This window comes from Helianthus annuus, chromosome 9 (assembly GCF_002127325.2).
Source record: "Helianthus annuus cultivar XRQ/B chromosome 9, HanXRQr2.0-SUNRISE, whole genome shotgun sequence".
Classification (NCBI taxonomy): Eukaryota; Viridiplantae; Streptophyta; class Magnoliopsida; order Asterales; family Asteraceae; genus Helianthus; species Helianthus annuus.
In genome coordinates, this window is record NC_035441.2 from 178,354,925 (window position 1) to 178,413,811 (window position 58,887).

The following is a 58,887-nucleotide window of genomic DNA, read 5'->3' on the forward strand; positions in this document are numbered from 1 at the left end:
TGAGGTTACTAAAAGGGAAAGGCGTTAACTTGGACAATAATCGGTTTTTGATTCTTCAGGTTTGGGAGTTTATGCAGGAAGTGATATCTTTTTTCTTATCTGCCTTTTATAAGTGTTAAATTATGGTTTTCTGAACCTTTTTAGGGTGAAGTCTGTTTTGATACCTGGAGGATATCATTTGAACTAACAAATACTTGGAAAGAAATGATGAATCACATAAGCGGTAAGCTATATATAATGTCTGATTTTATCTTATTGGATAAATTGTCAAATTGTTTGTTCATGCTGTTTTATTGATGAATTTCGTGAACAATTGACCTGTTACGTTTGATTATACTAACTTGAATAACATATTGATCCATTTTTTAGTATCAAGTAATTTAGGAGGTCGTGAACACTTGATTAGGATGGTTTTCGGTCTTTTGGCCCATTTTTTCTACATCCAAACTTTACAGTTCTAAATGTTTACCACTCATCAATAAACAATGAAGCTGTGCATTTTTGATAATCTGTTGTCTTGCATTTATATGACATCTTTTCACTGAAAAGTTTTCTGATGTTTGCAAAGTCAAACAAACAGATAGAAACCATTTAAACCAGTTTTTTCATGTGTTGTCTATTTTTTAGTGTGGAAAGTTTCCATAGACGAACCAGCTTCGATCTGTCTTTTTATTACACTTTTTCTTTCTAGTTTCTTTTCCTAGTTTGAATATTTTTGACAACTAACTGCTCAGAACCAATTGGATGAAATAAAGAAGAGAATTGTAACAAATACTTCAAGCATAAAGGACATGAAAACCATAACAAAGATAAACAAATTTGAATAATCAAAACCTGATAAAATAGAACAAGTATGTGATATATTAAGCATCAGTAGTTTTTATCTTTTTTTGTTAATTAGTTGATTGATTTAACTTTATTTTTGGTTTGCAGGAATGTTTAATAGAACAAGAGGCCCTGATTACTCATGAGCAACCAGCAAGACAAAAAGTTATTAGAAGGGATAATTAAACTTAATTATATCCGTGATATGTAAATATATATATATGTATTCGTATAACTCAGTATTCGTATCTTGGTGATAAGTTATGGCGGGTGATAAGCAACTAATTCAAAAAACTGTCCGATGACAGTTTTTCCCGCCACACTTAACCGCCAATTTCTTATGTATAAATAGGATGTAACCGGCAACATTATTCGGTACTAAGACATTCAATCTCATTCTGTTATTGTTTGTCCATTCGTTCAAATTATCTATTGATCAAGTATGCCAAACGTTTCCGCTGTCAACAAGATCATTCATCATCAGAAAGATGATGATCATAGTGATCAAGTTTCAGTGCCAACATGTGGTATCAGAGCCACGTCGACAATCCTTCCGTGTCAACACTGTCATGAAGAAGAAATCAAGTTGCAGAAGAGAAATCAAAGAACAAGATTATGTTTTTACTATCATCGTCCAGGACATTACATCTATGAATGCAAATCGAAAGAAAATGATGAAAACACACAACTGATCAGTCAAGCGGTAAATGCAGGAATTTGAAATCAAAGGGTATCTGCAGAAGATAGGAACGAAATGATAGTGACTGGAACCGAAGGCGGTATGTGGGGAGATATATGGTATGTCAGTCATTCATTTACACAACACTATGCCGGTAACATAAATGTTTTCAAACGTATAAAACATTTAGTGGGGGTTGAAACAAACTCAGGGGAAAATGATTTTCTGTTTATGCGGGGCATAGGGGTTGTAGAAGTTAAGTCTAATAATGAAAGACTGTTGATTCAAAGTGTTTTATACACGCCTGAATTAGATAGGAATGTTCTTAGTATGAATCAGTTGACATTGCAAGGATTTACGGTCAAAAAGGCCGGAGATACTTGCAAGATCTTTCCTATGTTCTCCTCTCCTATAATTAACACGGTGAATGAAATTACGGGGTTGTCAAAGGAAGATGAATTAGGACTGAAAGAAAAGCAAAAGGTGATAAGATTGAACGATGTAAATGAAAAGTACAAGGAAGAATATCTTAATTCTTACTTCGAAGATCTACATGTTTCCTCCGGTGAAACGGATTGGAGTGTGATGATTATAAGGGCCTTGGATTTCAAGGATTTCAATGACTGTATAAACCTGTTAAACATGTTAGAAGATGGGAAGTTCGTGTTTCACTACAAACACGAACTAGAAAAGAAGTTCGAAGAGATGGTGTCATGGTTCGTCACAACTTTCTTGGGTATAACCATAAGGCCAATGCCGCCGGTGATGACAGAACACAGAAAGATAGACTTGTTAAGTCTTTATATGATTGTAGAAAGGGACGGTGGTTACAGCAATGTAACCGAAGACAATCTCTGGCCGATAATTGCCAAAGATTTGGGTTATGAATACAAGGATGGTGAGTACATGCGGACTGTTTATGCCATGTACTTGGATGTTCTAGTGTACTATTACAGGTTTAAAGATGTGCAAGCGAAAGTAGACAACTTAGAAAGAATGAAGGAGAAAGAAGATGCACCAGAGTGCAGCCACGGAAGGAGTACAAGTGCAGAAGAAATCAAGGAGGTGACTGGGATAGATCACTATGCATTTTATGCAGGTAACAGTTGGGAAGGTGCATGGAACACACACAAGAAAAGAAGGAAGTTTAATTTTAATCAAGCACGGAAAGCTGTCGAAGAAGCCAACGAAAGTGTTCTTAAGTTCGCTGTAAAACGTAATTAAGTTTAGGGGGAAGTATTAGAAGGGATAATTAAACTTAATTATATCCGTGATATGTAAATATATATATATGTATTCGTATAACTCAGTATTCGTATCTTGGTGATAAGTTATGGCGGGTGATAAGCAACTAATTCAAAAAACTGTCCGATGACAGTTTTTCCCGCCACACTTAACCGCCAATTTCTTATGTATAAATAGGATGTAACCGGCAACATTATTCGGTACTAAGACATTCAATCTCATTCTGTTATTGTTTGTCCATTCGTTCAAATTATCTATTGATCAAGTATGCCAAACGTTTCCGCTGTCAACAAGATCATTCATCATCAGAAAGATGATGATCATAGTGATCAAGTTTCAGTGCCAACAAAAGTCACATAGCTAAGACCATACGGAGTGGGGGCATGAAAGAGTGACGTTATTCGACATGTCAGAAAAGTGGCGTGGTGCAAAAAAGAGAGGAGTGGTTAGTGGCGTTTTTATAAAAAAAAAAATTAAATAATAACAAAAACCAACCAAAATCCACCAAGCAATGAAAAGTCTCCACATCACCAAACCTAAGCGCCCCACGCCGGTGAAGAATGCTTACAATTAAAATAACTCTACCATCTAATAATACTAAGCATGCTAAACCATAACCTACTAGGACTCAACTAACTTGTAGAGTTGTAGATAAATTCAAAAAGTAAATAACCTATAACTTAGGTGATATACTTCTTGATTATTATTGTCTTCCACAATTGTTTTGATTAATCAAACCCAGTATGGTCTTTGCTTCAGTCGCGAGGTTTAACTCGCTCTTCATACATCTTTAGTCGTGCGATAGCCTCTTCAAACGGCATTGTTTCAAGATTGAAAAATTGCTCTATCACAGCAACGATTTGAATGAATTTGTTCGGGACTGAACGAAACAATTTCTTGACCAAGGTTGAGTCATCCAATGATGATCCAAGACTTCTGAGTTTAGATGCTAACCCATTAATTTTCCTGGCAAACTCATCAATGGACTCGGTCTCCTTCATTCGCAATGCGTCGAACTGACTTTCCAGCGATCGAACTCGGGCTTTATGGACCCATGTTTGCTGCACACAAGATGTGTTTGCCATTGCTGTTAATCTTTGAGGAAAACGAAACTGACTGAAATCGTCAACAGACGTATCCCTTGAGAAAGGGTATGACGGTTAATTAATTAATACTAAATGATGCTAAACCTAGGATAGAATAATACATAACAACAATAATAAAAGTATAATTTATACATTTATGATTTAACATTTACGTGACTCTTTTTATTAATAATAATCAACTTTGGAATTGAAATTACTCGTACCATCAAATACTAAATCGTAACCTACTAGGACTAGTGGATAAATTCAAAAATTAAATAGCCTATAACTTAGGTGATATAATACTTCTTGGATTATCTTGATTATACTCTATTCCACAATTTCACAATCTTGGTTATAAAAATCAGGAGGCGCTGAGGAGTTTAGATCCCAAAATCCGAGATGTTCGGCACTAGATGAGAGCTTGACGTATACGGGGCACTATGTATAGGTCGAAAGGTGTCTTGTCGGATTGGTCGAGTTGGTTGTCTTTCGATGTGTAATGGTCTTTGGTTTTGGTTGGTGTTTTGTTTGTAGCTTTTGCCTAAAGTTGCCGTTAGTAAAAAAAATATATATATGAATAAAGTCTACATCATATAAATCACACTGTTAATCCTAAATACCAAAAGGTAAGATAATTAAAAAGAATTAAACACGACTTAGTGAGTCATCCTACTTATAAGATTATTTTTCCTTTGTGTACGTCCAAAATAATCTCAATGTACAATCAAGTTATATGCTCCATTACAATCAAAGAAACACAGTAAAAACAGAAAAACAATAAAAAAATATTAATATTAATAAAAAATAAAGAAATATCACATGAAATGGAAAAAAATATCACATAGTAAGAACACATTTATCTGTTCCGTTCTTTATCTTAATTGGTTCCTAGAGTATAGAAATTCCGAATTATTCAATAGATGAACGTCTTTTTCTAATATGATTACAAGAATGAAGAACTAATCCATTTTTTGAGTGAATTAAGCAGTTTAGGAGGTTTAATACTAAGGCCACTCGGTATGGGGTCGTCCAGGCCCGGCAATGCCCCCAAACACCATTTCGGGTGGCGCAGCGTCATCCTAATCGTCTGGTCCAAGACATTGATGACGGGCAGATAAGAACAAAAATTGTGCCGTTTGACAACGGCTATAATTTAAAAACAAATATCAATTTTCATTAAAAACAACAAAAAGCAACAGGAATAATTTTTAAAATTCAAAAAAAAATTAAATAATTTACCTATAAATATACCAAAATCACCATTTTTTATACACTTCAACCAATTTTCTCTCTCAACTTTATACAATTCTTCTACTTTTTATAGCATTCTTCTACTTTTGCCATGGATCCATACAACCCGAATCCGAACCCAAACGCTAACCCGAACCCAAACACGAACCTGAACCCAAACCAAAACGTTTTTTCGCTACCCGCCTACTATCCTTCGATGGAACCGAGTTGGTCATCCTCGCAATTTTCTCTCAACGCTTTCTCAGCTTTCCAATAAACACCCAACGCTTTCTCGCAAATGAACCAACTCCAATTAATGCAACAAATGCATTCATTACAAGAAATGATGATGCGAAACCCGTTCAACTCGCAACTTCAATCTCAACCACAACCTTCACCAACCACAACCCGTAGAAGATGACGTTGAATGTGCTCCGGAGACGCAACCGCAATCCTCGAAACGGAAAAAAGGAAAGCAAGTGGCGGGTGACAAAGATCAACCTTCGAAAGCCAAGGCAAAACCTTAGACAAAGATTGAGGAGGCGTTAGCGAATGCGTAGGTTAGCACATCAAAAAGCCCATTGTCGGTATGTAAAAACATATAAATTTTATACTAAAAAGGCGGCGGCTGCAAAAAAGAAGCCGCAACCGGGGGGGGTTCCAAAATGGACGAGTTTATGACCCAGTTCAAAGCGTACCTCGAGGTCACGGACCAAAAAGCAAAAGCGAAGGAACGTGAGGTGGAAGAATGGGTTCGGTTGTAGAATGAAAAGAACGAATATAAAGATTGGGAGATAATGACAACCGATATAATCAATTATTCGGAAGAAGACCGAGCGATTTTACGTAAAATGAAAGAAAAGATCGCGAAAAAGTGGAGTTCTTAAGATTTTTATTTTTTTAGGTTATGTTTTTTTTAACTTATGTAATGTTTGGTTTTTAATATTAATGATTTTATTTTGTATCTTATTAAATGTTAAAAAACTAGATGAATTTAAAAAAATAAATAGATTAAGAGAAATTTACGAAAATGGCCAGGAATATTGTTGACTTACGCAAATGGCCATCTCATGCGTCTGTGGAGAAGCGCATCACCGATTACGAGACACCATTTACATCTGCAGGGCTCATTCATGCGTCTGCCAATGCAGAAGTGACACGTGTCTCGTCCCATCATCCAATGCGTCCGTGACTCATCCCATGCGTTGCCGACTCATCCCATGCGTCCGTGGCTCATCTCATGCGTTGCCGACTCATCCCATGCGTCCGTGTCTCGTCCGGGATGCATCTGGAAGTGTCGGGATGCGTCTGAAAGTTGCAGTCATCTCCAGCTCCATCTCTGGCGAGTTGCAGACGCCTCCGGTTGTAATACAATCTTTTCAGACGCAGTAATCAAACATGGTAGGGTTTGAGTGCAAAAGTGGTGATGGAGGATTTATTGCTAGTTGGGGTTATTTCGGGCAAAGTAATAATTAAGAGGCTTTCTTCATGGATTGACTCGAGAAAATTTATTTTCACATTACATCTTTGTTCGGTTAATCTGTTACCTTCTATTCATAGCACATATATACATACAAAATATGGTAAATAAAATGAGCAGAAAGTTATTCGAATTTGATTTTTGAAGTGTGGAAGATGATTCAAAATTTGCAGGTTTGGAAGAAGATAGATATGAAAGAAGATGGAGATGAAATGGGCAGAAAAGTCAAAACCCAATATGTACTTTAATCAGTAGGTCCCACATGTTTCACATAATTTTGGCTGGATCCATACACGTGTCCATTTAAGAAAGAAGGACGCATAAGAGGAGTGATGCCCTGCTCCAATGACGCATGAGCTGGCTATTTTGGAAGATAATATTGGTCAACGGCTATTTTCGTAAATAGCTCATAAATTAACTAGGTGAGGTAGGGTCATCACCTATTTCCTTGCTTCTATCCTTGGAAGGGCATCCTCCAAGGACTATGACGTGACACTGAGGTGAAGGTTCATCCTCCAAGGACCACCTTCCTCCCATATCGAGTAGCTAAGGCTCACAGTTGATGATATGGTCATGTCGTGCATCGACCTCGCGACCTCTTTTTTAACGAGAACGTTATCAACTTTCTGTACTCTCATCTACCCCCATCCCGTTACGACAAGGTTCTTTCAAATCTGCACTGCGCGCAACATGTCCACATTATCATCGCAAATCATGAGTTTTTGGAGCCAACTCGAAAACTCGTTTATTGCTCACGCTTTTATTAATTGTAAATCAAAACTATGTATTTAAAACCGAACCAAACCAATTAATCTATTATCAACGGTTTGACGTTAGCTTTCAAAACCAAGAACATAAGGCTACACGGTATGAAGGTTAGTCCTCCACCGTCACGGACCGGCGACGAACCAAACACCACGCCGCCCCCCGCGTCCTGGGCGTCCTCTGCTCGACGTTGGGGACGACCACAAGAAGACAAAATTACTCCCCCCCCCCCTCACACACCCCTATACATAGAATATATACACACACATTTTAGTCCATCCTCCCATTTTTACACCTCCATCCTCATTGCCCCATCCTCCTGCCCATCCTACGTGTCGCTTACGTGACAGACCATCCTTCAAGGGAGGACCATCACCATACCGTGTAGCCTAACAAACCATATAACTACTTCATCTAATACTTTAAATTCCTTGTGTTTCTAACATTGTGTACTTTTTCAAGTATAAATTGTTCATTTTTTCAAGTAAATGAGGGCAACAACCTCAACTGTTTGTTACAGTCTAGGTAAACCTATACCAACAATTGATGATGATAAGAATTTCCTAGATCATGTTACATATAATCACATACATCCTAAAACACGCAAGAAATAATAGAAGTAATAGTGAATGTATTCCATCTGAAACATAATATTGGCATCAATTTCTACTACTTAAAAGTATAGAAGGTACAAACATTAGTGTGTCAATGTAAAGTGTAACCTATCTAAAAACAATCTCCGTTTTGGTTTTCACCCTCATTCTTCTGCTCATACTGGTATTATATGTATCAGGTATGTGACCGCAACTTTTTAACCGGATCGGTTACACCGCCTCTGCTGCCAAAAATCGAAATTCTTGAATTCACACACAAAAAAACATCATCAAGCTACTGATTGTATTTTAAAGATAGGACTATGTTCAAGCATGTTATATTCTTGATCACAATTAACAGTTTCCAACAAGAAAAATCTTTTAACTACAAGAAAATGAATGCGTACCTGCTCGTTGAAATTTTTTAGAACCGTTAACAGCAACCTATCCCCAGTGATTTTTCTGATTCCTCGTATCATATCACATCTAGGGATCTTATGCTCCTGTTAAACCATAACAACATTAGATCAAGAAACTGGATATAAGAAAGTATATAATTTGTTGTCACTTACAATGTAGCTTCGTCGGAATTGTGTTATCTCCTTGATAGCTTTAGGGGGCAAAATCTTGGAAAGTGCTGCAATGAGTTCTGGAATTGGGATCCAAGGGGAAATCGGTTTCTTGACACAAACAGGAACTCCATCTAGTTTAGGCACTTGATCACATTCTTGAAATGGCTGACTGTTCATGCTCGTTAGCGTCTTGAAACTTATGACGAATTCGGGTAATATATGAGTGTTCATCTGACTGCTCCACACGATGTACTTCTTAGGAGACACCAAATCATCAACACCTGACTGAAAATCCTCGGAACTCGGATGCGATTGCTTAGATCCTCGACTCACAAGCTCTGTTTTCCCCAATAACACGCGGCAAAGCAAGATGTGTTTGATTCCATCTTCATCAGGAATTGCAGACTCCACACTGTTCATAATAAGCAATCATTATCAAAATATATTCTACCAATAAACCAAAACTAACATCAAATCCTATTGTTAAGGCTATGCCACTACAAACAACAACAATCGTACCCGGTAAATCCCACAAATAGCAATGGCATTGGTACAGTATTCGTACCCGTACACGTACCTTTACCGAGAATACCGGTACTGAATTTGAACAAACAGGTACGATACCCGCTTCGGTACCACTTGGTTTTTATTTTAGTTTTTGAGCACTCGTACGGGTGCTAAATAGGTAAAATTGACACGATTAAATAGGTAAAATTCGGTACCAATACTCTTGGGCTTGCTTTGATGATGGGAAGGCCATCGGTACGTTACGGGTACTAGTATTTAGAAAAAAAATAGTACGGGAATTTCAGTACAATACCTGCTTTGGTACCACTTGGTTTTATTTTAGTTTTTGAGCACTCGTAGAGGTGCTAAATAGGTAAAATTGGCACGATTACTAATATAGTACGAGTACAATAGGTAAAATTCGGTACCAATACCCTTTTCACCCGTACCCGTATCGATACCAAAAGTACCGAATACCAAAACAATAAAACTGAATACCAATACATGTACCGAATAGCTAAAATCAGTACGTTACGGGTACTAGTATTTAGAAAAAAAAAATTGTCCATCCCTAGTCTGGCCTAGCAACGATGAGTCAATAACAAAAACAGTAGACAAGCAACCAGACCTAAAGAAGAGCTACAAAATAACAAAAATAAGTTTAGGAATTAAGATCAACTGACCTTTCAAGAGGAGAATGATCAGCAGAAAGCACAATTCCATGATCAAACAAGCCATCCTTGTTAATATTATCATACCCAAATCCATGTAAAACAATCTTATTAATCTCATCCTTTGATCCACCAAACCAAGCATACTTAACATTAGCATCACCACCATTCCTCTTCTCCACAGCTTTCACAAAAATCTGGAAACTACTAATCCTTGCTTGACTAATAACACTAGCATTAAACATGTTCCTATGAATATACTCAACTCCAACACCAATCCCAATCTCACCCAACCTATTCACAAACTTCTTCCCAATAATTCCACACAATTTATCACTCTCATCCAACCGTACCAATCCATTTATTCCAATCAAATCATGCTTCTCCACACTTGGGCCTCCAGAAACACCACTCTCGCAATCAGAAACCTCACCCTCATCTTCAACAACAGGAGTGTAGTAGACACCGCCTCCTTTGCTTCCGAAACTCGACGAAACTTCTTCTTCTTCAACGTCGTTACGCACTCTCCGATGATCCACCAATAAATGTGACATTGTACAAAGTATACTTAACGTATTAAACCAACCAAAAGCTATGAATGAGTAATTCTACGCGAATCGCTTGAACAAAACGCAGAGCATAAAAATATATCAAAAGAGATTCCAATACCAAACCGACTAGAAACAAAACCACCAATATACGTGTGCATCAATAAAGTTGGGGAAGAATAAACAAACTAATAAGTGCATATATATTACAGGCACGCCAACGGATTCTGTTGAGGGAGAATCAACTGTCTGCATGAGGATTCAGAAATAAATAATAATAGCAGAGGCAGTGCGGCGGAAACTGGTGGCGATGGCCACCGGTATTTATTATAGGGTGGCGAGGCGGTTGAAATAAAGAAACCTTTTCCTCCACGGAATTGCACGCCGTGTGAATTTACCGATGTACCCTTCTGGGTTTCTTGGGAAAGCGGGCACGTGAATTAAGTCGGTTGGTTTCGTGTGACAGGAAAAGACGTGAACTGTTTTGTTTCTTCTTGTTTTGGTAGGTTATTAAAGTGAAAGGACAACTTTAGCCTAACCAATAATAACAATTTTAATAAAATAAACATAAAGATGTCAATTACGTGGATCCACCCACCGTCCACGTCTAGTTATGGGTTGATTTTATCTATAAGAATATAAGATTGGTAGCATAGAGAAGATGGATGTGCCATTCAAAAAAAAAGATAAGATGGATGTTAGAAATACTAATTGAATGATAAATTCTATTTCACGTGTTATTATGTGAAGGATAAATCAATCGAAAGTTCAAAGATAATTGTAACTAGTAATCAGGCCTGCGCGAGTACATCATAAACATCGAATGGATTTGTTTAAGTGTTAGGTGATGCGTTAACCATACGAAAACGCGTGTTTCGACAACCTATATAAGTATTGCGATTGGATCATATCGTAAAACAAATTGAATGTATCTCGTACAATTATTAAACTATATTTAAATTGTGTAGGAATTAGGTTTATTCACGAGCTGGATTCGGGCTAGTACATTAAATTCGAGACAAATCGAGTCGGGCTCAAGATTAAAACAATACGACCCAAGCCAACTCGACTTATATGTCTCAACCAAGTTAAAATCTGACAACATAAAAAGTAAATAAAAAAGACTTAGCAAATAATAACCATATTAACTATGTAGCATTGGCAACAATTTTATTGTAATGTATTTATAGTTTTATTGTATATTCATTATGTTGAAATTATTCTGAAAGCAACCTAAAAATATGAGCTTTGAAGATCTATACAAATAATCTAATCTAATCTAATTAATATTGTATGATAACTGAGTGTATTCAAATAAACATTCTAGTTTGAAAAAAGGGGCATTCCGAGAATCGAACTCGGGACCTCTCGCACCCAAAGCGAGAATCATACCACTAGACCAAATGCCCGTATATTATTGTTTTGGAATAATTGTATACATATTTTATGTTTCTAAGTAATGTAACCAATCTAAGCAACCCTTGCAAGGCAATTAAAGTATATAATTAGAACCAGTTCCGCATAGTTAGTAATAATTTGTGACCACATTCTTGCTTAAAACATGAAATTCTCACGGCTGAAATCGAGCCTTATGATACATAGATACAAGATTCGAAGATCATCGGAAATACAAAAGAAAAAAAAGAGTATAGCATAGCATAGCTTATGAAACACCAAAGATTTCAACTGTCAACTAGCTAGCTGGCTCATATCTGCACACGCAATCGTATATATTCCCTTTAATCAACTTCTCAGCCAACCTTTGATTCTTCACCATCGCAAGCTACACAAAAACATTTTGATCATAACCATCATCACCCAAGCCAAAAAAAAAAAAAAAAAAAAAAAAAAAAAAAAAAAACAGCTCTTCAAGATAAACAAGAAATCTTTGTGAAAATGGCGGCAGGAGCAGGTATTTACCTTCAAAGCATCACATTTAAACCGAGCATTATAGTTGGTATGCAAAGCACGCCCCATCCCTTCCAAAATGACCTACACAAATAAATCATAAACTCGTTCACCAATGTTTTCACAGTAATAAATCCGGATAATTTTTGGCTAAACAACATGGTTTGAAGTTGGACAACCGCATACCAAATCAGCATCTTTGGCAACAGCAGCTAGCTCAGAGCTGACCTGCCTCAAGTCAATGCAGGGACTCCCGCAACCATTTTCAACCACCATTAACGGAGTTGAAGATAACTTCTCACTCGGATTATCTTGAGGATTACTCATTGCATCCATAAGTAAACCGCCAGCTTCAGCAGCTCCACGAAGAATGTCACAATGCTGTCGTTATAACAAAAACAAAATAATTCAGCAAAAAGAAAATAATTATAAATTTTACAAAATCGGGCCGTATAATTTTTTTATAAGACCTTGGCAGCCTCGGCAACAATTTCTGGAAGTTCCATCGCGGTAACATCATTTAGTGCGGGAAGGGAGTTTCCAACAAGCACAACCTGCATAACAAAATTTAATTAGCAAATTTTATAATTTTAAAATTGTAAAGCGTAATTATGTCATTCTGACTCACTTCAGTTCCACGGCGTAGAAGCTCACGGGCCAGGGGAAGCATTCCTAAAACAACATCAGCACCTGAATTGTCCACAAAAAGCAAAGCTCGCTTATGACGAAAAGAGGGTTTCTTGTCTCCAAAACCCATTCTTTCCTTAAACGCATCAAAATCATCCACCTAAAACACACGCACAATTAGATGCGTCATTCTTTTTTTCTTTTTTGTTCATAAACATTTAATATTTAATTGTACTTGCCCGCCATGGTCTTTGCATCTTTTTGCGACTCATTCTATATATTTCAATAATCGTTCCTTTGTGATAAAGATCAACACAAGCACGGGATCCCCAATCGAAGATATTTGCAGCAAGAACGCCTTCTATTAATGTAAGAAGTCTTGTTTCCTGAAAAAGAAGAATTGATTATTTAGCGGGTAATATAAAATGCACTAAAACAAGCAAAACATAAAATATTTTTAGAAAATGTCTACAATTTTGGGAGTAATTAATGATAGGGGGTGTGCACGGTTCGGTTCGGTTAGTAGCATTAACCGAAACCGTAACCGAAGTCATTGGTTAATCAGTTTGGCTTATTCTAGTTAATTTGTTGGGTTTTCGGTTCGATTCGGTTAATTTCGGTTCATAACCAAACCAAACAAGGGCTAATTTTTTACTTAAAAATACATGTAGTGGATGTATAAACACATGAAATGGTAGTATAAAACATGAAATGGGGGTATAAAAGCTAAAAAAATATGAAAATATAAATTGTTCATTAACAGAAACTGTAACCGAAGTCATTGGTTAATCGGTTCGGCTTATTCTAGTTAATTTGTTGGTTTTTCGGTTCGATTCGGTTAATAACCAAACCAAACAAGGGCTAATTTTTTTACTGAAAAATACATGTAATGGATGTATAAACACATGAAATGGATACATGAAATGGGGGCATAAAAGCTAAAATATATGAAAATATAAATGGTTCGGTTCGGTTAATTTCGGTTAACCGATGGTACAAAAAAAAACCGATAACCGATTTTCGGTTAATTTCGGTTTGGTTTCTTCGGTTTTCGGTTCGGGTTCGGTTAACGGTTTCGTTATTGCTCACCCTAATTAATGATACGATGAATTGCTAACATACCTCACTCATACTATCAAGCTCCATTAAAAGATCAGGCAAGACAGCAAGTGATGCCTCATTCTCTCTGCCAAACAATTTAAGTTAAGTTTCAATCAATTGAAATTTCATAAGGGTTTATAGAAAAAACGTTTTAAAAAAAATATAAATAATACCTCTGTTTAATAGTACTATATGCATCAAAAAAGTTGAATTCTCGCAAGCATTCTTCTCTTAATTCAAGAAGATTCGCAAGGCCTAATTTTCCATAAGCAGCAGGTTCTTCCATCAACCTGTAGCATAACAAGGCGTTATGCACAAAGAGAAATTGTAAAGTATAAGTTGTTGGAAAATATTTAATTAACAATACTTTAGGGATATATTATTATAGAGTTAAATGCCATTTTAGTCCCTATGGTTTGGGTCATTTTGTCAGTTTAGTCCAAAGGTTTCATTTTTCGCCTGTGGGTCCAAAAAGGTTTCACCATTACCATTTTAGTCCACAAGGTTAACTTCATCAATTTTTTTGTTAACGAGATGGGAAATTCGGTCATTTTATATGGCCGAATTGCCCTTCTAGTTAACATAATTACATATAAAATGACCGAATTGTCCTTCTCGTTAACAGAAAAAATGGATGAAGTTAACCCAGTGGACTAAAATGGCAACGATGAAATCTTTTTGGACCCTCATGCAAAAAATGAAACCTTTGGACTAAACTGGCAAAATGGTCCAAACCATAGCGACTAAAATGGCATTTAACTCATTATTATATTTACCTTGCCAAATGAGCAGAAAATGCACGAGCAAAGGCATCACCTCTTCTTCTAGCATCATCTGTTCCACCTTCACTCGCCACCGCCTACATATTCCGTAACAATTTTAAATACAAAGTAACATGACTTAAGAAGGTTATTAAAATATAAAACCACATGATTCAAAGTTATGTATACCTTGTCAACAAGGTCTGGTAAATGCTCAGACAACACCGTGAACCAATATCTACAAGAAGATAAATATCCAACGTAGAAAAACAATGATAATCCTTGTATTACTGCCCAAAATATATAAATATTATTAATAATAATAATAACAACAACAACTTACTCAAGCTCATTGGGATCAGCGAGATCAATGGTGTTTGGTTCATAGCTGTAGATAACACCAACTTTACATAAATCAAGGGCTAAAGAGCTAAACTACCTCCATTATGAATATAATATTGTAATTAATGATAATAATTAGCATACGTTTTAGGGTCAGCCAACAAGGGGAAAACTTCTAATGAGGGAACCAAATGAAGAACACCAACGTTTAAATTACTTTCATCACAACGAAGGGCATCTCCTTTTGAAGACGGGGCCTCAAAGCCACCTAAACCAGTAGTTCTCGGGGAAGCCATTGGAACCGGAGCGGTTATTTTAATTCCCTTCCGTACAAATTTCTCCATCCATGATATCTGAAATAAGTATTTGATACAATACCACATTAAATAAACTAGTTTTCAGAAACAAAAAAATATATATATATATCTAATTCTTTAAACAAGTAAGCATGTAATTCCAGAGAAACACATCATGAACTTGTATATACAAATATAATTTAAAAATTATCGAAACGAACATAGGCACATGGTTGAACTTAACATTTCAATGTTTGAATGGAGTTTAGTTTCAGATTATATTATCCACATCATACAAAATTGGAAGTTATATTAAAGGATTATCAACATAACAACACGGTTACAATTGTTCGGTATAGTTAGAAAAGAATCTATATATATGCATACTTGATTGTACATTTATAGCTAAAATATGAAGAACTTTACACAATTTTTTCAAAGCATTGAATACAAAGCTGACTATATTACAACACAAATTCATTCAGAACCCAAACAAGACCATTCCAGTTGTATCATTAATTATACATAGAACGATATTACAAAGATACATATAAAAAGGTACAAATTTTCTCTCACAATTGCTATAGACAAGATTCTGGACCGTGTGTCTGCCCTTCAGAATATATTAACGAAAAGATTTAAATCAAGTTTAAAGTTAAACAATTGGCATCAAACTTAACATGGTTAATTATAATTTAAAAACTACACATCATTTATTAATCCCAGTAAACAATACTATTTATGTTGACTATAAAACATATAACTCATATTATGTTTTGTGACCATAAACTTGCCTTCTCGTTTAAATCCCCAAGTGGGGGCCCATGAATTTTTCCTCCAGTGTACGGAGCACCCATTGGGAATCTTTCGACTAGCTGATGAACCATTAAATCATCTAATCCATGTTTTTCATAACTCATAAATGCACCTAAAGCTCCCAAAAAACCTTCATGGCGCAAAAACATAGCTTCTGCACCTCCTTTTGACCTAAGTCAACACATTGTTACCGACATTCAGGTAAACAAAAATTTTATAAACTTGTTGTGATGGAAAATGATTATAAATTCTTACCAAAATTTAATTGCAAAGGAAATGGTATCCATGGTATAGGCATGGCCCCTAATGAAAAACCCTCCAAAAAATATTCGCTTTATTCCGAGTTGCAAGGCAGTTAAATAAGATATCTGTATAAATAATGGGAAGTCGCTTTACGATACCGTTTTAGGCTATTTCCACCCATGTAAAAAAAACAATGAAGAACAAAAGTTGATGAAAAGAATAACTAACAAATATAGGATCACTTCTCAGGTGATTTAAGATGCTATTTTCAAGGTCTTATTTTAATTTCTCGAGTCGTGTCAGTGTTTATTTTCATACTAAAACAATGTCAATGTATATACCATACCTGCCCTATATTATATGATATCATACGAAGTAGAGATAGAGAAATATCTTCAGGTCTATAGTCTTCAATCTCCTTGTTCTCAGAAATCACCTTGCCAAAACTTGAAGCAATCGTTGATGCGGAAAGTCCAATCTGTAAATAAAACAGAAAATGAAGGTAACTACTTGGAAAAGTAAAAAGCCATAAAACTATGGGGTGTGGGGCGTGGGTTGGGGCGGTGGATTGGGTTCAATGCCGGATACTCCACCCCGGGTTGGCGTTGTGGTCAGTGCTGCCCGCTTGGCGTGGGGTGCTGGCCTGGGGTGACGTGGCTGGCCATGGTTGGCTAGTCTTTGATGACCGTTTGGCTAGCCGTTGGCCAACGGCTATTTAAAAAAAATTTCTTTTAATTATTTCCTATATAAACCTTTCATTTCTTACTCATTTTTACCATCCAAAAATTGAAAAACCACTATCAAACTCCAAAAAAAATATATATAAAATGGATTCTTCAAGCTGATTTGGTAATACATGTTTCGACACTTCCTAGATTCTCTCCAATGAAGATGAAGATGATTGATTTTTTTTTTGGTGATGTAATGTATTTTTTTATTGTAGTTATTTTATATAAATAAAATGTGTTTTTAAAATTACGTTACTAAATTCTATGATTAATATAAAAAAACAAAAAAAAAAAAGAAAATTAGGTGCCACATGGCACCCCAGGCCCTTCCGCACCCCACTTTTTTGGGTGTGGACCGGTGGAGCCCACACCTGCCACGTGTCGAGCAATGCCCCCAACCCAAGCCCCTCCACACCCCATAGTCTAAACTTTTTTGCAACTACGAGTTGCATGAAAATGACATAACATAGAAATCTGCTACCTTTGAGTAATCTAATCCCCCATAAATGTCCCCCACAAGCATGTCTACAGAGCTATTATCTCCCCTTTGACTTAACTCCAGCAGTTCATCGAAACTGTAGAAAATAACTAATATTATTAAATATTAATTCAATATTATATAACTATTAATTTGTAGCATAGGTAGGCTTATTGTGATTGTACTTTATGCTTGAATGGTATTTTGTACAATTTAGACAAAAAATATAACTATTAATTTGTAACATAACTAGACTTAATGTGATTGTACTTGATGCTTTAATGGTGTTTTGTACACTTTAGACAAAAAGGCAAAGTGAAAACATTATAAATTTATATATACGTCGAAACGTAGAACAACTTGAATTTATAACAAAACGTACATAAAAATATGCACGTAAAAATGGTTTCTTTAAACGAAAACGTATTATATTTGACCTAACTCGTCTATAAATAAAGTTTACATCGGAATGTAGAACAAATCATATTTATACCTACCCGCACATAAAATATGCACGTAAAAAATAATTTTTAAGTAAATGAAGTATAGGGGTAAACCGAAACAAAATATTAATAAAAAATTTAATAGGTTAAAAACATTCATAAAACCGTGTCAAGTTTTACGCCCCCGCCGCAACGCGGGGGTACTTAATACTAGTTTCAATTTATTTTCGATCGTATATAAAAAATAGTCAAAAGATAAGACCAACCTTTTGCACTTGGTCAACAGTTTCCCTAATCCCCAGTATGTACCACCACCGACATTTGTCCCACTAACCCGTTGAAACTTCCCATCTCCATCCACCTACATGAACGCAATTTTTTAAAATTGATTACCGTAACTAAGAGCTAAATAAATTTAAAAAAATTAAAAAGATCATATGAGTGATAAAAATACCTTTATCAGGCTCACACCAGATCCAATATTAACAAGAAGATAAGGGTACATATCATTATGGTCTATCTGCACAAACTCTTTATGACCTTCCTTATGAGTGAAAGCTTCATGGCGAATCGCCTGCATGAAGTCAACTTCTTTTTAAAACTTAATTACAAGTATGACTGTATTAGTGTGGACTTAATTAATAAACCGACATACACAATTTACACAAAATAAAAATACCACCTTTAGCAAAAAATTTGCACCCGAAACAAGACAATTCATCTCATCTTCTTTGTCTATTACAACTCCAAGTTTTTCTTTAAATAAATCGGCAAACTTGTACGCCCCACCGCCTGTAGCCTTCGCACACATTCTAATTAGTCAATTGATACAAAGCGTGAATTCTTTAAATATGTAAACATGTAACTACAATGAATCAAGAACATGTATTATATATAGTATGTACCTTGATTACCGCATTGTCATTGTCTGGGATCGGACCAAGAAAAAAAAGTTAAATTAGGTGTGAAGTTTAAGTGAAATGTATACAAGATACGTAACAAAAGAATTAAGAATCACACCTCCTCTATGAAGTTGCTTCGAGTGAATGAATTCTAAACATTCATTAATTTTAGTCGTTTCAAATTTCACAAAATGCAGCCGTCCTCCAAGAATTGGAAAACTCCTTCTGTTACCATTTGTAACACCAAATCTCTCCTTTGTTGACATTTTCCTCTTGTCATTGACTGCTCGATCCTCGTGTCTCGAAAAATAAACCAACTTGATAAGAGATCCTGTTACAAATTTAATAAAAACAGCAAAATTTTCAAAAACACTTATCAAAATCACAGAAAAATAAAAATTAATAAAAAGGGTACTATTTAGTAATAAAAAAAATCGTATTAAAAGCACAAGAATGACCTCCAATGTCAAGTGCCAAATGAGAAATATCATCAGACTGATTAGGCAACAGAATAGTGGGGTCTCTTTCTTCAAAATTCCCTTGAATTGCTGCACCGCTAAGATCAAGCTGCGGTCTTGAACCCGATCGATGAATCGAATTCCCGACAGGCGGAGCCATATCTTTCTCTGTATCTTCTTTCTCACTTATGTTCTGTGCATCCTCATTTATATTGTCAATAGCTTGAGTATCTGATTGGTCCTCTTTTAAACTATCCATTGCTAAATTCAATGCTACCACCTTATTTCCACCTAACCACCTCCTAAACAGGTCAATGTCAAAATTGGGTTCCTCAATTTCATCGATACATAAACAGACAATTCTCAATTAATTCAATAAATGTTCAACTTATATAAGCATTTATAAAAATCAATACACAATTCATCATACCCACATGGAAATTAATAATCTAACAGTAAAGAGTAATTAATAATGGGCGCCTAAATTTGACTTTTCAGAAATATAAAAGAAAAATGAAGATTAACCCAAGAAAGCAACAAATTGTGCGGCGTTAAGTGAATGAATTTAATATTGAGCAAAGATTTATAAATGATAAAAGAAATCATACCCAGAAACACGTTTTGGGTGAACAACAAATCAGTAGTTGAGAATCTTGGATGATTTTGTTGTTGAAATCTTCAAGGGTATCGAAGCACTTCGCTTAACGCACGTATCTTCACAGTGGAGCAAGACTGACTTTGGGATTTTAGGATCTTGAAAAATCTGAATCTTTGAAGGGATATAAAATATAAAAGAAAAAAGAAATCTAAAAGGGTAAATGACTGAAAGTCTGAAACAGATTGCGTAAACTACATAAATGGTACTCCGACTAATCCCAAGAGGCAACTTATGCTTTCATGCTTAACAAGGGTGAGCGGAGTTGGGGCGGTAAACTTACCCGGCACCGATTAAAGACCACCGCCAACCTTTTGCCAACAAAGCTTTACCATTTTTGGATTCAATTTCGGTGAACCTTCACCGATTCGGGGGAGAGAGATGGGTGTGTGGTGAGCCTCATCCCTTCTCAACCAATCACACATTTTTCCGTTTTTTTTTTTTTTTTTAAATAGTTTACCTAAACCCCATTAGGTAAACCACCGCCAACGTTTTTGAGCATTAGGTAAATATTTTAGGTGACTTGACATGGCACTATATGATTGGTTGAATTGGGAGTTTACCTAATACCGTTAGGTAACTACTCCCTTCACCCTAACCTGATTCCTATAATAAGATTTTTCGTGTGAAATAGTGAGTATAAAAACAACGTTACGAAAATTCACATCAAACTTATATAAAAATAACTCGCGTGGAACGTTGATATAAAAGCAAAACCCATAAAAATCACTTAACTAATAACTCGCGTGGAACGTTGATATAAAAGCGAAACCCATAAAAATCACTTAACAAAAAAATTATTAAAAACTTTAAATGATAACTTTATTATTATTAAAATTCGAAGGTTGTAGTGTAAACTGGTTAATGAAAAAGGAAAAAATTAACAAACTAAATTATAAAGGAGTGTAAACAAAAATTAAACTAAAGTGTAGGTAGGAAAATAAACCAACTAAATTGTGATGGGTGTAAACAAAAAATTATATTATACTAAAGTGGATGATGTAAATAAAAAAAGAAAAACATATTTCTATTAAAAATATGGGCCAAATGTTAAACTTTTCAAAGATGAAGGGATATAAAAGAACTAATAAGTAAAAGACAAAAATTCCACCATTCTTAAGCACCCTCTCTTATTTATGTTTATATATAAAATATAAAGTAAACTGTAATAATAACTAGTGGGTTACAGCCGCGATTCATGGCGGGGTGACCCGATTTTTGATTCGATATAGCAGTCGAAAGAGAAAGCTTACAAAATAAAGTTGTGGTAAGTACAAAAGTATGTCGACACGTGTTTTACATCGACCGGAAAACTCGATTACAAAAGTCCTGAGAAAGTTAAAGGGTTGTCAGTGTCAATGCTAAAAGTTGAAAAATACAAAAAAAAATTATGTCGAAATATAAGTCAACTTAAGTTTATATCGACACGTAAATAAAAATAAAGACGTAAAAGTCGATTAGAAAGTATTTAGAAAGTTAAGAGGTTGTAAGAGTCAACGCTGAAAATTAAAGGTTAAAAGTAAAGAAAAAAAAATCACCAACTACAAAAGTATTTAGAAAGTTAAAGGGTTGTCTGTGTGAGTACTGAAAGTTGAGAAAACACAAAAAAAAATATGTCGAAACATAAATCAACTTAAGTTTATATCGACACGCAAATAAAAATAAAGACGTAAAACTCGGTTAAGAAATATTTAGAAAGTTAAGGGGTAGTAAGAGCTAATACTGAAAGTTAAAGGTTAAAAGTAAAAAAAAAAAGATAAAAAGACAAAGTCAAAGACCCAAAAAAAAAAAAAAAAAAAAAAAAATTATTGTAGCACTATTCATCCCAATGTTTCAAATTAATACATATGAAACAATAAGGGGGCTGACCAGTCAGTATAGTGCTTAACCGTTCAGAGACAAACGTCTTACCAATTCAGATAAGAGGTTTTAATCATTCATCGGTATAATGCTTAACAATTCAGAGGCAAATATCTGAATCATTCAAATATCTGTTTGCGAAACAAACAGCCTGAACCATTATATGTTGAATCAGTAAAATGTTTGAACCATTAAAAACCCATTAAAAGATAAGCAAACAGTCTCTTACAACATATAGTACAACTTTTTTTCCTTTTATTACATTAGATTAGAAAATATCTTCTTAGTTTTATTTTATTTACTAGTAAATGAAACCCCGCGCGTTACGGCGGGTGATAACTTGATTGGTTTCGGTATATAATAAACGACGATTTCGATGTATAAATATACGAAAGAGAAAAATAAAAAAATAATAATAAAGTCGTAACTCTTTTGTTTGATTTTAGTTAGATAACTACATGTAACAACATTTCTTATGAAAATAAATTAATTAAATATAAGTTAAATAAAAGAAGAAAAAAAAAACATTAGATAATATAACTCTTAGTGCACTTGTTATAGCAAATAAAAAAAACATCATAGTCGTGTACTCGATTGGTTTTGACGCTTATCATAGCAAACGAAAGAGAACAAAAATTACTACAATCTTGTACTCGGTCGGTTTATAACAAATGAAAAAAAAAAACAATCAAGAAAATATAGTCTTACTGAAACAATATGGTTTTCAAAAAAAAGGGGGAACGATTAGGTGAAGGGAGGAGGAAATTTTCCATAAGAGACAATGGTGGTGGGATTCGAACTCTAATTCCTATGACATTCATGTAGCTAACAACATGCTAACTGGACAGCCACCAAATTTGAATTAATGTTCCAAATTCAAAATTTATGAAGAAGACAAAAGAGGTGAAACGAAGGTCGGTAGCATCACCGACCTTTGTTTTTAATATATATATAATATATGAATTATGCATAATACTTCAAAGTTGTTTTTTTCTAAGATATACTAGTTTAAGAACCCGCGAGGTTCGCGGGTGGACTAAAACACAAATGAATAAGTTTAATTTATTGAACTAATCGTTTGAATTAAATAACCGTTCAAGTAATAATAAATTAGTAAACTACAATGAGACAAATAATTTAATATCTCGAGATACATGATGATGCAAATTTGTGTAATATTGTGTTTATGGAAGATAATGGATAGCGAATTATAAGTCAACGTACTTTTTATTTATGTATAATTTTAGGTTAATATTTAAGTGTGTGTATGAGTATACATGTTTTGTATTACGTTAACAAAATTGATTAAAAAACAAAAAAAATAAACTTTAAATGACTTCAAAAAAATGTTATGGATCATTTTAGAGAACAGTTACATGGAATGAATGATCGAACGATGAATGAGTACATGGAGATCACAAGTCACGAAATACTTCTTTGTAAACTACATTTGTCGTTTTATTAGTAGGTTTGCCGTCATTGTCCAAAATCAGAAGTTTAACTCCTTGTCTGGTTTTAACTCTCGATAAAGCAACATACAGCTGACCGTGGGTGGCTTAACACCAACTAAACACATATTTGGACCAAGTGAAGTATAATAATCACACACCTATTTGGACCAAGTGCATCTGCAAGATCTCCCAACACTACTACTGCTCTCTCACCATACACTCATCTCTCCAACACCCAAATGCAAAAAATGGGTTATTTCAAAAATTAACATTTTCTATAATTATATGGAACATTGATTATATTAACATCTTGTGTAATAAAAAATATGTCGGTTTCGAATATGGGTCAATAAGAAAAAGTCAGCATTTACCCCACATCTAACCATAAATTGACACACTAATGTTGATATCATTAAAAATGTTTTCTCTTTAAAAGTTAAAATAGTTAATATAACACATCACCAAATTAAACCTTATATTTATACCATGAAAAAAGAAACAATCTTCGTTCAATGCTAGCATACTTGATGCTAGTTAGTAATGAATCCAAACCTCATTCGTTGAAATAGTATAAATTTTATTTAACACATTAACTAATTATATATATCACAACATTTAGTTTAGCAAACTAATTGTAATGTTACAGTAAGTAATAAGTATACTTGGTGATCAAAATTATTACCAACTACACATATTTGACCACAAAATCAAATAATGGAAACAAATAAGATGAATTAAGTGCACATCAGTCCCTAATAGACATGTCATATGAGAATTCAAATAGAAACATAATTTGAGGAACCAATTCTATAGTCCTCACACGCTAGGTCCTTTTACACTAACCCAGTTAAAAATTTCAGTTAACTCTAGTCATGTGCATTGCACATGAGGGCAATTTGATCATTTTAAGCATTAATAATACATATATGATAAGAAAAAAAAATAAAAAACTTCAAAATAATTAATTATTTAGGATAAACAATTCTCGACTACAACAGAAAAGGGCCAGTGATGAAGTAACATACTTGTTTGCAGGTAATTAGAATACGCGATGCATGTCTTATAAATTACATTGACAGTTTAAATTCTAAATAAAGATAAAACAATATTAAAACGATCTTGTCAAATCGACCCAACAAATAACATGGAAATAGTGTGTAAAGCCAAAACCAAGAGTGGCACACAAAGGAATCACCTTATTTTTCAAAATGAAAATACCAACTATAATGATGAATAATAGTGTTAATCACGGCGGGATGTTTATACAACCAGTTTGCCAAAAAAACATGTATTAAGCATTTAAATTCCAAAATAGTACACGTTAAGGTACCAAGCATGTGAATATGAAGGTTATAAAAGATATTTTCATATTACATTTTTCTAATAGCACAGGAGACCAATTTCATTACTCAAATTCTTTAGCCAATAGCTAAAAGACCGGTACATACATCACATAACTTGTTCAAATCACCTAATACATTCACACCCATATTACACCAGTATTTTTATATTAATGCTTTCCATCTTTGCTCTATGCTTTAAGCATAAGAAAGTACCCTCGATGTCTTCGACCACTTTTCGCATAAGAGAGTTGAGCCCCCTTTAAGATTTTGATATGTTTGCAGCCCTATTCTTAATCAACATAACCTTAGCAAAAGAAGGTGTTTCGAATCCATACCTGAGTCATATTAGTGGTAGGATTAAGACCCAAATCATCTAATCTGCAGATGGAATCTCACCAGGCTCCACATTATCCTTGCAATGTTGGGTTGTTTCCTGCTAAAAATCAGTCTGTTTCACCCTTTCCACATACACCAAATTATCGTCTGAAAGACTACATAAATGGCTCTTCTCCGTTTGGCCGGGGCCTGGACAAAGCTATGCATATTCACCAGGTCATCTATCTCAAGGATGCATAAAACAACAAATTTACACCAAGAGTTAATAAAGTCCAAAACATGCCGCACAAAGTGACAAAAAAAAGAGATGCTCTGCACTTTCTTCAGCTTCTCGTACACCTTACACCTCGTGGACTTGATGCACACATTTCTTCGGGCCAAATTGATTGTCGTGGCGACCCGATCTAAAGACTCTCAAGGACAAAAAAGTTTACTTTAAGAGAAACCCATTTATTCCATACGAATATGTTACTAAGACTCGAAAAATAAAGCCCATCCATGCGTCTCCTAAAGCTCTGCACCGAAAATTGACCCGAAGCATCCAGCAACCATTTCCACTTATCCTCGCCCATGCTGAAGGAGTAATTTATGATATCTTCCGATAGTCTTTCCAATTCAGCCACTTCTGAGCTAGAGATAGGCTGCTAAACGCATTGAAAAGTCAAGCGAACCACCCCATTTACCCAAGATAAGATACCCAAATTCCACCACAAGTCCAATATGACACTTTTCATGCAAAAAAAAAAAAGAAAAAATTAAAAAAGTGAAAAGGACGGTTTCATAATTCATTACATAAGTTAATAGCAACTAACTGCAACGATTTCAACCGATTCATCAATACATATACCAGTCAAGAAATATGTACCTGCACATTATAGTTTGTAGGCTCCAAGTGCCGGAAACTTAATGCCACTATAGATTGAAAAACATAATGTTGCTTGCTTGTGTGAGGTTCTATTGCTACTTAATTATCAGTTTCACTTTTTTTTTGGTGAATCATCTTCTAAGTTATGGTCAACCTATGTAACTAAATGGATTAAACATGCCAACCCAAACAAAACCCGTATATTGAACGTTTCGTCATTTTTTTAGAGATTCTTTTTTAATTATCATGATTAACACAATAACAAAATTTAAAAATTTCCCTCTTTAGATGGGCGGTTCACCATGGGCATTCGGATCATTCCCTAAGCTTGTTATAGTAGCTAAACAATTGACAATTCAAGCGTTCAAGTTTTCTTGTGTCAAATGTATGTTGTACTCTATTGTCTCACAAATAAAAAAAAACTCAAAGCTCCTGCACTTGTTTATTTACAAAACAATAGCCAAATAACTTTACCTCTGTTGGATCAATCACTCCATCTTCATTCCTTCTACTGGTATGCCTTAGTGCTAGATGTGAAGACAACACTTGAAGGTTCTGTGTGAAACTGCAAAATCTGAGAACCCAACTCTTCATTTATCTGACATTTGAAATGTGTTGGGTTCTGTGTTTTCTTTCATCCATTGCAATCTCTAGCTCTGGCCACACCTAGCTAACGATAATTAGTTAACACCTTCAAATTAAAATCAACAACATTTAAGTCATGTTAAATAACAAAATTCTAATCAAAAGTCGCTTCGCAAATCCATCAAAGAATAGTTGGTCGAAGATAACATATCCAATCAAAAAAACAAACATATAGCTGCTTAAAAAACACCAAATACAGACGTTAATCGCTACGAATTGGACATGTATTTGAAAACAAATGGAGCTCAGAATCATCATAACTCACCTACTCGTTGGAACTGATTAGATTTCGGTGGAACTCAGATTCGTTTGCCGGAAACTGCCGATTTCGCCAATGATTCAATGAATACATATACTAATGAAACAAAAAATCCCTCAATCATACATTAAAAAGAATGACTCAAATAATTAAAATTGAAACTCAAAGTTAAATTTTGAGTGAAAGTTGAATGGTAAACAAACCTGGTCTCTTAGAAATCGTCATTAGAAGTTGTATTTGTGAGATATGTACTTGGTGAAGAAATTTCGTTTATGATTACATAACCTAAAAATGAATTCATATAATAAATTAAATTAAGAAGAATGTTAGCCATAACATATTTTTGGATTGATATTCATGATTTTAACTTGAACATTAAACTTGAGATCAGCCATAACATAAAAAACTTATAAATTAAAAAAAGATTGTTCAGAAATTAAAGATATAGATTACCGTTTTAGAGGCTTTTTTAGGTGCTTAGAATGCACACGACGACCATGAAAAACCTGTTGAATATTGACCAAATATGAGATAGAGTGATGAACCATCAACTTGTTGGACACAATTACGAACCCTAACATCATAAAACCATCAACTAAACAATCAAACAACTAAAACACAAAAACACATCTAATTAAGCTACCTTATGAAGCTGACTATAACTAACATCACCACAATGCTTCGACCAAAATCCACTCAAAGAAACTGCTCCATAAGACGTCGTTCGACAATCAACCGCTAATTCCGGCATCGTTTTCCTCAATCTCTCATCGATTTCTCCATGAATCAATCCTGATTCCAATCTAAACACAAACAGAGGAAATCCCTAAAACGAAGAAACAAATTATATAAGTGAATATTTAATGATTGAACAAAAGGCTATGAAGAACAGTGGATGGATAGACACGTACCTTTTAGAAATGATTGAAAAATAGATGGCAGATCTTCGAGCTTAAACAAATAACATCGATTTTAGGGTTTGAAGAAAACAACGTGCCTGTGTAGTCGAATGAACAACAGAGAGATTAATGGTGATTAAATCGAGATTATGCATATATGAAATACGAATCTTCAAAGAAAGCTTACTTTATGGGTTTAGAGATCGAAAAACCATACCTTGTTACTTTGGATCACAGATCACAAAAGACACGTTCTAGGGTTTGAAGACGGACAAAGGATACGAAGAGGAATCTCATATTACATCATGAAATATGCCGAAAAATACCTGGATAGTTCATGCCTTTGAGTTTAGGGTTTTGAAGTGGAAAAGGTAGAGATATTATGTTGATAATAGAATGCATGTTAAAATTTCAGAACACAGATCTGATGATGAAAAGTACAGAACGGCGAGAGAAAATGTAGAGAGAACAGGTTTTGAATTTTGAGATCAATAAGGAATAGAGAAGAGTTAGGGTATCTGATCAAATAATTAGGGTATCTGATCAAATAACGATGGAAGAAGCTTTAGGAACAGAGAGAATGCGTAACGTCTCCTATTTTTGGAAAATTGAATTGATTGAAGGCAGAGAGTTGAAATTGAAATTAGGATTTAGAGGCTTTTGGTTTTAGCGCCTAAACACAATAAGCGTGGATTGATAGAAAGACACGTGGCTATTAGTAGTTTAAGCAAATGCCAAGTGGCCAAAATTGTTTTGTTTTAATATAAGTAATAGATAACAATATTATAATTATAATTATAATTACGCATACTATATCATAGTTAACCAACTGGGGTAGTCCAGTTGGCCACTGACACCCACCTCTTCCCAGAGGTATCGGGTTCGAGTCTTGGGAGTGGCATATGTCGCCCAGGGTAAGAACTCGGCATGGGGAATTCACCGCGGAGCTAGCTTGTTCGGATAGCGGCTCCCGGAGTGGGATCACTCCGGCGGTTGGGAGGACCGTGCACTTACCCCCCCCCCCTACTATATCATAGTTGTTTAAAGGACCGGTTTCTAAAATATATAGCAATATTATACTATATTTTTAGGAAGTAAGTTTTACGTTGTATTTTTTAAGAAAAAGAAAAGTTTTTTATGTTTAAAAAATATTCTAAGTGAATAAAAAGTCAACAATGTTGACTTTAATTTTTGCCCGTGTTAGTCCTAATTATCATATTGTTTATTAAGAAATTTTCGTCACATTGTCTTGGCCATTGATTTGTATAGATTTGTGAGATATAACCTTGATTTGGCATGTCTTGTGTGTATGTGGGTATATATCTGATATAATTTTAATGTGTTGAGTACAGAAAGATCTGGATTATTAATCTTACTATTTTAATAGTTAAGATTAAGAAAATAACCCAACATAAATAATGGAAAATTATAAATGAATATGAAGACAAAAGGGGAATTATACCCGGTTGTTGTTTTTTATTTAGTTTTATCAAAAAATAAATATAAACTTAAATAACTTTTATATAGTTTATTAATTTTAAAAAAAAGTTGTTCCTCACTAAAGAGAATTTTTTAGTTTTTAAGTTTTATAATCTTCTATACTATATAATAAAAGAAACCATTTTGGGGACACTTGTCATCATATTAGGCCATGTTTTATAGATAAATATTATTTTAGTTTAATCTTTACTAACTAACTATAGATAATCCTTCTACTAAATATTATTTACTTTAATTTCTTATGGATAATTATTATTTAGTTTAATCTCCTTCTCATTTATAATATTATTTATTTAACTAATAGAGTAAGCTACGATTTTGGCCACTGTGGTTATATCACTTTTACTCTTTTAGTCCAAAAAGAATTTTTAACATTTGAGCCACCGTCTTTTTTTCTAATCTTTTTGGCCCCTAACGTCTTTTTTTAACCCTTTTGGCCCCTAACATTTAATGGATGGAGTTAGTGTTATGGGGTTAGAAAAAAAGATGTTGGGGGCTCAGATGTTAAAAAATTCTTTTTTGGGCTAAAAGGGTAAAAGTGATATAACCACAGGGGCCAAAATCGTAATTTACTCTAACTAATATTATATATCATTTATATATTTACAGAGTTTTAAATAATGGGTTAAATTTATTGAGACTTCGTTAACAAATTTTGCTACAACAAAATAATCTATTTATATCAAGCTAAATTTTTATCTATACTATACTATGTAATAAAACATTAATGTGTGACACATGTCGTTCATTGTAGATATTTATTTTATGATTTTCTCGCCTCACTTTCAAACTAACTTTTTTTATTATTTGGTATATAAAATTACGTTTATTTAACTCGTGTAATAAATGAGGTTTTTAAAGATGTATTATTTTATTATTTGGTAAAGAATATTACATTTATTCAACCCGTGTAATACATGTGGTTTTAAAGATATGATTTTTTTATTTGGTATATAAAATTACATTAATTCAACCGGTACAATATGGTTCTTATATATATAACTTTTTATTATTTAACATATAAAATTATATTTATCCAACCCGTGCAATAAATGAAGTTTTTAAAGATATAATGTTTTATTATTTAGTATATAAATTTATTTACTCAACCCGTGTAATACACGGGGTTATAACCTAGTATTGATATATATACACACACGAGACTGAAAATGACATTTTTTAAAACATTATATCTAAATTAGTTTCAATAGTAGACTGATTACATTGGTGCATTTAAGGTATCTAAATCTGAATGAACGTATTAGATAATTATAATGATGCGTCTAATAATCACCTATAATTCAATGGACGCATGTGTCATCACTCTAAAATACATGTGTCACATCTAGGATTCTTCTTACGAAAAATCATATATTACCGTGACCTGTATATAATCGGGTATTTAAAAGCTATGTTCTTCAACCGATATGACCAACATTTATATAGAAAGGATATTTTCAAACCCTATTACTAGCCGGCCATGATTTTGTTATTATGATTTCTACAGAAAGAAAATTATCTAAAGGGAGGGTTCATTTGAAAGAAAAAGTTATTTATATAATTCTTTTTTAAGATCAAATTTTTACATCTAAATACCAACTAACTTGCACATTCAAGATCTGAACTAATACTATTTTGTCACGGCAAATATCATACTATTAGATTACTAAGTCATAGGTAGATATATTATAATTTAACGCTGAAACATTCACTACATTACCTCTTGGTCTACTAGGACAGATCTAAGACCGAAATGAATATGGTAGATAAAATAAGTAAACAAAAGTGCTCACACAATTAATGACCATACAATGATATTGCACTCACAATCCTGCACTCCAGTGGTCTTGAGCTACACTCACAAAGTCACAATCTTTAGTTTGCACAATATAGCATGATATGTGGTAAAATTGTCAATCCTAGAACTTAGGTTTCAATATGATTTATCATCCTCATCCAGGGTGATCTTCGATTTTTGAATGAGCATCTGACATGGCATTTATTCAGTGACGTGACTTCTAGCATGGCTTTTGATTTGTGGCACTTATTTAGTAACGATGTGGTATCCAACGTCAACTAACTGGGTTAGGTTCAGTTAGTTTGGGAGTGACAGAGGAAAATAAGTTGAATATTAGGAGAGACGTGGTACAATTCTTAAGTTGTGAGTGCTATCGGTTAACCGATGAAAGTTGAGGTTATTTAAAGCCAATATTCCAATACACGAGTGTTGTCGTGTAATACTGCAACTAGATTTTCTTTTAGATATTTGCTTGGATTCGGCATATGATGTCCTTCCTTTCATTTGGTGCATCTTTAATTATTCATGGACTTGATCATCTTTTACCAGACATGTTTAGAAAAAGATAAAGCAAAAAAAGGTGAGGGTGAGATCATTTATCCCATATTATATGCACATGGTGCTTAATAGTCAATAGAGGATGTAAATTTCAGCCACAAATAAGATATCTAACCTTAATTTCTAATCTATGTTTTCCAAAGTTATTAATATCCGCAAGTAAAGCATATTTTTGTAGAAAGAAATACCTTTAGTTTGTGGAGGATGACGCATTTTAACATGATATATCGATAGGTGTGGTGGTTGACAGAGACTCCAGTTAAGACTTTTCATCAACTTTAAAGAATCGAATTACCTATTTATACATAGACACTCACATAAGCTTGATAATAAAAATAAACTCAATAAAATATAGTGCAACAACTTATTTTAGCTTTGTACATAAAGTTTTTTTTAGAACGGTTGATTTAAGTTCCACCCTAAATAAAATTCATTTAGCCCACCTTTTGTTTGACCTGCCCCTAAACCCGTATAATCCGTCTCATCACTTGAAAGTTCTAAAATTACCGAAATTTAAAAAAATAATAAAAAGACCAGTCTAAAGGCGGGACATATTCCTAGCCCGACATATTCCTAACCTAGCCCGATATATTTCTAAGGGTGTGGTGATGACCCAAACCACCATCCTCTTATTTATTTTAGAGTAAACTGCTATTTTGGTCCCTGAGGTTTGGTCACTTTTGCCACTTTAGTCCAAAACTCAAACCTTTTGCATCTGGGTCACTGTGGTTTCAGTTTTATTGCTATTTTGTTCCAAAAATGAAATCAGGTCATATTTGTCTTATAAAATCCTGTAATTTTGTCCTTTTCATCAGGGGCAAATCAGGTCATATTTGTCTTATAAAATATGGTATTTATTTATAAAAAAATAAATGACCATTTTGCCCCTGAGGAAAAGGACAAAATAGCAGAATTTTATAAGACAAATTTGACTTGATTTCATTTTTGGACTAAAATGACAATAAAACTGAAACCACAGGGACCCAGATGCAAAAGGTTTGAGTTTTGGATTAAAGTGGCAAAAGTAACCAAACCACAGGGACCAAAATGGCAGTTTACTCTTTATTTTAATTTATTTTGTCTAGGAAAAGGAAAAGGAGGTCAATGGTTATCATCGTTTAATCTACGCAAACCATGATGGATGAATAAGGAGAGTGGTGTAGCAATTGATTAATATTCCTACATGGCAATCAATTACCCAAACTATGCCCCCATACCTTTAAGCCTCATAGGTAGAGAATATCCACCTTTCTACTACATGTAAACTTCCTATAGACTTAGGGGCTGTTTGGTAGCCTCTTAATGACCATTCAGATGCTACCTCTTAATGGTTTAAAACCTCTGAATAAATAAGAGGTAACCTCAAGTCTGAATGGTTAAGAGGTAACCTCTGAATGGTAAATCATCACATGTCGCATTCTTCTATCTTCTCATTGGTAAAATTCTTAATGGTTCCATTAAGAGGTAGCCTTTTAATGACCATTCAGAGGCTACCAAACAGCCCCTTATATATGCAAGTGTTCTAGATATGGTATTCTCTATATACTTTTTAAATTGGGTATGAAGTTCGCTTTCTGATTAAAGTATTTCATATGTAACGTAATCGATAATTGGATAAGATTGAAAGTTTATTTTAAAAACGAGTGGTTCTTTTTAATGAATTCAGAAGTATGAATATTTGATCTTGAAACTAGACGATATAACTTCTACTTTATCGGGTTGAACCATTGCTACGTTTCAGTCGGTGGTTATACGATTAAGGGTATACCCACTCGCTGTTGAAGCAGTTGCATTGGTAACCGCTCGACGGTGACTATGTCTCTACCAAAGTTCAAAGTTGCCACCAATGTTCAAAGTTGGTTCTTTTGTATGAATCCCGTCGAAGTATAAAATGTTATCTCACTATAAAGTTGCTACCAAACAATATAAATTTGCTATTGATTTTCAGCCAGTTTTGAAAATCATTTTCAAGCAACTTTTCTTTAGCCCATCCGGGTCTAGCCCCGACTTCCTGTCAGGGCAGTGTCACCTTGGAACCCTCATAGTCTACACAATTCACCCGTTACACCTTTAGAAGTTCTTTAGTACCAAAGTCATAATAATAGTAACTGAGCATGTATTCCAGTCTCCACCCTCCTGACTAGGGATAATGGGACAGAAAGTGGTGATCTTAATCTCGTACCCAATTGTAAAACCATGTCATATACCCGACCCAATGTCCATCGAGTAATTACATGTTGGGTATACCAATTAGTTTGTTAAATAATACGTGTTGGGATTTTCAGGTACATCTTTCTTTCTATTCTAATTTTTATATAAAAAAAGAGTTAATTACATAGTTAGTCCCTGTGGTTTGCCCAAAGTAACATACTTAGGTACTAATAGTTTAAAATCACATTCTAGGGTATTAACTTTTCATTTTGTAACATTTGGAGGTATTAACGTTATTTGTAGGTTTAAAATCACATTCTACTAGTACCTAAGTGTGTTATTTTGTGCAAACCAAATGGACTAACTATGTTAATACCCTAGAAGTTAATACCTCCAAACGTTACAAAATGAAAAGTTAATACCCTAGAAGGTGATTTTAAACTATTAGTACATAAGTATGTTATTTTGTGCAAACCACAGGGACTAACTATGTAATTAACTCTATAAAAAAATATATTTTAACTACTACAATAAATTAATAAAAAATATCATCACCATAAAATGTTTTTAAGATGTGTAAATTTAATGATGATGCATAATTTCATAGATAATTTTGGACTTCGTAACATACAAATATAAATAATATCCTTACAATAACAATCCTAAAAGAAAAGTTCATTTAACCAATGCCTTTAAACACCTTGTGAGAGGAAGTTTTTGGTTTCAAGTCACACATCTGACAAGAATAAAGAAGTATTAGAGCATCTAAAACCTCCACATCACCATGTCACATAGCTTTCAAACAAACCTTAAAAACTTTCTTTTTTTTTTCTCCAACCACTAAACAATTTCAAACCTCTACCTCACACTTCCCTTTTTATATTAAAATAACTTTAAAAAAAATTGTGTGTGTGGAGTCCCCACCCCCTCCATCCAAGTGTGGTCCGGAATTTTGCACAATGCATGGTTTAAAATCCAAACCACCCACAAATACAATGCAAAATTTTGCAAATCCAAACCACCCACAAATACAATGCAAAATTTTGCCACATGTGAAAGTTTGGAATTCCAAACAGTCAAAACACCTCCAGAAAAGTTGTGTTGGAGGTGCTCTTAGTAGACAAGGATTAAGAGAAACGTAGGTTAAGAAGTAATTTTTTTTGGTATATGATTCAAATAACAAGTATATGGTTTCAGTAATCATGATAGGTATCGCCTGATCTCATACCTGAATACCCGTCATGAATTTTTTGAGTAATCCCGTTAAGCTCGTGTTATTTTGCTATCCCTATGCCTAACTCGTATAAATATATTTTATGATTTGTTAGTTGGTCTACAAAGCAAATCCAATAACTCAAACAACTTGATGACCCTAAATTCACTAACATTATACATACAACACGAGAGACTAAAGGAGGTAAAAGACTCATCAGATAATCCATACTATCACTACTACTTTATAATTACTTACATATATATACACTTGTTATTCTAATATAGACCCTGACTTGACTTGAGCGCCCAAGCGTCACAGGGACTCCAAGCTCGTATTCTAGACCCTCTTTAACGGGTTTTCAATGGTTCTAGAGATGAAGAACGATTTCTTCGCCACTGAGACAGATCCGAACCGAAGGAGTCTCACCTTCTTCACTTGATATCCGCAAAACATCTACCCGAAACCCCGAGTGATGTGAATTTGTTACAATATTTGGCGTCATTCATGGAACCACGGAAGAAAAACATGTTTCGCGCTCTCCATACAAAGGCCATATTTGTATCAACATGCAGTGTATAAATACGTATGCACAACTCAGGTTTGCCTACGTCCTACGCTCTAACAGTTCTCCGATTCCGGTACACAATCTACTGTGTTATTATAGACATGAGCATCTTGAAAAATTATTCATATTGCCGGACCCAAAACCTTTTACTCACAAAAGCATGGAACATGTACTCAAAAGAATGCTTGTAAGCGTTTTTCGTTTGCTTATGCGTTATAAATTCATCTCGTTGAAACTAAGCTTCTATCTATTGATCACAAAAAGCTTTTAGAAAACAAACTTGACTTGCAATAAAATGAACCACTATAAAAAAAGAAGGGTGAAACGTGCAGAACACACGAGTATGTTCTATGAGGCAATCGATACCATCACTAATACCCTCAATGGGTGCACGAGCATGTTGTATGAGGTAATCGACACTATCACTACTAACCTCAATGGTTTTCCATGGTTGTGGACGAAGAACGATCACATCGCTACGAAGACCGATACAAACTGGAGTTTCACCTTCTCACCTTCTTCACCCAGTATAGGTAATACATCTACAAAACTCAAGAGTGACGAGAAATGAAACACGTAAAGCATTTTGATACACAAATTCAGTTGTTGTATACAAGTCATGGAATTGAAATCATAATTCCACAAGTGAACTTGGTAAGCCCGGGTGTCAACAAACTGATGTTGGCGAGCATGTCATCATTTGTTTATAAATAGTTTTAAAAATCCAATAAAAAAATTTATTCCTTATTTTTTTTCAAGTAGTCATTAGTCGTTTCACAATGAAATACATACAGATTCATATATCGTCTGTTTCAAATGTACCAAACATCTATAGAAACATAACACGAGTTACATACCAAACACAGGATACTCGAAGCTTATCACACTATGAAAAGAAGAAACTACAGAAAAAGAACATACTGCCAAAAGCATATGCATATAACTTTGTTGTACGGTTTGGTTGTATGAATGATCAAGCCTCAGCAGCCTTGTCACTAGTGGAAGCAACCGCTTTACCACGTTTGGTCTCGTAATCTTTGACTGCTGCCTTGATGGCATCCTCTGCAAGCATGCTGCAGTGCAGCTTCACAGGAGGTAGAGAAAGGTGTTTTGCAATTTCTCTGGAACAAAATTTACCAGTTACAAATTTTACATCCATAAAACGTGAGCACCAACGACAATGTAATTACTAACTAATAAAAATTAACAACGTCAATGGCAAACAGAAAATACAGATTTGACCATAAATTAATTTTTAAATTGTTTGTGGGCACTTATGCATTGTTGGTCGCTCCCTCAGAAGCTCACTTTCACACTCTCTTAAATATATTGTCCTTACAATAATCTAAAAGGCATTAATAAAAGCCAAGTAAACGAGTGACCTTTAACACTATGAGAAGAAGTTCATTAAAATATATAGATATATCCATTGAGTGCCCATGAAGAGAAGTAAGAAGAATAGCTTTAAAAAGTATATAATTATAGGTGGGCCTATCAAATAAGGTGCATGCTTCTATCAAGAACTAAATGAATCATAAAATGCAACCCAAGCGTATAATATAATATATGATTCAAAAAATATATTAGTTCAAGCATTAAGGACAAAAACTCAGAGAAAGGACGGAAACTCACGTGTTCTTAATGGATAGAACTTCCTCCATCTGCTTTCCCTTGACCCATTCAGTAGCTGCAATCACAAAGTTAACATTTTCAAATTACCAATTTCCAACAACTATCATCATGCCAAAACACACAACAATTCATCAAACTACTCAGCACACAATCAAATTTTGATCTTCTACACACATATTGTTAAAGAAAAAGGTTGTCCAATCAAACAACCTAAAGGTACTACTTACACGCGCGCGCGCTACAAAGGAGGGCACGCACATGTTCCTTTCAAGGTTTAAAAGAACGGACTCGTGCCTCGAGGCATTTTCCCTTCACCTCACAATGCGTACGCCTCAAGGTGTAAGGCGTACAGAGGCGTAAGCACGAGGTGGAATTAAAAAACAATAAAAAAATTATGTATCTTAAAAAAAAATAAAATGCTAACTAATTTCAGCATCAGATTCATCAAAAAGACAAGGAAAGTTCGAAATTGACACAGAAAGCAATGTTGTAGAAGGCGCTAGGCGCTAGTCGGGCGGTGAGGTACCGCCTAGGGATTAATCGGGATTAATCGGAATGGACTTTTTATGTATATTTTTACAAAGTTATATAAATATATAGTTAACTTTATACTTTTTATATACAAATTTACAAGTTTGGGAACCATATGTAAAGTTGTGAAAGATAAAGGGGGTTAAATGTTAAAATACCCAAACTTAATTAAACCTAACCCACCATCTCTTTCATTATACGCCGCTCTTCCCTCCTCATCAGACATGGCGCACAAGAAAGAAACCCTAGCACCAATTTTGGTTCCAAACAAGGTAAGAACTCATTCCATTAGATCGATTTGGTCCAATTTTGACCGATTAGATCCGATTTTTCCTGATTTTGACCGATTTTCCCTGATTTTGACCGATTTTGACCACTGCCACCTAGTTTGACCGATTTGCCAAAATCCAGGCGGCAGACTTCCGATGAGCGTTTAACCACCGCCTAGGCGCGATTTCTGCAACATTGACAGAAAGTCTAAAACATAGAAACACACATCAAAAAAAAAAAACCATGAGGCGCCACCTCAGACTCGTTTTCTTACCGCGAGGCGCCTCAACCGTTTTTTTAAACTATGGTTCCTTTTTAGTTGGAAGCTAGAGCCTAGATGTCAAAAAACATAAACATGAACTAACTTAATTGGTGCCCACCCATCTTAACACTAGAGTTTACTTCTATTGTTCTGAAAACAATTACGAAACTATAATATCAAGTAACAACAATACACTCAAATAGACACCTCCTCCCAGTTTCCTGGAACCAACCCATCCCCAAATTAAACCTAATCACACATTTAAACAAATCATAAACAACAAAAATAAAAACTCACCAACAGAAGAAGATGCAATAGCAGAACCACAACCAAACGTCTTGAAACAAGCATCAGTAATCTTTCCAGTCTCTTCATCAACCTTAATCTGGAGCTTCATAACATCTCCACAAGCAGGGGCACCCACAAGCCCTGTGCCAACGGTCGGATCGTTCTTGTCAAACGCACCAACGTTACGGGGATTATTGTAATGGTCCACAACCCTCTCGTGATAAAACCGGCTCGCCGCCGGTGCAGACCACAGTGTCGGGGCTAATCCTGACCCTGTGATTCTCTTAGCAGCGTGTCTCAACATTTTTGGGATTGATTGTTGTTCTCGATGAGAAATTAGGGTTTGAAATTGGATGGTTGGAGATAAAGTGACGTATATGTGTTTGAAATTGGGGGTGAAATTTTACGGGTCGCCGACTTGGCATTGATGGATCCAGATCCGGATAAACTCAAAAGGCCCATTATAGAAATTGAGCTTTTTGGCCCATTACAGAAATTGGGCTTTTTGGCCTATAGTTCGCTCATGACAACTTAGTTTTTATGTGATGATCGGGGATTGTAATTTGTTACAGAGTAAATAAATTACAAAAATCGTCCTTTATTTCATAATGGATTGCAAATTATGTCTTTTGTTTTTAAAAATACAAAGAACGTATTTTATGTTTAAAAATTCTTACACGTTATGTCCTTTAACACTAATCTAGTTAATTTTTATTGTTAAATTAGGAAACACAAGGGTATTTTGGTCTTTTTACCCTTTTTCTATATTAATATTATATATCATGTATCTTGTTGTTTTTGTTGTATACTTTAATTTTCTGGAATTGTATGTATACGTGTATATTTACAACTTTAAAGTTTGTTAAAGTATAATTTCTTTATTTAATTTCAATGTTAAGCTTGAGTTTTATGTATAAGTCGATCAGAAGTCGATGCCGGTTGTAAAGAACCGCTGAGGATGTTACATGAGATGATAGGATGCTTGAGATTGATTTGATAAAAGCTCGAGCTAAAGTGTGCTTAAATGAGCTCGAATTTGAGCTCATTTATATTGGAGCTATTTTAACAAAAGAACTCGAGCTTGAGTTTTATGTATAAGCTTCACTAGCATCGTGAATTTAAAAGATACTGAATAGTGAATATGCCAACTTATTATATATATAATTTTTATTTAATATATTAAGTAGGTATCATAACCAGTTTCATCTTATTCCTTGTGTAGGATCATGTGGTGAAGGTTGTATTTTTTAAAATAAAGACGAAAGATTTATGAAATGCTCTACCCCAACAATGAAGGATCTTGCATCAAGAGATGTTTCAAGATTTACGATCATGGAATATAGAACAATGTGTGCTCGATTGTTATTTATTTGTTATTTAAAAGATGTTCCCTTTTACTTGTTATTTAAAAGATGTTCCGTTTTTTATAATCAAACCTTAAAAAATGTATAGTCATTCGGTGTTTAATAAAATATTGTATGCATGGTTTTTAAAAACCACCTATGTTTGCATACGGGTTTCACATCTAGTATATATATTAAAATTCAAATATATCAAGACCATTCAAAAATAGCCATATGGCAAAATTTTTTTCCTTTATTATATTTTATTTTGATGACAGTTTTTTTTTTTCATTTCAAGATAATTATATTAATTAGGTATGATTTCATTATCAATTTACATATTAACATAGTTTTATTAATTAGTTTTACTTTTATGTTAGTATCAAACTATTATCAGTCATCAATATATTTAAAAAACAAGCCAATGAATAGCGTTTTTTCCATTCATTATCCTAAATACGAAAGCAAAAATGATAAAAGGCCACAACCACATATCCAAAATTTGTCATCCATTGTCAACTTCATAAGTTCGTTTATGAGTTGATTATCGTCATACACTCATACATCAATTATGAAAGTTATGAGTTGATTATCGTCGTACACTCACACATCAATTATGACCTCTCTCTCTCTCTCTCTCTATATATATATATATATATATATATATATATAGAGGAGAAGGTTTATTTGAGAAGAAAATTAAATTAAGAAAAAAAGAACAAATGGTACAAATGTAAAACATTAAATAGTTTTTCTCTCAACTCGTTTATTATTATCTTTGACTAATTAGTCATAAGTGGAGGGTTCAAATGAGAATAATTTTTTTGTAAGATGAAAAAAGAAGAACTTTCAACCAATAAGAATGCTTCGTTTTACTTCATTTAATATTTGCATTTAATCTTAATATAAGGGTATATTGGTAAACTTACATAAATCATTAATTTGTATTATTCCCCTTTAGTAACTAACTAAATTAAATTTGTAACTCCTTTTCAAAATATATAATTTTTCCAAATAAAAAAAACAAATTAATTTAAATTGTAGAATAAATTACTAGTTGTGTAGGATAAATTACGAGTTGTGTGTGATATTTCCGAGGTGTGTAGGATAAAATTCTACAATGTGTAGGGTATATATAGAAAAATTTTGATATGTGTAGGTTTTGTAGATTATATGTAGGATAATTAATGATTAGTTGACTAATTAATTAAAGAGAGAAAAATTAATGATATGAGTTATAAATGAAATAGTATTTTACTAATATGTCTTTTCTTCTTTTTTCTTCTCACATTAAATTTCTTCTCAAATGAACATTCCCCTTAGTCATAAACACTATCATCCTCCACATTTAAATTTTTTATTACACACATCAAAATTTATTCTACACGTTTTGAAATTTATCCTACACATATTGAAATTTATCCTACACAGCTCGTAATTCATCATACACACCTCGTAATTTATATACACTTTAAATTATATATCTTTTTTTTTTTTTTGAAAAAAATATGTTTTCTTGAAAATATATTACAAATTTAATGTCGTTAGCTATTAAAAAAGGTAGACTACCAATTAATGATCCATCTAAGTTTACCAATATACCCTTACACTAATATTAAATACAAAAATTAAATGAAGTAAAATAAAACATTCTTATTGGTTGAAATTTCTTCTTTTTTATTCTTACAAAAAAAATTTCTCATTTGAACTCTCCACTATATATATATATATATATATATATATATATATATATATATATATATATATATATATATATATATATATATATATAGTGTAAGTATCTATAGAAAACCCATTTTAATTTAGAAAACCCGGGAAACTCAAAGCTCCCGATGTTTTTTTTTTTCTTGAAAAAATTTACACATGTTATATACATGTTTTTAAGGGTTTTGGGCAAAAAAAATCAAAAAAGCGCCAAGTAGATATTTAAAAAAAAATAAACAAGTTTTGGTGTAACACATGTTACAAATATGTCAGATGAATGTAACATGTGTTACACCAAAACTTGTTTATTTTTTTTTTAATATCTACTCGGCGCTTTTTTGATTTTTTTTTTGCCCAAAACCCTTAAAAACATGTATATAACATGTGTAAATTTTTTCAAGAAAAAAAAAACATCGGGAGCTTTGAGTTTCCCGGGTTTTCTAAATTAAAGTGTGTTTTCTATACATCTTTCCCCTATATATATATATATAGTGAAAGTGTAAAATACAATATCCCTTAACGTACAATACGTACGATATTGTGAAATCGCATGTTATAAAAAAAAACATGTTGGAAATCGCATGTTGGTTTTTTTATGGAATCACATGTTTTTTTATGAAATTGCATATTGTTTTTTTGTAGTAATTTCGCATGTTGGTAGATATGATGAAATCACATGTTGGTATATAAAGCACTTTCGCATATTGGTTTTTCAGCACAAATCGCATGTTTATAAGTGAAATCGCACCAGATCGGATGGCTGAGATGATCGCGTACATATTGTACGATAAGGGCATTTGTACGTTAACCTAACCCTATATATATATATATATATATATATATATATATATTCTAACCTAATGAATAGTGTCAAGACCATTAAAAAATAGCCATGTGGCAAACTTTTTGTCCTCTTTTATATTTCATTTTGATGACAGCTTTTTTTCATTTCATGATAATTATGTTAATTAGATATGATTTCATTATCAATTTATAGATTAACTTAGTTTTATTAATTAGTTTTACTTTTATGTTAGTATCGAACTATTATCAACCATCATCATCATCATCATCATCATTATTATTATTATTATTATTATTATTATTATTATTATTATTATTATTATTATTATTATATTCAAAAAACAAGCCAATGAAAAGTGTTTTGTCCATTCCTTATCCTAAATACGAAAGCAAATATGATAAAAGGCCACAACCACATATCCATAATTTGTCATCCGTTATCAACTTCATAAGTTTGTTTATGAGTTGATTATCGTCATACACTCATACATCAATTATGAAAATTATGAATTGATTATCGTCATAAACTTATACATCAATTATGAAAATTATGAGTTGATTATGTCATATACTCATACATCACTTATGAACAACAAAATAGCTGGTATTAATATTTCACGGTGGGTATTAAATATAAAACATAATTATTCAAGGGTATCATCAAGAATATTATATTATGTCTAGTTCGTGAAATCTATCTATTCTAATATAGTAATGCTAATTTTGCTTATATGTCATTTATACATAAACCTACCCTATTATATTGACAAGTGACATCCTTCACCTTTCATTATTTAAACAAGATTTACCCTATTATATTCAACTAAATTTTAAAAAACCATGATTTTAGGATCTTAGTTTTTCCACATTAATCCTAAATGAGTAATTTGCAGCTTTTAAAGTTTTAATTACGTTTCATTTAAAAAATAAAACCATTTTTTCTTGAGAGGAAAATTCTGTAAATGTAATTTTACTAAAATATATATCTAATATTATAAAGAGTTAATTAAACAAATGGGTCCTGTAGTTTATACCTAGTTCGCCTTTAGGTACTAACTTTTTTTAACAGGTTTAGGTTTTATGGTTTCAATTTTGTAACACATTTGGGTACTAACACCAAAATTATCAATATAATGACTAAAATACCCTTCCATTCTTTTTAGTTTTATCAATGTAACACCTTTGGATACTAAGTACTAACACCTAATTTTATTTAAGTTTAAATCAATTTTACAAAATCTATTTTTTATTTTCATCTTTTTATTATATCTCTTATTAACATAAAATCTATTTATTTTTTATTTATAAATATAAATTAAAAAAGTTAGAAAACGTTCGCTCCATTTTTTATTTATTAATAATATTACTAAATATTACTATATAAATATCTGACTAATATTATGAATATATAAAAACTCTTTAAAATATAAATGAAATAATGAAACAAATGATATAATAAGTATCCATTAAAATCCATAGCAATCTTGAAAACACACGAATATAAAATAGAGACGTCATGGTTTAATCACACCGTCTCAAAATGTGCCAAGTAACTGATCGTGACAAACAAATCAGATTAGATTATACATTTTTACTACAAAATATATTAAATTAGTTGTAGTTATTTTTAAACAGTTTTTCTCGATTATGCTACATATCTTGATATATTAATCTAACTAATTTTCAGATATTGTATTCGTGTGTTTTTAAGATTGCTATGGATTTTAATAGATACTTATTATATCATTTGTTTTATTATTTAATTTATATTTTAAAGAGTTTTTATATATTCATAATATTAGTCAGATATTTATCTAGTATTATTTAGTAATATTATTAATAAGTAAAAAAATAGAGAGTCGTTTTCTGACTTTTTTAATTTATATTTATAAATAAAAAATAAATAAATAGATTTTATGTTAATTAAGAGATATAATAAAAAGATGGAGTTAATTACATAGTTAGTCCCTGTGGTTTGCACAAAATAACATACTTAGGTACTAATAGTTTAAAATCACCTTCTAAGGTATTACCTTTTCATTTTGTAACGTTTGGAGGTATTAACTTCTAAGGTATTAACATAGTTAATCCCTATGGTTTGCACAAAATAACATACTTAGGTACTTATCAATCAATTCTTCATTATCTTTTGTGATGCTCACCCTCTTCATGTTGACTAACAAATTGCAATATCTTTCGATGATCTGCTTAGTGCTCTTAGTTCTCAAACCTCGAAATAGATCAAATTCTTTTTTCAAAAGTGATTTTTTGTTCTTGATCTTTTCTTTGCTTCCAACAAACTTTGATTTTAATGCTTTCCAGATTGAATAAGCGGTTCCATTATGTTGTAATAAAACCAAGATATCTTCCTTTACAGCTTGATGCAACAAACTAGTCATCATCTTTTCATCTTTATATTTCTTTTTCTCTTCAGCACTAAGATCTTTGATTGCAATAATCTCCTCATCATCATTCATTGGTCTAACATATTTCATTTCAACACATTCCCAAGCATCCAAGCAATTTGCTTGAACCCAATTCTCAAATCGTTCTTCCCATCCTTTATACTCCTCAATATTCATGAGTTTAGGTGGTTTTTGCATGGTTCCCGTTTCATTTTCCAACATTGTGTTCTGTGCAATACGGACCGGAGTAGCAAAAGCGTTATAAAATTCCTCTTCTATGTTTTGTTTTCAAAATTTCACAAACTTTCTTTCAAACGAAATACACTTTAAAGCGAAATAACCTTTGGAGCGAAATAACCTTTTCAAACGAAATACTGATGCGAAATACACTTCAAACGAAATAACCTTGTTCAAACGAAATACTGATGCGAAATACACTTCAAACGAAATAACCTTGTTCAAACGAAATACTGATTTCATGCGGAACAATCAAACGAAATGACAAATTTGTGCGAAATAGACTGTTTTCGTACGAAATAGGATAATCTGATTTCATGCGAAATAGTAATCTGATTTTGTACGAAATGAAGTAATGTTCAAACGAAATGAAATCTGTTTTCGTGCGAAATCAATGTGCTGTTTCGTGCGAAATAGATGAAACTGAGTGATTTCGTGCGAAATCAATTGTTCATTTCGTGCGAAATGCTGTTGATGTCATCATTTCGAGCTGTTTTTGTCAAAATTAATCAGGTTGTAAGCCGGTTTTAAGTCTGAAACTTTCAAGGGTTTGTAAAAACACAATTGCGTGTATAATGTGAGAAATTCAAGACATTTTGACCGTGAAAACTTGTTAATTGTGAAAAAGAAGGTGTAGAAATCAGAATTTGCAGCTGAATTGGTAAGAACTCTTCTTCCTGAGCTCTGATACCACTTGTAGGATCGTTTTCTGACCCGAATGAGTCGATCAGAAGAGTTTTTGCTCAATACGAGAGGCGGAAACAAATGTATTGAGTCAATTCAGCTAGATATTCACTTTAAACTTTCTTTTGATTGATTTGACAAAGATTTACAGCGAGTAGACACTTCGGCAGTAGTTCGGTACTGAAACCGGAAAATTACAAATGACAAGGCACCTCTAGTATTTATAGGCAAGGTATTTCGTGCGAAACCACTCATGCGAAAACAAGTTCACACGAAATGGCTATTTCGTGCGAAATAGCCATAAACACACATTTTGACATTTTTCTCGTACTACGTGCCCTGATCTATCTATTCTAAAACAAGACTCGATACAAGACGAAGTCGACAGACGTATGCACCAACAATTCCTTTATTGTAAATTACAGGGTTTGTCCAAAAATTTGAAATAAAATAAAGAGGTGTGTTCAGTTTAAACGATCCTGTTAAAATTTCCCCTGCCTAACTAAACACCAATGCCACAGGTTTCTGTCCCGCGACTTCTGAACCAGGTAAAACTGGGTCAGGGGCCGTGACAGCGGACCTATAGTGTTACAAGGGGTAACCTTCGGTTGCCCCTTGATGCTCCGTTGGTAGTGTAAATTTTGAAAAAGTTTGTCATTTTTTTGATTTCGTTGCCCATTTTTTCTAAGACGTTACCTCCATGCAGATTTTCTAGATCCGCCACTGCTTACGTTACTCACAGGGTCGGATCTATAGTGCAAGTAACCTAGGCTTGGGCCTAGGGCCTCCAAAAAAATAAAGTCCCTACTTAAAAGAAAATTAATATGCTAGCTATAAATATTAGTGTAAACTTATTTTTTCGATTTGTTTGATTTCTTTTGCAAACAAACCAGACTCTATTATAGTTGTGTTAGATTTTTGTTTGGTTCCAAACATGAATAAAGGAGTACCGTTTATAACAATCAAAGAAGGAAAAAGGGCCCTAACATTTCATTTAACCTTGGGCCTCCAAAAAGATTGAAACGACTTTGGACTCATCAAAATAAGAGTGGTCAAAGTGTCAAAGTAGGTACCGATCTAGCATAGAGCTGAAGATAGCATGTCGTAACTCCTAAGTGCCTAACCAATCAATTTCTTTACCAAAGTATACATTTTTTTAGGTTTGTAGTGTTCTTGTTGACATTTAAATTAAGGTAGCAAAAATTATATGAAAAGTTCAAACGATTTAACCTAATAGGTAATAATTTTGTTGTTAAACACAAACAAATTATAAACAGAACTAGAGGAGGTTCAGGAGGATTCACTGACCATTACATACACTCATCCATAAATATCTATTAATACGTATATAGTAGGTTGACCATAAAATTGTCTTTGGTAGACATTTAAATTGGAATTAAAAAACAACTATTATAACTTTTTTTATAAAAATTTACGAGTCCAAAACCACAAAGGTTCTTAGACGTTTTTGTTAGATATTTTAGTGTAATCAGGATTGACTTGGTGATCAAAGCGAATAATAATACACATCAAACAAGTTAGGAGGTGCGGGAGTGCACGCTTGTTTGAGTTATTATAATTCGAAGTGTACGGGCAGAGCCCGTACTCTACGGGGGTTCCAAGGGGGCAAAGACTGGAGCTTTACTTTAATTAAAGGGTAAATTACACTTTTCATTCTTTATGTTTGTAGTGGGTTGCAATGTATGACCTTTAATTTTATAAATTACAGTCACACTCCTTTATTTACAGTAACGTGGTATTGGTTCTTCGTAAGGGTATGGGTTATTCAATATTTCCTGAATTGACCTGTTGTCATCCCACCACGGGTCATAGTCTAAAGGGTTAGGTGCGGGAATTCTAGGGATCTCGTTTGGGTCAAAGGCTGGGATTTGTAGCTGGTTTCCCTGGTTCTGTTCTAGTTCCATGGGTTCGTTAGGAAATAGTGGTAGAAGTCGTGGGTCTGCTTCTTGGTTGAGATTAATTCCTCCCTCTTTCCAAATTCTACATTTCCAAACATGTGAAAATCAGCTAGTTGCCTATCCAACTCCTCCTCTCATAAGGGTCTAGTCTCCTGATTTTGGGTATTTCTCTCTCTATTTGCTATCCTTTGTTGTTTTAGTTTTCTCATTCTTTTCCTTCTTTCATAAGTTGCTCTATTAAACCAACCTCTCTTTTTAGGGGGAAATGGTTCTTTGGATTTTGCTTTGAAAACAAAGACATCCTCAGAATTAGCGGTGTATCCTGGGTTTGACTGGGAAGTTCCTTCATTTTTTTTTTGGAGAATGAGGTAATTGACGGTAAGCGTCAGAGGTACCTTGCTCACTCATACTGTAAACTAGAAAATTGATAAATAACACAAAATAATAATAAACATATTTACACAGAATAACACATAAGTTATTTTTTTAACATAATTGGTTAAAATTTAGGTATTTAGAGAACACCTAAATGGCTTAAACCAGTGGCTCTGATACCACCTTCTGTCGCAACCCCGAGATAGCAGCTGGTGGTACCGGTGTTTATTAATTTGGCAGAGGAAATGAGACATCAGGATCGTAGTTAGGAAATAAATTTCAGAGTTTCGAAACACCAAACTTTTATAATAAATAAATGGGACAAAACCCATGTTTCATTCACGATACATTTATAGGGATAAACCCTAATTATTGGAAACATAATCTCCTTTTTATTTAGGTAACTTTTATAGCCACTTTCTTTAAGCCTTCAGTGCTCCATAGCTGGCTTCTTATAGCTTTCACATCAAGTTACCTGAAACGCGTTTTAAAAACATTTTATCAGCAAGAAATACTGGCGAGTGCATCTCAGTTTAATCAAAATAAGCTTTTATAACTTTACAGTATTGAGAGCGATTACAATGTTTATATCTACCCAATTACTCATTCAGTATTTGTCATGTTAGCAGTTCCATGATTGTGGTCATATTACTATTGGCTAACCCATTGTCCAATAGTAACGTTTGACTAGTAGTGTATACAAAACCCCACATACCGACAGCAATTGTAGAATACAAAGACTCAATCACTGTAAGTATATCTGAAAACATTTGAGGTTTTGTAAAACAAGTTGATAGAAAAAGAGAATGACTCACTTTGTAGACTTAGGTATTCCTATAGCTTCCTGGTAATATTTCTTGATTAAAATCTATTAAAAACATACAATGCACACGTGTTGGTAAGATAACCCAAATCACATTAGCCATACAACACGAGACAGAACCCCAACGAACTGAGTCAGGCAGAGCCTCGACATGCGTTACGGGGCCCTAGATCAATCGGGTAGAGTAACGAATTAGTGATCGGGGTTAAAATACTTACAACGAGGCAGAGTTTCGTATTTTAGGGGAATAATATCGAGCTATTACTTTGCTATAATAAAGACTGAGAGAGAAAGAAATTGAACCACTGAAGATGTTGCTGAACTACTCAATTTATAGGCTGAAATCGGAGGCTCTCGCGCCCCGCGAATCCCTGCCCCCGACCCTCTCACGCCCCGCGAGGGAACCCTAGCTACGGCTAGGGTTACTTTCTCATACCCTAGGCTTACCACGTTACGGGACACGTGGCATCACAGGTGACCGTCAAGTAAAGGGGTATCGCGCCCCGCGAGGCACACGGCCAAGCTGGTCGCGGCCCGCGAGCGCCCTAAAAAACTTATTTTATTTTATTTTTATAAAAACTAAGGTTATACGGGTCTATTTTAGCATATACATGGTATTTTAGGAGCATTCTTCGAGGGTTGTTATACCATGTGAGGGCAAAACAGTCATTTAATACAAAAAAAGAATGTCAAAATAACCACCATCATCATCATAATCTCCCTTGTACTGTCTTTCTCCCTTGTACTCTCTCTCTACATACAACTTCTACAACCATCATCAGGCCACCACCACCTATACCACCGCCCACAAACACTGTCGACCACTGACATCATCACCATCACCTTCACCATTGACCTCCATAGTCCCGCCACCATCAAGATCCAGTCACAATCCCTTCACTATGATAATCTTCCACCACAATCAGAAATCACAAATTAAGTAAAAATTACTATCTTACCTTGAAATTATTAAAACTTGATAGATCTGTGGAAAACAATAATCCCTAAAATTACTAAATCTTGATGAAGTCTCTTGAACTCGATTGTTTCCTTCAACGTCTACATTTGATTGCCTGAAATATTAAAACACATTCATAAACAATACACATTTGTACCAAAAATGAAAACATTCTAAAAATCGTAATCTTCCACCACATTCAAAAATCACTACACCAAAAAATTACACAAGGTTTCTTGCAATTTGCAATGTTATAGTCTTTCCATTGATAAAATACTTCACGACCACTTTAAAATTAAAATCAAAATAAGATCATTAAGGGAATACTTGTTTCAATACTTGTTTGTGAATTGGCTACTATGGGTACACAGAGGAGACTCATGTCTTCACAGCTAAAACTTGATAGATCTGTGGCAAAGGCGGTGGAGCAGAGGTTCGGCGAGCTGAGACGGCAACCGTTCGAAAGTTCGTCGCTGTCTCCGCCACGTCTCAACGGGGTATACGCTTTGTGTAGCGGCTTCGATGCACAGACGAACAAGATGACTCTCTCGGTGTTCTAGTTCGGTAAACAAGCTCCGATCCGCCATTGTTAGGTCAATTTGAAGCCTTTTTAGTGGGTTTTGTGTTCTTGTTTGTTTGATTTTGGGAGGATTCGAAGAATCCAAAGTTGGGGAAGACAGTAAATGGAGATTGCAGGTTAACATTGGTTTTAAATTAAATAATAACTAGGAATAACACCCACGCACGTTGCGGCGCGGTACATCACAAACATCGAATGCATTAGTCCAAACGTTATGTGATGCGTTAACTATATGAAAACATACGTTTTGACGTATCTGATTGAACTCAATGTAACCTATATAAGCATTGCAATTGGATAAAACATAAAGTAAATCAAATTTGTACCATACAATCATAATGTATTATATGTGATCCGAGTCATACATAGAAAATGTAACGGGTATAATGGAAAAGCTGACACATATAATCAAAAGAGATGAATTGGAGCTTTTGGAAAAATGGAAAAAGGAAACCACATTTGACTCCACTCGGTTCGAAACAAAATAAATTTACAAAACATCACTTGACTCGTTTCCTGAAAAAGATTACGTCGAAACATACACCAACTCAAATATATATCGAAACGTACATAAAAATATGCACGTAAATAATGTTTTTTAAACCAAAACGTATTATATTTGACCTAACTCGTTTCCAGAAAAAATTTATGTCGACACATAGAGCAAATCGAATTTATACTGATACGTACATAAAAATATACACGTGGAAAAAAATTGTTTTTCTGAAGTAAAGGAGGTATAACAGTAAACTCAAAACAATTTATTAGTAACAAACTTAATAGGTTAAATACGTTCGTAAAATTGTGCCAAGTAGCTTTAATGCCAAACCACTGTCAGCGAACACCAACATCAGAAGAGCTTGTAAAAATAAATTAAATAAAAAAGTAAAACATAGCACCGAACAAAAAACGTACATAAAAACGTTGAAACACGCACGCCCGTTGTGGCGTGTTAATGCGAAACAATTAGACAAAAACGTAAAACGTATAAAAGAATAACTAAGTCAATCTAGGATCCGCGCGTTACGACTTGCCTATCAAATGGGAAAAAACAGGTGAAAAAACGTTGAACCCCGCACGCATGTTGTTGCGTGTTGACTCGCAAAATTTAGAACGAAACGTAAAACGGAAACTTGCGAAGAATGAAAAGTATGGGGAGACCAAAGTTGAAAATAAAAAAATATTGGGGTTAAATTGAAAAGTTGAAAAGCTCTAGTTTAAATTTAAAAAAAGCCAAATGGTTTACAAGATAAAAACAATTGGCTTGAAAGTGAAAAATGCAAAAACTTTTTTGAAAAGCTCCCAATGCACATGTTACAAGTATATAATGCAAAAGCATGTTTCTAATTTATAGTTTGAAAATAAGAGTAAATTGTATATATTTTATAAGTTTGTAATCTTTTATTTATAAAATATTTTAATTAGATTGGTAAAAAGACCAAAGTGCCCTTATATAAATAAACTTAACTGAAATTTTTAAATTTGTTAGTGCTAAAGGACGAAAGATGTAACGAGTTTTCCAAATAAAAGATTGTGGCTGTAATCATTGTAGTTAAAGGCTATCCGTTGCAATCCGATACAAACATAAAGGACGAAAAGTGTAAGTTACCCTTAATTAAATTGCTTTACTAAAATTGTATCAAAAAAATTATTTTATAGAAAATGCCATTATTTTCGAAACATTAAATAATGGCAGTTTTAGTGGTGGTTTTGTCTTAAAATTGAGATAACTGTCATTAGCCAGTTAATCACCCCCAACCCAAAAATTCGTAGACATGCTTTTGATCATTCTTCTTCTGGTTCAGACAATTCCATACAAACATACAATTGTTTAATTTCTCGAAATTCAGAGTTTTATCCGATTAAATTATTTGGGAGAACCACCGACATAATTTGATCTGAGAGTGATTACACGCCTCTCTGATCGTCCGATTTTCTGAAAATTCCCCAACACTTTTTTATTTTAGTTGCATAAAAACTATAACTAAGATAATAATCTTTTTTATTTAAGTAAAACAATTAGAAAATTGTAAATAGTTAGGTCTACTCTATACTTTACAAGTTTAGCCTATGAAAAACTAGTTTGGGCCTGTGATTGGTTTTTCTGATAGGAGAATTCCATACACCCCTTTATAAACTTGAAAATGCATATTTTTCTAAAAAATAATTTTCAATACATAATGTTTGATTAGGGTTGTAAATGAACCGAACAAAAATGAATAAGGCCTTATTCATGTTCGTTGGTAAGGAAATTATGTGTTCGTGAACAGTTTATGAACACTTACCGAACGAGACATATTGTTCGTGTTTGTTCGATAAAGAAATGAACGTGTTCACGAACACAAACAGACACAAAGTAAATCAGCGAAGGCTAGAGGTGGATGGCGGAGGGAGAAGTATTAAGCTCTAATCGTGAAACGGAGGACGGTAGTATTCATCGATGTGAATAATGAGAGGAAGAGGGAACAATGCATAAACAAAGTGGAAATGAGATTTTCTATTCTATTTGTTAGGGTAATACAATAAATAAGAATTGAAGAATATGAAAAGTTTAGATAAAATAATAAATGTATAAAAATCTTTAATGAACAACATAAATAAACGAACATGAACAAACATTCACGAACATAATTGAATGAACGAGACATTTGACATTTGTTCATGTTCGTTCATATAACTAATCGAACAGAATTTCTTGTTAATGTTTGTTCATTTATTAAATGAACGAACGTAAACGAATTTTCCCCCGAATGGTTCACGAATTGTTCGTTGAGCATTCGGTTCATTTCCAATTCTATGTATCATGCTTTTCAAGCGTTATTTGGAATAATACACAATTTTTATAAGTTTGAAGGAGAATATATGCAATTGCCCATTTCTTCTATAGTTCGGTATCTTGGGTGTACCATCCTTTCAAATCCTAGTCAATAATCACCATATTTTCCATTAGTGTCTATTTTTTAGCCATCGATGTCTTTTCTTATGTTCATTCTATCTTCATATAAAGTACTGTCATCTTTGTTAGAATTCCATTCTTGTCTCCATAAATGCCTACTCAACATAAAGGAAACGGGATGTGCTATTTAGCATTACATTTACTCATCATTCTATGTCGTTTATCTACCAATTTATCAATTTTCTTATATTTCAAATCACTAGAGAATCTACACATGTTCTTTTTTTTTAAAGTAAAGCCGAACCATACGCCAAAATAACATTATTTACGCAAAGTGATTGCTCGTTTTTATGTTCCAATTCGGAAAAAGTAACATAAATTCTTGTCTGAGACAAATAAATTCACCAAGAGAATGAACCTTATCACCTTAATATAGATTTATCTTTTTTTGAAAAAGGAAATGAATAAAATATAAGAAATTTTCGATAAAGTAGTAAACTATTTTGTTTGAAGTTGTCACGTTTATTTTTTATTCACATCAATCAATTCATTTGACATATATATGAAATTAAAATACCAAGACATAACTATTTTCAGATATCACTTACGATTATAGTGGTATCAAACGTAATTATGTCTATAATTCAGAGTTACACGACAACTTGGTCGTATATCCACTTTGTCTCGTGTCATATGCGAGACGACTCTCACGTGTCATATTTTCCTAACAAATTATCCACAAAACAATTAAGTTTTTTTGTTGATGAAATTCAATATAATACGAACAAGACATGCGTACAAAACTGCACAATTCGCGTAGAGTTGTATTAAAAATCTTATTTCATGCATACTCACATAGAGTTGTATTAGTAATCTTATTTCATGCATGAAGCTCAGACACACACTTTCTAAATAAATACATTGTTCAAAGTGAATCGTTTGTATTTTAACACTTCGGGGCAGATGCCCCCGATCGGGAACACCGCCCACCTAGTTTGCCCCTTTGAAAAAAGAATTAAGATTGGGGAATTTTCCCATATCCCCCCTTCCTCTCTCTTTCTCTCTTTATATATATATATATATATATATATATATATAGGGGATGGATCATGAGAAAACTAGTTTAAATGAGAAAACCAAAAAACTAACTAAAAAAACCTAAAAAAAACCAAAAAAAATACCAAAAATTTTTTTTTTTTTTACAATTTTTTAATAAAAAATCGCTACTTTATATGTATGGAAAAAAATTTTCAAAAAAAAAAAAAAAAAAAAATTTTGTTGTACTGCACATGTGCACTAATACGGAAAGACTAAACCACTTAACCCACCACCCACCGACACCCCCCAAAAACCTAAACCCCCCCCCACCCCCAAAACCTAAATTCACCCTCCCACCAAAAGCCTAACCCCCCCACCCCCCACCCCCCAAAAACCTAAACCCCCCACCCCCCACCCCCCAAAAACCTAAAACTAAACCCTAAACATAAACCCGAAAAAAACCTAAACCCCCCACCCCCCACCCCCCCCCCCCAAAAAAAAACCTAAACCCCCCTCCCCCACCCCCCACCCCCCAAAAACCTAAACCCTCCCACCCCCCAAAAACCTAAACCCCCCACCCCCCACCCCCAAAAACCTAAAACTAAACACTAAACATAAACCCGAAAAAAAACCTAAACCCCCCACCCCCCCCACCCCCAAAAAAAACCTAAACCCCCCCTCCCCCACACCCAAAAACCTAATCCTAATCCTAAACCTCCAAAAAAACTAACCCTAAAAGCTAAACTAGACTCAAAAAGCTAATTTTAAGCATGTAATGCAATTGTAGTACATGTTACATTGCACATGTGCACTACTATAATAATAGTAGAGAAAACAAGACGACACCATAAATCTTTTTTTATGTCATAAAAAATATGCTCGAATATACTTGAATGAAAGATAAGAAAATTTGTGATCTTATGGTGCCATTTTTGTTTTAAAATGATAACGTATGGAGAAATGGGAAATGTTTGAAAATTTATATATTTTTTGTTCCAATTTTACCCCTCCTTCATTAAAAGTCCCCCCTCCTTCATTAAAAGTCTCCCTCCCTCTCCCTTTTAGTGGATTTTAGTTAGTTTTCTAGTTTTCTCATTTATATCTAGTTTTCTCATGATCCTCTCCCTATATATATAACTCTCACATACACATATATTATTTCGGGACTTTGACAAGTTGGGGAATAAAGGTGATATCGCGTTTATGTGGTATTTGGAAAGATTGAGGAAAATTTGGTGGATATCCTCCACCCTATGAGTATTTGCGATGGTTGGGTTTCTGATGATTTTAGGGGTGAACGAATGTGAGTTGGAGGAAAGAGATGACGACGTTGAGATGAGAGATGGTGGGGAAGTTCTTGGCTATGGACGAGTAAAATCGAGTATGTGAGGGGGAGGGAGGAGAAAGCAGGGTCGTCCCTGAGTATGAAGAGGTTGAGCTTTATATATATATATATATATATATATATATATATATATATATATATATATATAGGCTAAAGATAAAAAGAAAACCACCTTTATTGAGAAAACCCGGGAAACTTTAAGCTCCCGACTTTTTTTTTTTGAAAAAAATTAACACACGTAATATACATGTTTTTAAGAGTTTTGGGCAAAAAAAATCGAAAAAGCGCCGAGTAGATATTTAAAAAAAAAAAAAATAAACAAGTTTTGGTGTAACATATGTTACATTTGCTGAACATGTGTTACACCAAAACTTGTTTATTTTTTTAAAAAATATCTACTCGGCACTTTTTTGATTTTTTTGCCCAAAACTCTTAAAAACATGTATATTACGTGTGGTAATTTTTTCAAAAAAAAAAAAAAGTCGGGAGCTTTGAGTTTCCCGGGTTTTCTCAATAAAAGTGGTTTTCTATATATCCTTACCCTATATATATATATACAGGGGAGGGTTTATTTGAGAAGAAAAAAACAAAGGATAATTTTGTAAAACATTAAATAGTTTTTCACTTATCTCATTTATTATCATTTTTTACTAATTAATTAGTCATAAAGACTATTATCCCCCACATTAACTTTTTTTTGGCTACACACATAAAAAAGTTGTCCTACATATTTCGAAATTCATCCTACACGTTGAAATTTATCTTACACAACTCGTAATTTATCCTACACAACTTCTAATTTATCCTACACTTTAAATTATTTTATTTTATTTTTTTGAAAAAAATATATATTTTGAAGATAAGTTACAAAAAATTTAATGTATTAGCTATTAAAGAGGAAGACTGCAAATTAATGAGCTATGTACATTTACCAGTGTACCCTTATAGTAACATTAAATACTTTTATTAAATGAAGTAAAATAAATCATTCTTATTGGTTGAAATTTTTTCTTTTTTCTTCTTACAAAAAATTTCTTCTCATTTGAACTCTCCACTATATATATATATATATATATATATATATATATATATATATATATATATATATATATATATATATATAGGGGACCGCTAAAATGAAAACCACCTCCAGTTGAAAGAACCACGCGAACCACTTTCAAGCCATTAGATCAAGATGATGGATGGATGAGATTAAAGGTATTTAAAAATAATATTAAGTATTTTTTGTCTTATTATGTCTTTAATATTTTAATTCAAAAGGGTATTTAAGTAAAATTATTTTTTTTGTCTTTTTATATATATTATATTTAATTGCCTTTTTGTCCTATTCATTAATTACTTTTTATTAAAAACAGAATTTTTTTGTTAAACAATATTTTTATAATCAGATATTTATGATAATTTTTTTTAAGATTTTTAAAATGTATGGATGAGATTAAAACATTTTTAAGAGCCGTTCTTTACGAGCGTTTTTTTACGGAACGTTTTACAACCTATTTTTAGGCTCCGTTTTTCCGCGTGGTTTTTCGACCGGCTTTTTACGCGCCGTTTTTTACGTTTTACGCTAAAAAAATTTTACATAAAAGAGTACGTTTTACATTTCTGCGTTAAAAAGTTTACGCTTTACGATTTAATTTTTAAGGCGCCGTTTTTCTCAATCGGCGTTTTTTTTAACGCGTCGTTTTTACACGTTTTTTAACGCGCCAATTTTTTTGAATTTTTTAACACGTCGTTTTTTACATGTTTTTGACGCGCCGTTTTTCCCACGTTTTTTAACGCGCCGTTTTTACACGTTTTTTACGCGCCGTTTTTTCAAGCGTCGTTTTTTTTAACACGCGGTTTTTACGTTAACGTTTTTTACGTTTTACGCGCCGGTTTTTTACGTTAACGTTTTTTCACGTTTTACGCGCCAGTTTTTTACGGTAACGTTTTTTTTCGTTTTACGCGCCGGTTTTTACGTTAACGTTTTTTACGTTTTATGCGCCGGTTTTTTACGTTAACGTTTTTTACGTTAACATTTTTAAATTCAGGTTTTTTACGTTAACGTTTTTTACGTTTTACGTAAACTTTTTACGTTCAACGTTTTACGTAAAACTTTTTACGTTTTACGTTACAAAGTTTACGTTTTACATTAAAAAGTTTACGGTTTAACTTTTTTTTTAACAAAAACTTTTTTACGCAAAAACTAACGCACCCAGAGAATCGTTACTCGGGAGATGTCTCAGATATATGGTTATCATCATCGACTAGGGGGGAAAAAACAACATCAAAACAAAAGTGTATCTCGAAAAAAAAAACGGGGTTCGGCTCAGATTTTCGGATAATCAAAAGGCTGCAAAGTGGGGTTGCAGGTTCAAAAACCTACCCTCCACCATCGTTGTCGCGCCATCGTCATCAAAATCTAGGTTTTTTTTTTCATCATCGCCACCCAATCCAACAGATCAAAAAACGCACATACTTCACTGATCAAAAAATCACCAGAAAATCAACGTAAAACATTTAACATACCAAAAATACCATCATCAGATTCAAGAACAACCAAATCAAACCCCCAACATACCACCATCAGATTCAAGAACAGTTGTCACACCCCCAAATTCCACCTGCGGATAACACCCGCTTCGAGGGCGTGACTGACCAGGATCCAGCCACCAATTATACTAAGCATTGGTTATTAGTAAAGTAAATTGCTATCTTGAGTAGTTTAGCAACATCTTAGTTTAAGTTCGATAGTAAGTTTGAACAAAACAGCGGAAGCATAAACCAAATAGTTTTAAAAGATAGTTCATGGTTCAAGATAAATAAAACCCAACACACGGGTTTTGACGATCACTACACATTCCCAAGCAGCAGCTCCTCAGTCACTGGTTACCTGCAAAACATGCAGTAAGGGGTCAACAATAATGCTGAGTGAGTTCACTAGTTGTCCAGTTTTAATTACCAAAAACTTGTTTCACCAGTTAATTTATCCGTTTATACATGCCATGGGGAGCTACCCCAAAAGTTAGCGACTAAACTGTTTTTCCAATACCGAACACTAGTTAACCGTTTGCGTTTCCGCAGGATGCCCCGATGTCAATGTTCTATCATCATTGACGGATGCCTGAGTACATTAGTTCACGACCGATCCCATACCATGGCACGGTGTGAGGTTGGTAAAACCTAAATAGCGCTATCAACTAATAACCCGTTCGCCTGGCCCCGGCGACTAATCGGTATTATGTAGTAGGGACTTGAGTGATAGAGTTGCGTTTAGTGCCGTTTGGTTGCATTCCGTATAAACAGTAATTAACTAAAAGGTTTCCCAATACAAGGGAAGGAAAAGTAAGTTTGTTCTCAGTAAC

General features: G+C 33.7%; 3 protein-coding genes, 1 long non-coding RNA gene and 1 other non-coding gene across 10 annotated transcripts; all 5 read right to left on the minus strand.

The window, feature by feature from the left end:
- Positions 1-7,909: 7,909 nt before the first annotated feature.
- Positions 7,910-10,645, minus strand: LOC110879807 (probable inactive poly [ADP-ribose] polymerase SRO5). Of its 3 annotated transcripts, none has more exons than XM_022128337.2 (4): positions 9,668-10,645; positions 8,478-8,889; positions 8,313-8,408; positions 7,910-8,168 (listed from the first exon to the last, which is right to left on the minus strand). In XM_022128337.2, exons 1-4 carry the CDS (start codon positions 10,207-10,209, stop codon positions 8,124-8,126), a joined length of 1,095 nt encoding a protein of 364 aa, XP_021984029.1. In that variant the 5' UTR covers positions 10,210-10,645; the 3' UTR covers positions 7,910-8,123. The 3 variants fall into 3 exon arrangements, with proteins under 3 accessions (XP_021984029.1, XP_021984030.1, XP_021984031.1); XM_022128338.2 differs by having other exon boundaries at positions 7,910-8,150; positions 9,668-10,644; XM_022128339.2 differs by having other exon boundaries at positions 7,910-8,147; positions 9,668-10,642.
- Positions 10,646-11,540: 895 nt separating this feature from the next.
- On the minus strand, positions 11,541-11,612 carry TRNAP-UGG. The gene has a single exon. It is a non-coding gene; the product is annotated as a tRNA-Pro (tRNA).
- A 72-nt stretch (positions 11,613-11,684) lies between these two features.
- Positions 11,685-20,168, minus strand: LOC110879806 (pantothenate kinase 2). 2 transcript variants are annotated; one of them, XM_022128335.2, is made up of 23 exons: positions 19,915-20,168; positions 19,307-19,608; positions 18,967-19,179; positions 18,852-18,874; positions 18,629-18,745; positions 18,401-18,520; positions 18,213-18,307; positions 17,507-17,600; positions 16,644-16,775; positions 16,310-16,422; positions 16,033-16,225; positions 15,087-15,295; positions 14,944-14,988; positions 14,790-14,838; positions 14,616-14,698; positions 14,013-14,129; positions 13,861-13,924; positions 12,978-13,124; positions 12,740-12,898; positions 12,582-12,665; positions 12,298-12,492; positions 12,124-12,195; positions 11,685-11,986 (listed from the first exon to the last, which is right to left on the minus strand). In XM_022128335.2, exons 2-23 carry the CDS (start codon positions 19,563-19,565, stop codon positions 11,897-11,899), a joined length of 2,673 nt encoding a protein of 890 aa, XP_021984027.1. In that variant the 5' UTR covers positions 19,566-19,608; positions 19,915-20,168; the 3' UTR covers positions 11,685-11,896. The 2 variants fall into 2 exon arrangements, with proteins under 2 accessions (XP_021984027.1, XP_021984028.1); XM_022128336.2 differs by having other exon boundaries at positions 19,307-19,597; positions 19,915-20,095.
- A 15,953-nt stretch (positions 20,169-36,121) lies between these two features.
- Positions 36,122-38,766, minus strand: LOC110879805 (iron-sulfur cluster assembly protein 1). Its single transcript, XM_022128334.2, has 3 exons — positions 38,400-38,766; positions 37,040-37,094; positions 36,122-36,528 (listed from the first exon to the last, which is right to left on the minus strand). The coding sequence occupies exons 1-3, from the start codon at positions 38,692-38,694 to the stop codon at positions 36,381-36,383; spliced, it is 498 nt and encodes a 165-aa protein (XP_021984026.1). The 5' UTR covers positions 38,695-38,766; the 3' UTR covers positions 36,122-36,380.
- A 9,545-nt stretch (positions 38,767-48,311) lies between these two features.
- Positions 48,312-50,346, minus strand: LOC110879804. 3 transcript variants are annotated; one of them, XR_004868065.1, is made up of 3 exons: positions 49,991-50,346; positions 49,665-49,778; positions 48,312-48,357 (listed from the first exon to the last, which is right to left on the minus strand). It is a non-coding gene; the product is annotated as an uncharacterized LOC110879804 (long non-coding RNA). The 3 variants fall into 3 exon arrangements; XR_002558999.1 differs by lacking the exon at positions 48,312-48,357 and having other exon boundaries at positions 49,323-49,778; positions 50,003-50,346; XR_002559000.1 differs by lacking the exon at positions 48,312-48,357 and having other exon boundaries at positions 49,323-49,778.
- Positions 50,347-58,887: the final 8,541 nt, after the last annotated feature.

Bases quoted from the DNA above. Each gene is read 5' to 3' on its own strand.
- LOC110879805 (XM_022128334.2), bottom strand. From the start codon at position 38,694: ATGTTGAGACACGCTGCTAAGAGAATCACAGGGTCAGGATTAGCCCCG. The intron at 37,095-38,399 runs GTGAGTTTTTAT...TTGTGATTGCAG, and splicing joins TATTGCATCTTCTTCTGTTG to CTACTGAATGGGTCAAGGGA. The intron at 36,529-37,039 runs GTGAGTTTCCGT...ATTTTGTTCCAG, and splicing joins GTTCTATCCATTAAGAACAC to AGAAATTGCAAAACACCTTT.
- LOC110879806 (XM_022128335.2), bottom strand. From the start codon at position 19,565: ATGGATAGTTTAAAAGAGGACCAATCAGATACTCAAGCTATTGACAAT. The intron at 18,875-18,966 runs GTGTGATTCTTA...GTCCGATCCCAG, and splicing joins GAAGCAACTTCATAGAGGAG to ACAATGACAATGCGGTAATC. The intron at 14,130-14,615 runs GTAAATATAATA...GTTATGCTACAG, and splicing joins TTTTCTGCTCATTTGGCAAG to GTTGATGGAAGAACCTGCTG.
- LOC110879807 (XM_022128337.2), bottom strand. From the start codon at position 10,209: ATGTCACATTTATTGGTGGATCATCGGAGAGTGCGTAACGACGTTGAA. The intron at 8,890-9,667 runs GTCAGTTGATCT...TATTATGAACAG, and splicing joins GATCATTCTCCTCTTGAAAG to TGTGGAGTCTGCAATTCCTG. The intron at 8,409-8,477 runs GTAAGTGACAAC...ATGGTTTAACAG, and splicing joins AATTCCGACGAAGCTACATT to GAGCATAAGATCCCTAGATG.